The sequence below is a fragment of the Rutidosis leptorrhynchoides genome, chromosome 4 (genome assembly GCF_046630445.1).
Source record: "Rutidosis leptorrhynchoides isolate AG116_Rl617_1_P2 chromosome 4, CSIRO_AGI_Rlap_v1, whole genome shotgun sequence".
In the NCBI taxonomy this organism is placed as follows: domain Eukaryota; kingdom Viridiplantae; phylum Streptophyta; class Magnoliopsida; order Asterales; family Asteraceae; genus Rutidosis; species Rutidosis leptorrhynchoides.
Window position 1 is genome coordinate 210,889,618 of NC_092336.1, and position 72,089 is coordinate 210,961,706.

Sequence of the window (72,089 nt, forward strand, 5' to 3'; positions counted from 1 at the left end):
TATATGTGAACGTTGGAGTTAGCTATACAGGGTTGAGGTTGATTCCAAAATATATATAGTTTGAGTTGTGATCAATATTGAGATACGTATACACTGGGTCGTGGATTGATTCAAGATAATATTTATCGATTTATTTCTATACATCTAACTGTGGACAAGTAGTTGTAGGTTACTAACGAGGACAGCTGACTTAATAAACTTAAAACATCAAAATATATTAAAACTGTTGTAAATATATTTTGAACATACTTTGATATATATGTATATATTGTTATAGGTTCATGAATCAACCAGTGGCCAAGTCTTACTTCCCGACGAAGTAAAAATCTGTGAAAGTGAGTTATAGTCCCACTTTTAAAATCTAATATTTTTGGGATGAGAATACATGCAGGTTTTATAAATGATTTACAAAATAGACACAAGTACGTGAAACTACATTCTATGGTTGAATTATCAAAATCGAATATGCCCCTTTTTATTAAGTCTGGTAATCTAAGAATTAGGGAACAAACACCCTAATTGACGCGAATCCTAAAGATAGATCTATTGGGCCTAACAAACCCCATCCAAAGTACCGGATGCTTTAGTACTTCGAAATTTATATAATATCCGAAGGGTGTCCCGGAATGATGGGGATATTCTTATATATGCATCTTGTTAATGTCGATTACCAGGTGTTCACCAAATGAATGATTTTTATCTCTATGTATGGGATGTGTATTGAAATATGAAATCTTGTTTTCTATTATTATGATTTGATATATATAGGTTAAACCTATAACTCACCAACATTTTTGTTGACGTTTTAAGCATGTTTATTCTCAGGTGATTATTAAGAGCTTCCGCTATCGCATACTTAAATAAGGACGAGATTTGGAGTCCATGCTTGTATGATATTGTGTAAAAACTGCATTCAAGAAATTTATTTTGTTGTAACATATTTGTATTGTAAACCATTATGTAATGGTCGTGTGTAAACAGGATATTTTAGATTATCATTATTTGATCATCTAAGTAAAGCTTTTTAAACCTTTATTAATGAAATAAAGGTTATGGTTTGTTTTAAAATGAATGCAGTCTTTGAAAAACGTCTCATATAGAGGTCAAAACCTCGCAACGAAATCAATTAATATGGAACGTTTTTAATCAATAAGAACGGGACATTTCAGTTGGTATCCGAGCGTTGGTCTTAGAGAACCAGAATTTTGCATTAGTGTGTCTTATCGAGTTTGTTATGATGCATTAGTGAGTCTGGACTTCGACCGTGTTTACTTGAAAAATGATTGCTTAACAAATTTTGTTGGAAACTATATATTTTTAATATGTGAATATTATGTGATATATTAATCTCTTAACGCGTTTGATATTATGTGATAGATGTCTACCTCTAGAACAAGTTCCATTGACTCACCTAATAATAATGAAGAGTCAAATGTAAATTGGAATGATTCGTGGACTGATTCACAAGTTCCCGAAGAGGAACCGGAAGAAGAGTCGGAACCGGAAGAAGAATCGGAACCGGAAGAAGAATCGGAACCGGATGAAGAAATAGAACCGGTGGGGGAAATAATAAAACGGTTAAGTAAAAGAAAATCCTCAACCAACCGACCAAGGTTAATTATGGTCAATGGTGTTTTCGCCAAGGAAGCAAAATATTGGGAGGATTACCAATTCTCCGATGAATCGGATTCCGACGAGAATTCCGATGATGTTATAGAAATTACCCCAACTGAATTTAAAAAGGCAAAAGAAAATAATAAGGGAAAGGGCATAAAAATAGAGAAATCTAATTCCAACCCCGATGAACTTTATATGTATCGTCAACCCCCGAAGTCCTTAAGTTGCAACAATGACCTGAGAACCTCTAAACCACCAGGTTTTTCTAAACCAATGTGGAAAACGACGGCTCGTATTAGGGGAACATCATATATCCCTAGAAACTTGGCAAAACGAACCAAAACCGAAGAAGAAGAAACAAGCGAGTCGGAATAAGATAGTTGTATTCGTGTGGTGTAATATATGTAATATAGTGTGCTTATGCTTTATGATATATGTAAAAATTGCTTGTATTAATAAGTATTTTTTTTATGAATCTAACTCTTGTCTATTTTACAGTATAAAAACACAAAATGGATAGACAACCCAATATTTTAAGAGACCTACCCGGAGACATGATTGATGAAATCTTGTCTAGAGTCGGTCAGAATTCTTCGGCACAACTATTTAAGACGAGATCAGTTTGTAAGACATTCGAAGAACGTTCCAAGAATGCCTTGGTTTATAAAAGGCTTTCGTTCGAAAGATGGGGGATATCACATTGGGAAATCCATAAGTTACGATGTGTTTACTTTGACGCATATATTGCGGGGAACCCAAATGCTATTTTACGCAATGGGTTAAGAAATTATTTTGACTCAGTATATCCGAATATTGGACTTCGTGATTTAGAAAAAGCGGCTAACATGCAACATAAAGAAGCATGTTATGCTTACGGATTAGTAATGTTCGCTTCTCACCAAAGTGAGAACAAGAACATCGGGCTACAACTATTAAACAAAACGTTCCCACAAGTGACGGAGTCGGTAATTGGGGTAAGAAATGAGGTTTTTAGATTGTTACGGGACTGTTGGACATTACGTAACCCTCGTCCCTTTGACGACGTTCCAACACGCTGTCTTATCAACGGCCATAACGGTTATGTTCCACAAGACCAAGGATGGGAAGTAATCCTAGTAAAACCAGAATGCATGACTTGTTTCTGGACGTATGAATTACGTGTCTTTATTGCCTTTGCTGAACGACTTGTGTACTAGCTAGAATTATCTTCACAACCATCTTGTATCAAATTTATTGTGTGCTATATTTCATGCTATATGTAAAAATAAGCGGTATTGTAAGTTTGTAAAATATTGTGTAAAAGTTTGAACGCGAAATATTATTATAATCAGTTTTTCATATAGAATTGTAGTAGTTGAATTGTATATTAGCTACTAAGTATGAACTTAACGGGTAGGTACTACCCGAATTTAAACTTATAAAACGCTAATATGAAGAAAAAGCTTTTATAAATGAGTTCATATTATGCTACGAAATACTATTAACTACTCTTAATATTCTGTATGATTAACTTGTTCCATTTGACTATTTTGAAGGAAATGGCACCGACTACTCGACACACCGTGAATATGAATGAAGAGGAATTCCGTACTTTTCTAGCTTCAAACATAGCCGCAGTACAGGCTGCGCTACATACCAACAATAACCTTGGATCTAGTAGTACAGGAAATCGTGTAGGATGCACCTACAAAGAATTCACTGCCTGCAAACCTTTGGAATTTAATGGAACAGAAGGACCGATCGGATTAAAACGGTGGACCGAGAAGGTCGAATCGGTGTTTGCCATAAGTAAGTGTACTGAAGAGGACAAAGTGAAGTACGCTACGCATACCTTCACAGGTTCTGCGTTAACATGGTGGAATACCTATATAGAGCAAGTGGGACAAGACGATGCGTACGCACTACCATGGTCAGCATTCAAGCACTTGATGAACGAGAAGTACCGTCCCAGAACCGAGGTCAATAAGCTCAAGACAGAACTTAGAGGGTTATGAACCCAAGGATTTGATATTACCATGTACGAAAGACGATTCACAGAATTGTGCCTATTGTGTCCGGGAGCATTCAAAGATGAGGAAGAGAAGATCGACGCGTTTGTGAAAGGATTACCGGAAAGAATCCAAGAAGATATAAGTTCACACGAGCCCGCCTCCATACAACAGTCATGTAGAATGGCTCACAAACTAGTGAACCAGATTGAAGAAAGAATTAAAGAACAGACTGCTGAAGAGGCCAATGTGAAGCAAGTCAAAAGAAAGTGGGAGGAAAACGGTGATAAGAATCACCAATACAACAACAACAGCAATTACAACAATAATCGCAACAATTATCCCAACAATCGCAACATCAATCGCAACTACAACAAACGGCCCAACAACAACAACAACAACAACAACAACAACAACAACAACAACAACAGCAACTACAACAATCATCCCAACAACAATAATAACCGCAACAACAACAACAATCAGAAGCAGCTATGCCAAAGGTGTGAAAAGTATCACTCGGGGTTCTGCACCAAATTTTGCAACAAGTGTAAATAGAAATGGTCATAGCGCGGCGAAGTGTGAGGTCTACGGACCAGGGGTTAATAGAACGAAAGGAACAAAGGGTGTCGGAACGAGTAATGGCGGAGCAAGTAGTGTCAGAGCAAGTTATGCCAATGTAGTTTGTTATAAATGTGGAAAACCGGGCCACATTATTAGAAATTACCCGAACCAGGAGAACACGAATGGACAAGGCCGCGAAAGAGTTTTCAATATTAATGCGGCAGAGGCACAGGAAGACCCGGAGCTTGTTACGAGTACGTTTCTTATTGACAATAAATCTGCTTACGTTTTATTTGATTCGGGTGCGGATAGAAGCTATATGAGTAGAGATTTTTGTGCTAAATTAAGTTGTCCATTGACGCCTTTGGATAGTAAATTTTTACTCGAATTAGCAAATGGTAAATTAATTTCAGCAGATAATATATGTCGGATTCGAGAAATTAAACTGGTTAGCGAAACATTTAAGATTGATTTGATACCAGTAGAGTTAGGGAGTTTTGATGTGATAATCAGTATGGACTGGTTGAAAGAAGTGAAAGCAGAGATCGTTTGTTACAAAAATGTTCGCATTATACGAGAAAAAGGAAAACCCTTAATGGTGTACGGAGAAAAGGGCAACACAAAGCTACATCTTATTAGTAATTTGAAGGCACAAAAACTAATAAGAAAAGGTTGCTATGCTGTTCTAGCACACATCGAGAAAGTACAAACTGAAGAAAAAAGCATCAATGATGTTCCCATTGCAAAAGAATTTCCCGATGTATTTTCGAAAGAATTACCGGGATTACCCCCACATCGATCCGTTGAATTTCAAATAGATCTTGTACCAGGAGCTGCACCAATAGCTCGTGCTCCTTACAGACTCGTACCCAGCGAGATGAAAGAACTGCAAAGCCAATTACAAGAACTTTTAGAGCGTGGTTTCATTCGACCAAGCACATCACCGTGGGGAGCTCCTGTTTTGTTTGTCAAGAAGAAAGACGGTACATTCAGGTTGTGTATCGACTACCGAGAGTTGAACAAACTTACCATCAAGAACCGCTACCCACTACCGAGAATCGACGACTTATTTGATCAACTACAAGGCTCATCTGTTTATTCAAAGATTGACTTACGTTCCGGGTATCATCAAATGCGGGTGAAAGAAGATGATATTCCAAAGACTGCTTTCAGAACACGTTACGGTCATTACGAGTTTATGGTCATGCCGTTTGGTTTAACTAATGCCCCAGCTATGTTCATGGACCTTATGAACCGAGTGTGTGGACCATACCTTGACAAGTTTGTCATTGTTTTCATTGATGACATACTTATTTACTCAAAGAATGACCAAGAACACGGTGAACATTTAAGAAAGGTGTTAGATGTATTGAGGAAGGAAGAATTGTACGCTAAGTTTTCAAAGTGTGCATTTTGGTTGGAAGAAGTTCAATTCCTCGGTCACATAGTGAACAAAGAAGGTATTAAGGTGGATCCGGCAAAGATAGAAACTGTTGAAAAGTGGGAAACCTCGAAAACTCCGAAACACATACGCCAGTTTTTAGGACTAGGTGGTTACTACAGAAGATTCATCCAAGACTTTTCCAGAATAGCAAAACCCTTGACTGCATTAACGCATAAAGGGAAGAAATTTGAATGGAATGATGAACAAGAGAAAGCGTTTCAGTTATTGAAGAAAAAGCTACCTACGGCACCTATATTGTCATTGCCTGAAGGGAATGATGATTTTGTGATTTATTGGGACGCATCAAAGCAAGGTCTCGGTTGTTTATTAATGCAACGAACGAAGGTGATTGCTTATGCGTCTAGACAATTGAAGATTCACGAACAAAATTATACGACGCATGATTTGGAATTAGGCGCGGTTGTTTTTGCATTAAAGACTTGGAGGCACTACTTATATGGGGTCAAAAGTATTATATATACCGACCACAAAAGTCTTCAACACATATTTAATCAGAAACAACTGAATATGAGGCAGTGTAGGTGGATTGAATTATTGAATGATTACGACTTTGAGATTCGTTACCACCCGGGGAAGGCAAATGTGGTAGCCGATGCCTTGAGCAGGAAGGACAGAGAACCCATTCGAGTAAAATCTATGAATATAATGATTCATAATAACCTTACTACTCAAATAAAGGAGGCGCAACAAGGAGTTTTAAAAGAGGGAAATTTAAAGGATGAAATACCCAAAGGATCGGAGAAGCATCTTAATATTCGGGAAGACGGAAACCGGTATAGGGCTGAAAGGATTTGGGTACCAAAATTTGGAGATATGAGAGAAATGGTACTTAGAGAAGCTCATAAAACTAGATACTCAATACATCCTGGAACGGGGAAGATGTACAAGGATCTCAAGAAACATTTTTGGTGGCCGGGTATGAAAGCCGATGTTGCTAAATACGTAGGAGAATGTTTGACGTGTTCTAAGGTCAAAGCTGAGCATCAAAAACCATCAGGTCTACTTCAACAACCCGAAATCCCTTAATGGAAATGGGAAAACATTACCATGGATTTCATTACTAAATTGCCAAGGACTGCAAGTGGTTTTGATACTATTTGGGTAATAGTTGATCGTCTCACCAAATCAGCACACTTCCTGCCAATAAGAGAAGATGGCAAGATGGAGAAGTTAGCACGACTGTATTTGAAGGAAGTCGTCTCCAGACATGGAATACCAATCTCTATTATCTCTGATAGGAATGGCAGATTTATTTCAAGATTCTGGCAGATATTACAGCAAGCATTAGGAACTCGTCTAGACATGAGTACTGCCTATCATCCACAAACTGATGGGCAGAGCGAAAGGACGATACAAACGCTTGAAGATATGCTACGAGCATGTGTTATTGATTTCGGAAACAGTTGGGATCGACATCTACCGTTAGCAGAATTTTCCTACAACAACAGCTACCATTCAAGCATTGAGATGGCGCCGTTTGAAGCACTTTATGGTAGAAAGTGCAGGTCTCCGATTTGTTGGAGTGAAGTGGGGGATAGACAGATTACGGGTCCGAAGATTATACAAGAAACTACCAAGAAGATCATCCAAATTCAACAACGGTTGAAAACCGCCCAAAGTCGACAAAAGAGCTACGCTGACATTAAAAGAAAAGATATAGAATTTGAAATTGGAGAGATGGTCATGCTTAAAGTTGCACCTTGGAAAGGCGTTGTTCGATTTGGTAAACGAGGAAAATTAAATCCAAGGTATATTGGACCATTCAAGATTATTGATCGTGTCGGACCAGTAGCTTACCGACTTGAGTTACCTCAACAACTCGCGGCTGTACATAACACTTTCCACGTCTCGAATTTGAAGAAATGTTTTGCTAAAGAAGATCTCACTATTCCGTTAGATGAAATCCAAATCAACAAAAAACTTCAATTCATCGAAGAACCCATCGAAATAATGGATCGTGAGGTTAAAACACTTAAGCAAAACAAGATACCAATTGTTAAGGTTCGATGGAATGCTCGTAGAGGACCCGAGTTCACCTGGGAGCGTGAAGATCTGATGAAGAAGAAATACCCGCATCTATTTCCAGAAGATTCGTCAACACCTTCAACAGCTTAAAATTTCGGGACGAAATTTATTTAACGGGTAGGTACTGTAGTGACCCGAATTTTTCCATGTTTATATATATTAATTGATATTGATATGTACATGATTAAATGTTTCTAACATGTTAAGCAATCAAACTTGTTAGACTTGATTAATTGAAATATGTTTCATATAGACAATTGACCACCCAAGTTGACCGGTGATTCACGAACGTTAAAACTTGTAAAAACTATATGATGACATATATATGGATATATATATAGTTAACATGATACTATGATAAGTAAACATATCATTTAGTATATTAACAATGAACTACATATGTAAAAACAAGACTACTAACTTAATGATTTTTAAACGAGACATATATGTAACGATTATCGTTGTAAAGACATTTAATGTATATATATCATATTAAGAGATATTCATACATGATAATATCATGATAATATAATAATTTAAAATCTCATTTGATATTATAAACATTGGGTTAACAACATTTAACAAGATCGTTAACCTAAAGGTTTCAAAACAACACTTACATGTAACGACTAACGATGACTTAACGACTCAGTTAAAATGTATATACATGTAGTGTTTTAATATGTATTTATACACTTTTGAAAGACTTCAATACACTTATCAAAATACTTCTACTTAACAAAAATGCTTACAATTACATCCTCGTTCAGTTTCATCAACAATTCTACTCGTATGCACCCGTATTCGTACTCGTACAATACACAGCTTTTAGATGTATGTACTATTGGTATATACACTCCAATGATCAGCTCTTAGCAGCCCATGTGAGTCACCTAACACATGTGGGAACCATCATTTGGCAACTAGCATGAAATATCTCATAAAATTACAAAAATATGAGTAATCATTCATGACTTATTTACATGAAAACAAAATTACATATCCTTTATATCTAATCCATACACCAACGACCAAAAACACCTACAAACACTTTCATTCTTCAATTTTCTTCATCTAATTGATCTCTCTCAAGTTCTATCTTCAAGTTCTAAGTGTTCTTCATATATTCTACAAGTTCTAGTTACATAAAATCAAGAATACATTCAAGTTTGCTAGCTCACTTCCAATCTTGTAAGGTGATCATCCAACCTCAAGAAATCTTTGTTTATTATAGTAGGTTATCATTCTAATACAAGGTAATAATCATATTCAAACGTTGGTTCAATTTCTATAACTATAACAATCTTATTTCAAGTGATGATCTTACTTGAACTTGTTTTCGTGTCATGATTCTGCTTCAAGAACTTCGAGCCATCCAAGGATCCGTTGAAGCTAGATCCATTTTTCTATTTTCCAGTAGGTTTATCCAAGGAACTTAAGGTAGTAATGATGTTCATAACATCATTCGATTCATACATATAAAGCTATCTTATTCGAAGGTTTAAACTTGTAATTACTAGAACATAGTGTAGTTAATTCTAAACTTGTTCGCAAACAAAAGTTAATCCTTATAACTTGACTTTTAAAATCAACTAAACACATGTTATATATCTATATGATACGCTAACTTAATGATTTAAAACCTGGAAACACGAAAAACACCGTAAAACCGGATTTACGCCGTCGTAGTAACACCGCAGGCTGTTTTGGGTTAATTAATTAAAAACTATGATAAACTTTGATTTAAAAGTTGTTATTCTGAGAAAATGATTTTTATTATGAACATGAAACTATATCCAAAAATTATGGTTAAACTCAAAGTGGAAGTATGTTTTCTAAAATGGTTATCTAGACGTCGTTCTTTCGACTGAAATGACTACCTTTACAAAAATGACTTGTAACTTATTTTTCTGACAATAAACCTATACTTTTTCTGTTTATATTCATAAAATAGAGTTCAATATGAAACCATAGCAATTTGATTCACTCAAAACGGATTTAAAATGAAGAAGTTATGGGTAAAACAAGATTGGATAATTTTTCTCATTTTAGCTACGTGAAAATTGGTAACAAATCTATTCCAACCATAACTTAATCAACTTGTATTGTATATTATGTAATCTTGAGATACCATAGACACGTATACAATGTTTTGACCTATCATGTCGACACATCTATATATATTTCGGAACAACCATAGACACTCTATATGTGAATGTTGGAGTTAGCTATACAGGGTTGAGGTTGATTCCAAAATATATATAGTTTGAGTTGTGATCAATACTGAGATACGTATACACTGGGTCATGGATTGATTCAAGATAATATTTATCGATTTATTTTTGTACATCTAACTGTGGACAAGTAGTTGTAGGTTACTAACGAGGACAGCTGACTTAATAAACTTAAAACATCAAAATATATTAAAAGTGTTGTAAATATATTTTGAACATACTTTGACATATATGTATATATTGTTATAGGTTCGTGAATCAACCAGTGGCCAAGTCTTACTTCCCGACGAAGTAAAAATCTGTGAAAGTGAGTTATAGTCCCACTTTTAAAATCTAATATTTTTGGGATGAGAATACATGCAGGTTTTATAAATGATTTACAAAATAGACACAAGTATGTGAAACTACATTCTATGGTTGAATTATCGAAATCGAATATGCCCCTTTTTATTAAGTCTGGTAATCTAAGAATTAGGGAACAGAAACCCTAATTGACGCGAATCCTAAAGATAGATCTATTGGGCCTAACAAACCCCATCCAAAGTACCGGATGCTTTAGTACTTCAAAATTTATATCATATCCGAAGGGTGTCCCGGAATGATGGGGATATTCTTATATATGCATCTTGTTAATTTCGGTTACCAGGTGTTCACCAAATGAATGATTTTTATCTCTATGTATGGGATGTGTATTGAAATATGAAATCTTGTGGTCTATTATTATGATTTAATATATATAGGTTAAACCTATAACTCACCAACATTTTTGTTGACGTTTTAAGCATGTTTATTCTCAGGTGATTATTAAGAGCTTCCGCTGTCGCATACTTAAATAAGGACGAGATTTGGAGTCCATGCTTGTATGATATTTTGTAAAAACTGCATTCAAGAAACTTATTTTGTTGTAACATATTTGTATTGTAAACCATTATGTAATGGTCGTGTGTAAACAGGATATTTTAGATTATCATTATTTGATAATCTACGTAAAGCTTTTTAAACCTTTATTGATGAAATAAAGGTTATGGTTTGTTTTAAAATGAATGTAGTCTTTGAAAAACGTCTCATATAGAGGTCAAAACCTCGCAACGAAATCAATTAATATGGAACGTTTTTAATCAATAAGAACGGGAAATTTCACCTACCCGGAGACATGATTGATGAAATCTTGTCTAGAGTCGGTCAGAATTCCTCGGCACAACTATTTAAGGCGAGATCAGTTTGTAAGACATTCGAAGAACGTTCCAAGAATGCCTTGGTTTATAAAAGGCTTTCGTTCGAAAGATGGGGGATATCGCATTGGGAAATCCATAATTTACGATGTGTTTACTTTGATGCATATATTGCGGGGAACCCAAATGCTATTTTACGCAACGGGTTAAGAAATTATTTTGACTCAATATATCCGAATATAGGATTTCGTGATTTAGAAAAAGCGGCTAACATGCAACATAAAGAAGCATGTTATGCTTACGGGTTAGTAATGTTCGCTTCTCACCAAAGTGAGAACAAGAACATCGGGCTACAACTATTAAACAAAACGTTCCCACAAGTGACGGAGTCGGTAATTGGGGTAAGAAATGAGGTTTTTAGGTTATTACGAGACTGTTGGTCATTACGTAACCTTCATCCTTTTGACGACGTTACAACACATTGTCTTACTATCGGTCACAACGGTTATGTTCCATAAAACCAAGGATGGGAAGTGGTATTAGTAAAACCAGAATGCATGACTTGTTTCTGGACGTATGAATTACGTGTCTTTATTGCCTTTGCTGAATGCCTTATTTATTAACTAGAATTATCTTCGCAACTACTTTGTATCAAAGTTTTATGTGCTATATTTCATGCTATATGTAAAAAAAAAGCGGTATTGTAAGTTTGCAAGTTATTGTATAAAGGTTTGAATATGATAATTTTTTTTTTGTGATTAGTTTTTCATATAGAATTGTAGTAGTTGAAATGGTATGTTAGCTACTAAGTATGAACTTAATGGGTAGGTACTACCCGAATTAAAGAGTATAAAACGCTAATATGAAGAAAGAGCTTTTATAAATAAGTTCATATTACGCTAGGAAATACTATTGACTACTCTTGATATTCTATATGATTAACTCGTTTCATTTGACTATTTTGAAGGAAATGGCACCGACTACTTGACACACCTTGAATATGAGCGAAGAGGAATTTCGTGCCTTTCTTGCTTCAAACATAGCTGCAGTACAGGCTGCACTACATACCAACAACAACCTTGGATCTAGCAGTACAGGAAATCGTGTAGGATGCACCTACAAAGAATTCACTGCCTGCAAACCTTTGGAATTTGATGGAACCGAAGGACTGATCAGATTGAAACGGTGGATAGAGAAGGTCGAATCGGTGTTTGCCATAAGTAAGTGTACTGAAGAGGACAAAGTGAAGTACGCTACGCATACCTTCACAGGTTCTGCATTAACATGGTGGAATACCTATCTAGAGCAAGTGGGACAAGATGATGCTTACGCACTACCGTGGTCAGCATTCAAGCACTTGATGAACGAGAAGTACCGTCCCAGAACCGAGGTCAATAAGCTCAAGACAGAACTTAGAGGGTTACGAACCCAAGGATTTGATATTACCACGTACGAAAGACGATGCACAGAATTATGCCTATTATGTCCGAGAGCGTTCGAAGATGAGGAAGAGAAGATCGACGCGTTTGTGAAAGGATTACCGGAAAGAATCCAAGAAGATATAAGTTCACACGAGCCCACCTCCATACAACAGGCATGTAGAATGGCTCACAAACTAGTGAACCAGATTGAAGAAAGAATTAAAGAACAGACTGCTGAAGAGGCAAATGTGAAGCAAGTCAAAAGAAAGTGGGAGGAAAACGGTGATAAGAATCACCAATACAACAACAACAGCAATTATAACAATAATCGCAACAACTATCCCAACAATCGCAACATCAATCGCAACTACAACAAACGGCCCAACAACAACAACAACAATAACAAGAACAACAAGAACAACAACAACAACAACAACAACAACAACTACAACAATCATCCCAACAACAATAATAACCGCAACAACAACAACAATCAGAAGCAGCTATGCCAAAGGTGTGAAAAGTATCACTCGGGGTTCTGCACCCAATTTTGCAACAAGTGTAAAAGAAATGGTCATAGCACAGCAAAGTGTGAGGTCTACGGACCAGGGGTAAACAGAACGAAAGGAACAAATGGTGTCGGAACGAGTAATAGCGGAGCAAGTAGTGTCGGAACAAGTTATGCCAATGTAGTTTGTTATAAATGTGGAAAATCAGGCCACATTATTAGAAATTGCCCGAACCAGGAAAACACAAATGGACAAGGCCGCAGAAGAGTTTTCAATATTAATGCGGCAGAGGCACAGGAAGACTCGGAGCTTGTTACGGGTACGTTTCTTATTGACAATAAATCTGCTTACGTTTTATTTGATTCGGGTGCGGATAGAAGCTATATGAGTAGAGATTTTTGTGCTAAATTAAGTTGTCCATTGACGCCTTTAGATAATAAATTTTTACTCGAATTAGCAAATGGTAAATTAATTTCAGCAGATAATATATGTCGGAATCGAGAAATTAAACTGGTTAGCGAAACATTTAAGATTGACTTGATACCAGTAGAGTTAGGGAGTTTTGATGTGATAATCGGTATGGACTAGTTGAAAGAAGTGAAAGCAGACATCGTTTGTTACAAAAATGCAATTGGCATTATACGAGAAAAAGGAAAACCCTTAATGGTGTACGGAGAAAAGGGCAACACAAAGCTACATCTTATTAGTAATTTGAAAGCACAAAAACTAATAAGAAAAGGTTGCTATGCTGTTCTAGCACACGTCGAGAAAGTACAAACTGAAGAAAAAAGCATCAATGATGTTCCCGTCGCAAAAGAATTTCCCGATGTATTTCCGAAAGAATTACCGGGATTACCCCCACATCGATCCGTTGAATTTCAAATAGATCTTGTACCAGGAGCTGCACCAATAGCTCGTGCTCCTTACAGACTCGCACCCAGCGAGATGAAAGAACTGCAAAGCCAATTACAAGAACTTTTAGAGCGTGGTTTCATTCGACCAAGCACATCACCGTGGGGAGCTCCTGTTTTGTTTGTCAAGAAGAAAGATGGTACATTCAGGTTGTGTATCGAATACCGAGAGTTGAACAAACTTGCCATCAAGAACCGCTACCCACTACCGAGAATCGACGACTTATTTGATCAACTACAAGGCTCCTCTGTTTATTCAAAGATTGACTTACCTTCCGGGTATCATCAAATGCGGGTGAAAGAAGATGATATTCCAAAGACTGCTTTCAGAACACGTTACGGTCATTACGAGTTTATGGTCATGCCGTTTGGTTTAACTAATGCACCAGCTGTGTTCTTGGACCTTATGAACCGAGTGTGTGGACCATACCTTTACAAGTTTGTCATTGTTTTCATTGATGACATACTTATTTACTCAAAGAATGACCAAGAACACGGTGAACATTTGAGAAAGGTGTTAGAAGTATTGAGGAAGGAAGAATTGTACGCTAAATTTTTAAAGTGTGCATTTTGGTTGGAAGAAGTTCAATTCCTCGGTCACATAGTGAACAAAGAAGGTATTAAGGTGGATCCGGCAAAGATAGAAACTGTTGAAAAGTAGGAAACCCCGAAAACTCCGAAACACATACGCTAGTTTTTAGGACTAGCTGGTTACTACAGAAGATTCATCCAAGACTTTTCCAGAATAGCAAAACCCTTGACTGCATTAACGCATAAAGGGAAGAAATTTGAATGGAAGGATGAACAAGAGAAAGCGTTTCAGTTATTGAAGAAAAAGCTAACTACGACACCTATATTGTCATTTCCTGAAGGGAATGATGATTTTGTTATTTATTGTGACACATCAAAGCAAGGTCTCGGTTGTGTATTAATGCAACGAACGAAGGTGATTGCTTATGCGTCTAGACATATGAAGATTCACGAACAAAATTATACGACGCATGATTTGGAATTAGGCGCGGTTGTTTTTGCATTAAAGACTTGGAGGCACTACTTATATAGGGTCAAAAGTATTATATATACCGAAAACAAAAGTCTTCAACACATATTTAATCAGAAACAACTGAATATGAGGCAGCGTAGGTGGATTGAACTGTTGAATGATTATGACTTTGAGATTCGTTACCACCCGGGAAAGGCAAATGTGGTAGCCGACGCCTTGAGCAGGAAGGACAGAGAACCCATTCGAGTAAAATCTATGAATATAATGATTCACAATAGCCTTACTACTCAAATAAAGGAGGCGCAACAAGGAGTTTTAAAAGAGGGAAATTTAAAGGATGAAATACCCAAAGGATCGGAGAAGCATCTTAATATTCGGAAAGACGGGACCCGGTATAGGGCTGAAAGAATTTGGGTACCAAAATTTGGAGATATGAGAGAAATGGTACTTAGAGAAGCTCATAAAACCTGATACTCAATACATCCTGGAACGGGGAAGATGTACAAGGATCTTAAGAAACATTTTTGGTGGCCAGGTATGAAAGCCGATATTGCTAAATATGTAGGAGAATGTTTGACGTGTTCTAAGGTCAAAGCTGAACATCAGAAACCATCAGGTCTACTACAACAACCTGAAATTCGGGAATAGAAATGGGAAAACATTACCATGGATTTCATTACTAAATTTCCAAGGACTGCAAGTGGTTATGATACTATTTGGGTAATAGTTGATCGTCTCACCAAGTCAGCACACTTCCTGCCAATAAGAGAAGATGACAAGATGGAGAAGTTAGCAAGACTGTATTTGAAGGAAGTCGTCTCCAGACATGGAATACCAATCTCTATTATCTCTGATAGGGATGGCAGATTTATTTCAAGATTCTGGCAGACATTACAGCAAGCATTAGGAACTCGTCTAGACATGAGTACTGCCTATCATCCACAAACTGATGGGCAGAGTGAAAGGATGATACAAACTCTTGAAGACATGCTACGAGCATGTGTTATTGATTTCGGAAACAGTTGGGATCGACATCTACGGTTAGCAGAATTTTCCTACAACAACAGCTACCATTCAAGCATTGAGATGGCGCGGTTTGAAGCACTTTATGATAGAAAGTGCAGGACTCCGATTTGTTGGAGTAAAGTGGGGGATAGACAGATTACGGGCCCGGAGATAATACAAGAAACTACCGAGAAGATCATCCAAATTCAACAACGGTTGAAAACCGCCCAAAGTCAACAAAAGAGCTACGCTGACATTAAATGAAAAGATATAGAATTTGAAATTGGAGAAATGGTCATGCTTAAAGTTGCACCTTGGAAATGCGTTGTTCGATTTGGTAAACGAGGGAAATTAAATCCAAGGTATATCGGACCATTCAAGATTATTGATCGTGTCGGACCAGTAGCTTACCGACTTGAGTTACCTCAACAACTCGCGGCTGTACATAACACTTTCCACGACTCGAATTTAAAGAAATGTTTTGCTAAAGAAGATCTCACTATTCCGTTAGATGAAATCCAAATCAACGAAAAACTTTAATTCATTGAAGAACCCGTCGAAATAATGGATCGTGAGGTTAAAAGACTTAAGCAAAACAAGATACCAATTGTTAAGGTTCGATGGAATGCTCGTAGAGGACCCGAGTTCACCTAGGAATGAGAAGATCAGATGAATAAGAAATACCCGCATTTATTTCCAGAAGATACGTCAACACCTCCAACTGCTTAAAATTTCGGGACGAAATTTATTTAACTGGTAGGTACTCTAGTGACCCGAACTTTTCCATGTTTATATTTATATATATATTAAATGAAATTGTTATTTACATGATTAAGTGTTTCCAACATGTTAAGAAATCAAACTTGTTAAGACTTGATTAATTGAAATAGGTTTCATATAGACAATTGACCACCCAAGTTGACCGTTGATTCACGAACGTTAAAACTTGTAAAAACTATATGATGACATTTATATGGTTATATACATAGTTAAAATGATATTATGATAAGTAAACATATCATTAAGTATATTAATAATGAACTACATATGTAAAAACAAGACTAATAACTTAATGATTTTGAAACGAGACATATATGTAACGATTATCTTTGTAACGACATTTAATGTATATATATCATATTAAGATATATTCGTACATCATAATATCATGATAATATAATAATTTAAAATCTCATTTGATATTATAAACATTGGGTTAACAACATTTAACAAGATCGTTAACATAAAGGTTTCAAAACAACACTTACATGTAACGACTAACGATAACTTAACGACTCAGTTAAAATGTATATACATGTAGTGTTTTAATATGTATTCATACACTTTTGAAAGACTTCAATACACTTATCAAAATACTTCTACTTAACAAAAATGCTTACAATTACATCCTCGTTCAGTTTCATCAACAATTCTACTCGTATGCACCCGTATTCGTACTCGTACAATACATAGCTTTTAGATGTATGTACTATTGGTATATACACTCCAATGATCAGCTCTTAGCAGCCCATGTGAGTCACCTAACACATGTGGGAACCATCATTTGGCAACTAGCATAAATATCTCATAAAATTATAAAAATATGAGTAATCATTCATGACTTATTTACATGAAAACAAAATTACATATCCTTTATATCTAATCCATACACCAACAACCAAAAACACCTACAAACACCTTCATTCTTCAATTTTCTTCATCTAATTGATCTCTCTCAAGTTCTATCTTCAAGTTCTAAGTGTTCTTCATAAATTCTACAAGTTCTAGTTTCATAAAATCAAGAATACTTCCAAGTTTGCTAGCTTACTTCCAATCTTGTAGAGTGATCATCCAACCTCAAGAAATCTTTCTTATTTACAGTAATATATCTTTCTAATACAAGGTAATACTCATATTCAAACTTTGATTCAATTTCTATAACTATAACAATCTTATTTCGAGTGAAAATCTTACTTGAACTGTTTTCGCGTCATGATTCTGCTTCAAGAACTTTCAAGCCATCCAAGGATCCTTTGAAGCTAGATCCATTTTTCTCATTTACAGTAGCTTTATCCAAGAAACTTGAGGTAGTAATTATGTTCATAACATCATTCGATTCATACATATAAAGCTATCTTATTCAAAGGTTTAAACTTGTAATCACTAGAACATAGTTTAGTTAATTTTAAACTTGTTCGCAAAAAAAAGTTAATCCTTCTAACTTGACTTTTAAAATCAAATAAACATATGTTCTATATCTATATGATATGCTAACTTAATGATTTAAAACCTGGAAACACGAAAAACACCGTAAAACCGGATTTACGCCGTCGTAGTAACACCGCGGGCTGTTTTGGGTTAGTTAATTAAAAACTATGATAAACTTTGATTTAAAAGTTGTTCTTCTGGGAAAATTATTTTTCTTATGAACATGAAACTATATCCAAAAATCATGGTTAAACTCAAAGTAGAAGTATGTTTTCTAAAATGGTCATCTAGACGTCGTTCTTTCGACTGAAATGACTACATTTACAAAAACGACTTGTAACTTATATTTCCGACTATAAACCTATACTTTTTCTGTTTAGATTCATAAAATAGAGTTCAATATGAAACCATAGCAATTTGATTCACTCAAAACGGATTTAAAATGAAGAAGTTATGGGTAAAACAAGATTGGATAATTTTTCTTGTTGTAGCAACGTGAAAATTGGTAACAAATCTATATTAATCATATCCTAGCTAACTTATATTGTATTATACATGTATTCTAATATATTATGTAATCTTGGGATACCATAGACACGTATGCAAATGTTTTGACATATCATATCGACCCATGTGTATATATTATTTGGAACAACCATAGACACTCTATATGCAGTAATGTGGGAGTTAGCTATACAGGGTTGAGGTTGATTCCAAAAATATATATACTTTGAGTTGTGATCTAGCCTAAGACGTGTATACACTGGGTCGTGGATTGATTCAAGATAATATATATCAATTTTTTTTTGTACATCTAACGTTGGACAACTAGTTGTAGGTTACTAACGAGGACAGCTGACTTAATAAACTTAAAACATCAAAATGTATTAAAAGTGTTGTAAATATATTTTGAACATACTTTAATATATATGTACATATTTGTTATAGGTTCGTGAATCGACCAGTGGCCAAGTCTTACTTCCCGACGAAGTAAAAATCTGTGAAAGTGAGTTATAGTCCCACTTTTAAAATCTAATATTTTTGGGATGAGAATACATGCAGGTTTTATAAATGATTTTCAAAATAGACACACGTACGTGAAACTACATTCTATGGTTGAATTATCGAAATCGAATATGCCCCTTTTTATTAAGTCTGGTAATCTAAGAATTAGGGAACAGACACCCTAATTGATGCGAATCCTAAAGATAGATCTATTGGGCCTAACAAACCCCATCCAAAGTACCAGATGCTTTAGTACTTCGAAATTTATATCATATCCGAAGGGTGTCCCGGAATGATGGGGATATTCTTATATATGCATCTTGTTAATGTCGGTTACCAGGTGTTCACCATATGAATGATTTTTATCTCTATGTATGGGATGTATATTGAAATATGAAATCTTGTGGTCTATTGTTACGATTTGATATATATAGGTTATACCTATAACTCACCAACATTTTTTTGTTGACGTTTTAAGCATGTTTATTCTCAGGTGATTATTAAGAGCTTCCGCTGTCGCATACTTAAATAAGGACAAGATTTGGAGTCCATGCTTGTATGATATTGTGTAAAAACTGCATTCAAGAAACTTATTTCGTTGTAACATATTTGTATTGTAAACCATTATGTAATAGTCGTGTGTAAACAGGATATTTTAGATTATCATTATTTTATAATCTACGTAAAGCTTTTTAAACCTTTATTGATGAAATAAAGGTTATGGTTTGTTTTAAAATGAATGCAGTCTTTGAAAAAATGTCTCATATAGAGGTCAAAACCTCGCAATGAAATTAATTAACATGGAACGTTTTAAATCAATAAGAACGGGAAATTTCAGTTGGTATCAGAGCGTTGGTCTTAGAGAACCAGAAAATTTGCATTATTGTGTCTTATCGAGTTTGTTAGGATGCATTAGTGAGTCTGGACTTCGACCGTATTTTCTTTAAAAATGATTGCTTAACATTTTTGTTGGAAACTATATATTTTTAACATGTGAATATTATGTAATATATTAATCTCTTAACGTGTTTGATATTATGTGATAGATGTCTACCTCTAGAACAAGTCCCATTGACTCACCTAATAATAATGAAGAGTCAAATGTAAATTGGAATGATTCGTGGACTGATTCACAAGTTCCCGAAGAGGAACCGGAAGAAGAGTCGGAACCGGAAGAAAAATCGGAACCTGAAGAAGAATCGGAACCGGAAGAAGAAATAGAACCAGTGGGGGAAATAATAAAACGGTTAAGTAGAAGAAAATCCTCAACCAACTGACCAAAGTTAATTATGGTCAATGGTGTTTCCGCCAAGGAAGCAAAGTATTCGGAGGATTACCAATTCTTCGATGAATCAGATCCCGAAAAGGATTCCGATGATGTTATAGAAATTACCCCAACACAATTTATTAAGGCAAAAGAGAACAATAAGGGAAAGGGCATAAAAATAGAGAAATTTGATTCCAAACCCGATGAACTTTATATGTATCGTCAACACCCGTACTTCTTAAGTTGTGACAATAACCACGGGAACCTCTAAACCACTAGGTTTTTGTAAACCAATGTGGAAAACGACGGCTCGTATTAGGGGAACATCATATATCCCTAGAAACTTGGTAAAACGAACCAAAACCGAAGAAGAAGAAACGAGCGAGTCGGAATAAGATAGTTGTATTCGTGTGGTGTAATATATGTAATATAGTGTGCTTATGCTTTATGATATATGTAAAAAAAAATTGCTTGTATTAATAAATATTTTTTTATGAATCTAACTCTTGTCTATTTTACAGTATAAAAACACAAAATGGATAGACAACCCAATATTTTAAGAGACCTATCCGGAGACATGATTGATGAAATCTTGTCTAGAGTCGGTCAGAATTCCTCGGCACAACTATTTAAGGCGAGATTAGTTTGTAAGACATTCGAAGAACGTTCCAAGAATGCCTTGGTTTATAAAAGGCTTTCACTCGAAAGATGGGGGATATCACATTGGGAAATCCATAAGTTACGATGTGTTTACTTTGATGCATATATTGCGGGGAACCCAAATGCTATTTTACGCAACGGGTTAAGAAATTATTTTGACTCAATATATCTGAATATAGGACTTCGTGATTTAGAAAAAGCGGCTAACATGCAACATAAAGAAGCATGTTATGCTTACGGGTTAGTAATGTTCGCTTCTCACCAAAGTGAGAATAAGAACATCGGGCTACAACTATTAAACAAAAAGTTCCCACAAGTGACGAAGTTGGTAATTGGGGTAAGAAATTAGGTTTTTAGGTTATTACGAGACTGTTGGTCATTACGTAACCTTCATCCTTTTGACGATGTTACAACACATTGTCTTACTATCGGTCACAACGGTTATGTTCCATAAAACCAAGGATGGGAAGTGGTATTAGTAAAACCAGAATGCATGACTTGTTTCTGGACGTATGAATTACGTGTCTTTATTGCCTATGCTGAACGCCTTATTTATTAACTAGAATTATCTTCGCAACTACTTTGTATCAAAGTTTTATATGCTATATTTTATGCTATATGTAAAAAAAAAGCGGTATTGTAAGTTTGCAAGTTATTGTATAAAGGTTTGAATATGATATTTTTTTTTTGTGATTAGTTTTTCATATAGAATTGTAGTAGTTGAAATGGTATGTTAGCTGCTAAGTATGAACTTAACAGGTAGGTACTACCCGAATTAAAGAGTATAAAACGCTAATATGAAGAAAGAGCTTTTATAAATAAGTTCATATTACGCTACGAAATACTATTGACTACTCTTGATATTCTATATGATTAACTCATTTCATTTGACTATTTTGAAGGAAATGGCACCGACTACTCGACACACCTTGAATATGAGCGAAGAGGAATTTCGTGCCTTTCTTGCTTCAAACATAGCTGCAGTACAGGCTGCGCTACATATCAACAATAACCTTGAATCTAGCAGTACAGGAAATCGTGTAGGATGCACCAACAAAGAATTCACTGCCTGCAAACCTTTGGAATTTGATGGAACCGAAGGACCGATCGGATTGAAACGGTGGACCGAGAAGGTCGAATCGGTGTTTGCCATAAGTAAGTGTACCGAAGAGGACAAAGTGAAGTACGCTACGTATACCTTCACAAGTTCTGCGTTAACATGGTGGAATACCTATCTAGAGAAAGTGGGACAAGATGATGCTTACGCACTACCGTGGTCAGCATTCAAGCACTTGATGAACGAGAAGTACCATCCCAGAACTGAGGTCAATAAGCTCAAGACAGAACTTAGAGGGTTATGAACCCAAGGATTTGATATTACCACGTATGAAAGACGATTCACAGAATTATGCCTATTATGTCCGGGAGCGTTCGAAGATGAGGAAGAGAAGATCGACGCGTTTGTGAAAGGATTACCGGAAAGAATTCAAGAAGATATAAGTTCAAACGAGTCCACCTCCATACAACAAGCATGTAGAATGGCTCACAAACTAGTGAACCAGATTGAAGAAAGAATTAAAGAACAGACTGCTGAAGAGGCCAATGTAAAGCAAGTCAAAAGAAAGTGGGAGAAAAACAGTGATAAGAATCACCAATACAACAACAACAGCAATTACAACAATAATCGCAACAACTATCCCAACAATCGCAACATCAATCGCAACTACAACAAACGGCCCAACAACAACAACAACAACAACAACAAGAACAACAACAACAACAACAACAACAGCAACTACAACAATCATCCCAACAACAATAATAACCGCAACAACAACAATCAGAAGCCGCTATGCCAAAGGTGTGAAAAGTATCACTCGGGGTTCTGCACCAAATTTTGCAACAAGTGTAAAAGAAATGGTCATAGCGTGGCAAAGTGTGAGGTCTACGGACCAGGGGTTAACAGAACGAAAGGAACAAATGGTGTCAGAACGAGTAATGGCGGAGCAAGTAGTGTCGGAACAAGTTATGCCAATGTAGTTTGTTATAAATATGGAAAACCGGGCCACATTATTAGAAATTGCCCGAACCAAGAGAACACAAATGGACAAGGCCGCGGAAGAGTTTTCAGTATTAATGCGGCAGAGGCACAGGAAGACCCGGAGCTTGTTACGGGTACGTTTCTTATTGATAATAAATCTGCTTACGTTTTATTTGATTCGGGTGCGGATAGAAGCTATATGAGTAGAGATTTTTGTGCTAAATTAAGTTGTCCATTGACGCCTTTGGATAGTAAATTTTTACTCGAATTAGCAAATGGTAAATTAATTTCAGCAGATAATATATGTCGGAATCGAGAAATTAAACTGGTTAGCGAAACATTTAAGATTGACTTGATACCAGTAGAGTTAGGGAGTTTTGATGTGATAATCGGTATGGACTGGTTGAAAGAAGTGAAAGCAGAGATCATTTGTTACAAAAATGCAATTGGCATTATACGAGAAAAAGGAAAACCCTTAATGGTGTACGGAGAAAAGGGCAACACGAAGCTACATCTTATTAGTAATTTGAAGGCACAAAAACTAATAAGAAAAGGTTGCTATGCTGTTCTAGCACACGTCGAGAAAGTACAAACTGAAGAAAAGAGCATCAATGATGTTCCCGTCGTAAAAGAATTTCCTGATGTATTTTCGTAAGAATTACCGGGATTACCTCCACATCGATCCGTTGAATTTCAAATAGATCTTGTACCAGGAGCTGCACCAATAGCTCGTGCTCCTTAAGACTCGCACCCAGTGAGATGAAAGAACTGCAAAGCCAATTACAAGAACTTTTAGAGCGTGGTTTCATTCGACCAAGCACATCACCGTGGGGAGCTCCTGTTTTGTTTGTCAAGAAGAAAGATGGTACATTCAGGTTATGTATCGACTACCGAGAGTTGAACAAACTTACCATCTAGAACCGCTACCCACTACCGAGAATCGATGACTTATTTGATCAACTACAAGGCTCGTCTGTTTATTCAAAGATTGACTTACGTTCCGGGTATCATCAAATGCGGGTGAAAGAAGATGATATTCCAAAGACTACTTTCAAAACACGTTACAGTCATTACAAGTTTATGGTTATGCCGTTTGGTTTAACTAATGCACCAGCTGTGTTCATGGACCTTATGAACCGAGTGTGTGGACCATACCTTGACAAGTTTATCATTGTTTTCATTGATGACATACTTATTTACTCAAAGAATGACCAAGAACACGGTGAACATTTGAGAAAGGTGTTAGAAGTATTGAGGAAGGAAGAATTGTACGCTAAATTTTCAAAGTGTGCATTTTGGTTGGAAGAAGTTCAATTCCTCCGTCACATAGTGAACAAAGAAGGTATTAAGGTGGATCCGGCAAAGATAGAAACTGTTGAAAAGTGGGAAACCCCGAAAACTCCGAAATACATACACCCGTTTTTAGGACTAGCTGGTTACTACAGAAGATTCATCCAAGACTTTTCCAGAATAGCAAAACCCTTGACTGCATTAACGCATAAAGGGAAGAAATTTGAATGGAAGGATGAACAAGAGAAAGCGTTCCAGTTATTGAAGAAAAAGCTAACTACGGCACCTATATTGTCATTGCCTGAAGGGAATGATGATTTTGTTATTTATTGTGACGCATCAAAGCAAGGTCTCGGTTGTGTATTAATGCAACGAACGAAGGTGATTGCTTATGCGTCTAGACAATTGAAGATTCACGAACAAAAGTATACGACGCATGATTTGGAATTAGGCGCGGTTGTTTTTGCATTAAAGACTTGGAGGCACTACTTATATGGGGTCAAAAGTATTATATATACCGACCACAAAAGTCTTCAACACATATTTAATCAGAAACAACTGAAGATGAGACAGCGTAGGTGGATTGAACTGTTGAATGATTACGACTTTGAGATTCGTTACCACCCGGGAAAGGCAAATGTGGTAGCCGACGCCTTGAACAGGAAGGACAGAGAACCCATTCGAGTAAAATCTATGAATATAATGATTCACAATAACCTTACTACTCAAATAAAGGAGGCGCAACAAGGAGTTTTAAAAGAGGAAAATTTAAAGGATGAAATACCCAAAGGATCAGAGAAGCATCTTAATATTCGGGAAGATGGAACCCTGTATAGGGCTGAAAGAATTTAGGTACCAAAATTTGGAGATATGAGAGAAATGGTACTTAGAGAAGCTCATAAATCCAGATACTCAATACATCCTGGAACGGGAAAGATGTACAAGGATCTTAAGAAATATTTTTGGTGGCCAGGTATGAAAGCTGATATTACTAAATATGTAGGAGAATGTTTGACGTGTTCTAAGGTCAAAGCTGAACATCAGAAACCATCAGGTCTACTACAACAACCTGAAATCCCGGAATGGAAATGGGAAAACATTACCATGGATTTCATTACTAAATTGCCAAGGACTGCAAGTGGTTATGATACTATTTGGGTAATAGTTGATCGTCTCACCAAGTCAGCACACTTCCTGCCAATAAGAGAAGATGACAAGATGGAAAAGTTAGCACGACTGTATTTGAAGGAATTCGTCTCCAGACATGGAATACCAATCTCTATTATCTCTGATAGGGATGGCAGATTTATTTCAAGATTCTGGCAGACATTACAGCAAGCATTAGGAACTCGTCTAGATATGAGTACTGCCTATCATCCACAAACTGATGGGCAGAGCGAAAGGACGATACAAACTCTTGAAGACATGCTACGAGCATGTGTTATTGATTTCGAAAATAGTTGGGATCGACATCTACCGTTAGCAGAATTTTCCTACAACAACAGCTACCATTCAAGCATTGAGATGGCGTCGTTTGAAGCACTTTATGGTAGAAAGTGCAGGTCTCCGATTTGTTGGAGTGAAGTAGGGGATAGACAGATTACGAGTCCGGAGATAATACAAGAAACTACCGAGAAGATCATCCAAATTCAACAACAGTTGAAAACCGCCCAAAGTCAACAAAAGAGCTACGCTGACATTAAAAGAAAAAATATAGAATTTGAAATTGGAGAGATGGTCATGCTTAAAGTTGCACCTTGGAAAGGAGTTGTTTGATTTGGTAAACGAGGGAAATTAAATCCAAGGTATATCGGACCATTCAAGATTATTGATCGTGTCGGACCAGTAGCTTACCGACTTGAGTTACCTCAACAACTCGCGGCTGTACATAACACTTTTCACGTCTCGAATTTGAAGAAATATTTTGCTAAAGATGTAGGTATTTCATATGCCCGAGAGACATATTAAATTAATGTGGCCACTATGTTATGATCCAAGTCGGGTCATACCCAATAACAAGCTTACCAACATTTTATATGTATTTATTTTAACGATTGGATTGTTAAATAAATACGCGACACTTGATCTTTAGAAAATCGGTTTTCTAAAATATCATCACTTGAGATAAATTATTTGGATAATTTATATTTAATTATTTATAGGTTTAAATAATTATGTTGTGTTATATTTTATAAATTGGTTTATAAAATGTAAGTAACTTAACAAATGCATGTTTTATATAAAAGTTTTATATAGATTTACAAGTAATTTTATAACAAGTTTTATAAAATATAAATCTTGTTATAAAACAATATGGGGGGACGTTTTTTTTGTCTCCAAGGAGACACACATGCTTTGTTCTTGTTACTTTCAAGATTACACAAAGACTAATGAGCATGCTTGCCTCCTAACACTCTCTCCTTGACTAAGAATATTCACTAAGTTTCAAAATAACTCTCTTGGACTTGTGAGGTTGTTGCTGGCCGAAAGTTTGGGGAGAGGAGAGGAGTGTTTTGCTTGCTAATTAAATTCATCAAGTGTCCTAAAATCCTAACTAAATTATAGAAGGTGTTGGTGATTGAAAGCTTGTGGGTATTACACACTTGAGGCTTCAAGTTAGAGGTTATTTTTCATCATCTTCATCATCTTTTCTGCTGTCCAAAATTCAGCTCTTCACTCATCATTGAGGAGGTATAATTTTCTTCCTTTGTGTATATATATGTAAGCATTTATCCATGACTTGATATTAATATGGAATTTAACTTAATAGCTTAACATGTTAACATGAACTTTACATATTGCTTCCGCTCGTATTAACTATCTTAAAATTGGTTTTATGATTGTGTTAACTTCATGAACATGTTGTTTTGAAACTTGTTAAATTCCATCAATGGTATCTAGAGCCGAGGTCTATGGATTATGCTTCTTATATGATCTTTAAACCCATTAAATTTGCATTCTAAGTACATGCATGAAAATGGAATGCAAAAATTTTTGGGTTTGGGAGGGTTGCTATGGTTGGCCAATTTCTAAGGGGTTCCAAAAGGGTTTGGGACTTGCAAATTGGTCATATTTGGTTGTATGTTGTTGTTCACAATTTAGCCAAGACCTTGTGTTTGAATGGATATTTGTTTGGTTGATTTATTATTTTGATATGGTTGTAATATTCATTCAATTTGGTTTGTAAAATTAATTATTCATTTGGCATGTAATAATTCATTTGGTTATGTAATTTATTTTATATTTGGTATGTAAAGTAGATTAGGTTGTAATTTCAATTTTAGACAAAATGTATTAGGATATATTTTGTAAAATGATGAAGATGATGAAGACTTGAAGAACACATGTAGATGCATTTGGATGCAAGTTTAAGTGGGAGGTTAAAACCTCTTACTTTGTGTTTTAACCCTTAACCGGTGATATTTGTTTTCGGCTAAACAAATCTCCACCAAATTGGCTTGATTGTGAACACATTTGTTTTGCATGCGTGGTTGTTTTATTTCTTGTATGATTGTGGATTGTATGTTTGTATGCTACAAGTTAATCACACAAGTTAATAACAAACTAAAATGACAATTTAATTGGTTAAATTAACATTATTAACAACATGCATATCCACAATTTAAATGGTTAAATTAAAAGTAGCAAAAGGACATTAATAAACGGTTATTAAGAACATGAAAAGGATCGCATATATAAATTGGTTTATATCAAGTAATTGGCTTAATTACAAGACTTGAAAATGGATTTCAAATGAACCATACACTAAATGCATGTTGGTGTATGGCATAAATGTTTTCTTAAACTAGAATTAACGAAAACTTAAAATCCCTTAATCGACAAGGCAAACAAGTTAAACGCCATCCTTTTGTGTGACACTTGAAAATATTAGGGAACTCATAATGGGATAAAGGTCACCTAACTGTTGTGAGCAAACTAATATGATTGAGGTAAATTTCGCACACTTGTGGGATAAAGGTCACCTAACCCCTTGGATGTTAAATTTACACGTTTACGCAAGTAGGACAACTTGATTTGGGAATCATGAACTTAGGGTCACCGAAGCATGAGGAACAAATAGGCGTTGATGGTATGAATATGCCATGCAAAAGGATTGCATGATCCCATAATTTAGAAGTTGCAAAAGGATTGCAATTGTCATATAAATGACTACCTAGCTAAATCAAATAACGGGATAAAGGTCACCTAACCGAAATTTGATTTACCGTTGGATTCTAATATTTAATAAGTCAATTAATTATAAAAGGGTGTTGTTTATTAAATTTAAAATCGATACTTAAATGAACTTTGTTAATTTTGTAGATGGCCGCAAATAACAACAACATGCAAAATGCACCACTTAACCTAAACAACCTATCATTAAGGTCTCTCCTCGAGAAAGACAAACTCAACCATACGAACTTTATGGATTGGTTCCGTAATCTTAGGATTGTCCTCAAACTTGAGGATAAAGCGTATGTGTTGGAGGAGCCTATTCCCGACCAACCGGATGAGGAAGATCTAGAGGGCATGGATTATTATGACAAGTATTGCGCCGATTCGGTGCAAGTCGCTTGCCTAATGCTTGGGACTATGATACCCGAACTCCAAAAGGATTTCGAACATCATAGTACATATGACATGATTACGCAATTGAAGGAGATGTTCCTTCAACAAGCACGTGTCGAGCGCTTCGAAACGGTTCGAGCGCTACATGCATGTCGTATGGATGACACCCAATCCGTATCCTCTTATGTCCTCAAAATGAAAAGCCTTATTGATCGCGCAAACCGTCTTAATCTTAACATATCTAATGAGCTAGCCACCGATCTTATCCTAAACTCCTTGTCAAAGAGGTTTGACCAATTTGTAATTAATTACAATATGAATGGGATGGATAAGACCATTGGTGAACTTCATGGCATGTTAAGGACGACCGAAACTAGCATGGGTAAGAGGGCTTCACCCGTGCTAATGATCAATGATGGTGGGTCCAAAGGTAATAACACCTCTAAGCCAAAGGCGGCTAAGAGGAAAGGACCCGCCCATCAAGGCAAGGGAAAGGGGAGGATGGTTACCCCAACCAAAAACAAGAACAAGAAGCAAAAGGTTGCCGGACAAGCAAACCCCAAAGAAGACCCGTGCTTCGGTTGCGGTGAAGTGGGTCACTGGAAACGCAATTGCCCGGTCTACCTTAAGGAGTTGAAGGAAAAGAGGGATGCAGGGCAATCCTCAGGTAACATATATATGGTATATATAGAGCTTAGTATTACTTCTTCTAATACATGGGTATTAGACACTGGATGTGGAACTCACATTTGCAATTCTTTGCAGGGGTTCAAAAGAAGTAGCAAGCAAACGGGAACATCAAGTCTCTTTATGGGTAATGGAGCCAAAGTGCAAGTGAAGGCTCAAGGAGACTTTGTATTAAAGCTTCCAAGTGGTTTGGAACTTATTTTGAACAATGTTTTGTATGCACCGGATTTATGTCGAAACATTATTTCAGTTTCCCGTTTAAAACAATGTGGTTTTTATCTTAATTTTGTTAATAATGATATCCATGTTTATTTAGATAATGTATTCTATTTTAAGGCTTCGCCTTCAAATGGAATTTATGAATTGGTTCATGATGATACATCATCTAGTAGCTCAATATACCATACTAGCACCAAGAAACTCAAAAGGGATTTGAGTGATTCCTACTTATGGCATTGTCGCCTTGGTCACATAAACAAGAACCAAATGCATACACTTCAAAAGAATGGACTCTTGAAATCAAATGAGATGGACTCGTTTGATGTGTGTGAATCTTGTTTACAAGGCAAAATGACTAAAGCACCTTTCAAAGGGACCTATGAAAGGGCTAAAGACTTATTGGGATTAATACATTCGGATGTATGTGGACCCTTTAAGCCCATAGCTAGGAATGGTGAAAGATACTTCGTTACTTTCATTGATGACTTCAGTCGTTTTGGATATGTCTACTTGTTAAGACATAAGGACGAAACTTTTGAAGCATTCAAAGAATATCAAAGCGAAGTACAAAATCAACTCAATAAGACAATCAAGGTACTTCGTACCGATAGAGGAGGCAAATACCTAAGCGATGCTTTCCAAGATCATCTTAGGAGTTGTGGGATTATCTCACAACTTACTCCACCAGGAACACCCCAACTTAATGGAGTTTCCGAAAGGAGGAACCGAACCCTAATGGATATGGTTCGATCTATGATGGCAAGAAGCTCGTTACCTCTATCGTTTTGGGGTTATTGTCTATGCTCCACGGCTCGTATTTTAAATATGGCCCCAACCAAGAAAGTGGAACGAACTCCTCATGAGATGTGGTTTGGAAAACCTCCGTCTCTATCATACTTAAAGGTATGGGGATGTGAATCTTATCCTAAGCGTTACGTCCCTAATAAGTTGAATGCTCGATCCACGAAGTGTATCTTCATAGGATATCCCAAGGATGATATGGGATACTATTTCTATGATCAAACCGAGCAAAATGTATTTGTTGCTCGAAAGGCTGAATTCCTTGAAACTAAGTTCCTAATGGAAGGAAATAGTGAGAGGAAGATAGATCTTGAAGAGGTTCAAGATCAAGTAGATGATACACAATTGGCTGACACTAGCACTCAACATGAAAATGTTGAGAGTGATCAGATGGATGATCAAAATACACAAGACGTTCACAGATCTGGTAGGATTAGCAATCCTCCTGAGAGATATGGGTTTCTCATGGATGGTTGCTATGTGGTTGATTTGGATGAACCAATAAACTACCAAGATGCTTTATCAAGGATTGATAAAGATAGATGGCAAGAAGCCATGAACGCTGAGATGCAATCCATGTATGACAACCAAGTTTGGGAACTTGTTGCGCAACCTCCTGGCTCTAGGCTAGTTGATTGTAAATGGCTGTTCAAAATGAAAACCAACATACATGGAAACTTGGATACATATAAAGCTAGACTTGTAGCAAAAGGTTTCACTCAAACTCAAGGGGTTGACTATGATGAAACTTTTTCGCCTGTGGCGATGCTAAAGTCTATTAGGATATTACTTGCCATTGCTGCTCATTATGATTATGAAATATGGCAGATGGATGTCAAGACCGCCTTCCTAAACGGACATCTTGAGGAAGATGTCTATATGGTTCAGCCTGAGGGTTTTGTTGATCCAAAATATCCTAAAAAGGTATGCAAGTTAAAGAAGTCAATCTACGGACTGAAACAAGCATCTAGAATGTGGAATCATCGTTTTAATGAGGAGGCCAAGAAATTTGGCTTCATTAAAAATGGTGATGAAGCTTGTGTATACAAGAAAGCTAGTGGGAGCACTATCATGTTCCTTGTACTATATGTGGATGATATATTGTTATTTGGAAATGATATTCCGGCAATGCAAGGTGTTAAAACTTGGTTAAGCAAATGCTTCTCCATTAAGGATCTTGGAGAAGCACAATACGTCTTGGGGATTGGGATCTACAGGGATAGATCCAAGAAACTGATAGGTTTAAATCAAAGTGCATACATTGAAAAGATCTTGAAAAGGTTCAAGATGGAGAACTCTAAGAAAGGTTTGGTACCTATTCAAAAGGGAACACTTCTCAGTTCATCTCAGTGCCCCACCACGAAAGATAAACAGGAGAGAATGAAGAAAGTTCCATATGCTTCTGCCATTGGGTCAATCATGTATGCAATGATATGCACTAGACCGGATGTGTCATGCGCTCTTAGCCTGACAAGTAGATACCAGAATAACCCAGGAAACAGTCATTGGATTGCTGTTAAAAGTATATTGAAATACCTTAGGAGGACTAAGGATATGTTTCTGATATATGGGTCTGGTGAGGAGGAACTCGCTGTAAAAGGTTACGTGGACGCGAGTTTCCAAACTGATCGTGATGATTCTCGATCACAATCCGGTTATGTCTTCACATTAAATGGAGGTGCGGTCTCTTGGAAGAGTTCAAAACAGGATGTTGTTGCTCTATCCACTACAGAGTCGGAGTACATCGCCGCATCATTGGCAGCTCAGGAAGCTGCATGGATGAAGAAATTCATCGATGACTTAGGAGTAGTCCCTTCCATTCAGGACCCTCTTGAGATCTTTTGTGACAACGAGGGTGCGATTGCTCAAATCAAGGAACCTCGTGCTCATCAAAAGACCCGTCACATTGAGCGGAGATTCAACTACATAAGGGATGAAGTTGAAAAGGGAAAGATATGTATTCGCAAAGTTCACACAGATCTTAATATAGCGGATCCTCTCACGAAGCTCTTACATGGATCAAAACATGCAGGACATGTTTGTGCATTAGGGCTTCGATATTCTAGTGATTGGTCATGATCTGTTTTAAGTATTGTAACGGAACGAAATTGTTCAAACTCATTAATATAATTATGGTTTAATTTATTTTGAGTTAAGTTCCTATTTTGCATATTTTATCCATGAATAAGCAATTATTCTAAATTCCGTAGTCGATCACATTTGTGGGAGCAAGTGTGAGGTTTAGACTATTATGAACTTGGATTGGTAAACATTCACGGGATGAATGTGGGGCAAGGTTGCAACCAAGGTTCATAGATATTTGTAGTATACAAATATTGGAAGACCCGCCCTCAAGATTTACTAAATGGAGCCTTTGTGGTTGATCACATGTAATCTTGAGTAAAGGCGAATATCATTGTATCCTCTGACCTGAGATACGTATTGGATTCGGATATTTACCAGGTATTGTGCCTTGATTCTTTCCTTCGCTATTCTGAAATATGGTAGTTCACAAGGAAGAGCTCAGGCATAATGCAAGGTACATATTTAGGACGTATGTAGTCAAGATGGAATTTGTCCCTCTTATTCGTTGAGAGTTAGATGTCTAAGGCCTGATAAAGTTAGATCTAGAAGAGAGTGATCACTCTGTGTCTCTTGGATTTAACATGACATCTAGGACAAAAGGATGTGATGAAAGATTCACCTATTCATATTCGAGATGGGAACTCGAAAGGGATGATGTTATTGAATGGCACAAAGTCATAACATATTGGGGGTGACGGACGGTCGTTAGGTGGTATCCATCACTTGCATTAATTTCTTATGTTTCTCGTGCAAGTGGGAGATTGTAGGTATTTCATATGCCCGAGAGACATATTAAATTAACGTGGCCACTATGTTATGATCCAAGTCGGGTCATACCCAATAACAAGCTTACCAACACTTTATATGTATTTATTTTAACGATTGGATTGTTAAATAAATACGCGACACTTGATCTTTAAAAAATCGGTTTTCTAAAATATCATCACTTGAGATAAATTATTTGGATAATTTATATTTAATTATTTATAGGTTTAAATAATTATGTTGTGTTATATTTTATAAATTGGTTTATAAAATGTAAGTAACTTAACAAATGCATGTTTTATATAGATTTACAAGTAATTTTATAACAAGTTTTATAAAATATAAATCTTGTTATAAAACAATATGGGGGGACGTTTTTTTGGTCTCTAAGGAGACACACATGCTTTGTTCTTGTTACTTTCAAGATTACACAAAGACTAATGAGCATGCTTGCCTCCTAACACTCTCTCCTTGACTAAGAATATTCACTAAGTTTCAAAGTAACTCTCTTGGACTTGTGAGGTTGCTGCTGGCCGAAAGTTTGGGGAGAGGAGAGGAGTGTTTTGCTTGCTAATTAAATTCATCAAGTGTCCTAAAATCCTAACTAAATTATAGAAGGTGTTGGTGATTGAAAGCTTGAGGGTATTACACACTTGAGGCTTCAAGTTAGAGGTTGTTTTTCATCATCTTCATCATCTTTTCTGCTGTCCAAAATTCAGCTCTTCACTCATCATTGAGGAGGTATAATTTTCTTCCTTTGTGTATATATATGTAAGCATTTATCCATGACTTGATATTAATATGGAATTTAACTTAATAGCTTAACATGTTAACATGAACTTTACATATTGCTTCCGCTCGTATTAACTATCTTAAAATTGGTTTTATGATTGTGTTAACTTCATGAACATGTTGTTTTGAAACTTGTTAAATTCCATCAAAAGAAGATCTCACTATTCCATTAGATGAAATCCAAATCAACGAAAAACTTCAATTCATCGAAGATCCCGTCGAAATAATGGATCGTGAGGTTAAAAGACTTAAGCAAAACAAGATACCAATTGTTAAGGTTTGATGGAATGCTCGTAGAGGACCCGAGTTCACTTGGGAACAAGAAGATCAGATGAAGAAGAAATACCCGCATTTATTTCCAGAAGATACGTCAACACCTCCAACTGCTTAAAATTTCAGGACGAAATTTATTTAACTGGTAGGTACTGTAGTGACCCGAACTTTTCCATGTTTATATTTATATATATATTAAATGAAATTGTTATTTACATAATTAAGTGTTTCCAACATGTTAAGCAATCAAACTTGTTAAGACTTGATTAATTAAAATAGGTTTCATATAGACAATTGACCACCCAAGTTGACCGTTGATTCACGAACGTTAAAACTTGTAAAAAACTATATGATGACATTATATGGTTATATACATAGTTAACATGATATTATGATAAGTAAACATATCATTAAGTATATTAATAATGAACTACATATGTAAAAACAAGACTACTAACTTAATGATTTTGAAACGAGACATATATGTAACGATTATCGTTGTAACGATATTTAATGTATATATATTATATTAAGAGATATTCGTACATCATAATATCATGATAATATAATAATTTAAAATCTCATTTGATATTATAAACATTGGGTTAACAACATTTAACAAGATCGTTAACATAAAGGTTTCAAAACAACACTTACATGTAACGACTAACGATGACTTAACGACTCAGTTAAAATGTATATACATGTAGTATTTTAATATATATTCATACACTTTTGAAAGAATTCAAGACACTTACCAAAATACTTCTACTTAACAAAAATGCTTACAATTACATCCTCGTTCAGTTTCATCAACAATTCTACTCGTATGCACCCGTATTCGTACTCGTACAATACACAGCTTTTAGATGTATGTACTATTGGTATATACACTCCAATGATCAGCTCTTAGCAGCCCATGTGAGTTATTTAACACATGCAGGAACCATCATTTGGCAACTAGCATGAAATATCTCATAAAATTACAAAAATATGAGTAATCATTCATGACTTATTTACATGAAAACAAAATTACATATCCTTTATATCTAATCCATACACCAACGACCAAAAACACCTACAAACACTTTCATTCTTCAATTTTATTCATCTAATTGATCTCTCTCAAGTTCTATCTTCAAGTTCTAAGTGTTCTTCATAAATTCTACAAGTTCTAGTTTCATAAAATCAAGAATACTTCCAAGTTTGCTAGCTTACTTCCAATCTTGTAGAGTGATCATCCAACCTCAAGAAATCTTTATTATTTACAGTAAGATATATTTATAATACAAGGTAATACTCATATTCAAACTTTGATTCAATTTCTATAACTATAACAATCTTATTTCGAGTGAAAATCTTACTTGAACTGTTTTCGTGTCATGATTCTGCTTCAAGAACTTTCATGCCATCCAAGGATTCTTTGAAGCTAGATCCATTTTTCTCATTTTCAGTAGCTTTATCCAGAAAACTTGAGGTAGTAATGATGTTCATAACATCATTCGATTCATACATATAAAGCTATCTTATTCGAAGGTTTAAACTTGTAATCACTAGAACATAGTTTAGTTAATTCTAAACTTGTTCGCAAACAAAAGTTAATTCTAAACACATGTTCTATATCTATATGATATGCTAACTTAATGATTTAAAACCTGGAAACACGAAAAACACCGTAAAACCGGATTTACGCCGTCGTAGTAACACCGCGGGCTGTTTTGGGTTAGTTAATTAAAAACTATGATAAATTTTGATTTAAAAGTTGTTCTTCTGAGAAAATGATTTTTCTTATGAACATGAAACGATATCCAAAAATCATGGTTAAACTCAAAGTGGAAGTATGTTTTCTAAAATGGTCATCTAGACGTCGTTCTTTCGACTGAAATGACTACCTTTACAAAAACGACTTGTAACTTATATTTCCGACTATAAACCTATACTTTTTCTGATTAGAATCATAAAATAGAGTTCAATATGAAACCATAGCAATTTGATTCACTCAAAACGGATTTAAAATGAAGAAGTTATGGGTAAAACAAGATTGGATAATTTTTCTTGTTGTAGCAACGTGAAAATTGGTAACAAATCTATATTAATCATATCCTAGTTAACTTATATTGTATTATACATGTATTCTAATATATTATGTAATCTTGGGATACCATAGACACGTATGCAAATGTTTTGACATATCATATCGACCCATATGTATATATTATTTGGAACAACCATAGACACTCTATATGCAGTAATGTGGGAGTTAGCTATACAGGGTTGAGGTTGATTCCAAAAATATATATACTTTGAGTTGTGATCTAGTCTGAGACGTGTATACACTGGGTCGTGGATTGATTCAACATAATATATATCAATTTTTTTTCTGTACATCTAACGTTGGACAACTAGTTGTAGGTTACTAATGAGGACAGCTGACTTAATAAACTTAAAACATCAAAATGTATTAAAAGTGTTGTAAATATATTTTGAACATACTTTGATATATATGTACATATTTGTTATAGGTTCGTGAATCGACCAGTGGCCAAGTCTTACTTTCCGACGAAGTAAAAATCTGTGAAAGTGAGTTATAGTCCCACTTTTAAAATCTAATATTTTTGGGATGAGAATACATGCAGGTTTTATAAATGATTTACAAAATAGACACAAGTACGTGAAACTACATTCTATGGTTGAATTATCGAAATCGAATATGTCCCTTTTTATTAAGTCTGGTAATCTAAGAATTAGGGAACAGACACCCTAATTGACGCGAATTCTAAAGATAGATCTATTGGGCCTAACAAACCCCATCCAAAGTACCGGATGCTTTAGTACTTCAAAATTTATATCATATCCGAAGGGTGTCCCGGAATGATGGGGATATTCTTATATATGCATCTTGTTAATGTCGGTTACCAGGTGTTCACCATATGAATGATTTTTATCTCTATGTATGGGATGTATATTGAAATATGAAATCTTGTGGTCTATTGTTACGATTTGATATATATAGGTTAAACCTATAACTCACCAACATTTTTTTGTTGACGTTTTAAGCATGTTTATTCTCAGGTGATTATTAAGAGCTTCCGCTGTCGCATACTTAAATAAGGACAAGATTTGGAGTTCATGCTTGTATGATATTGTGTAAAAACTGCATTCAAGAAACTTATTTCGTTGTAACATATTTGTATTGTAAACCATTATGTAATAGTCGTGTGTAAACAGGATATTTTAGATTATCATTATTTGATAATCTACGTAAAGCTTTTTAATCCTTTATTGATGAAATAAAGGTTATGGTTTGTTTTAAAATGAATGCAGTCTTTGAAAAAACGTCTCATATAGAGGTCAAAACCTCGCAACGAAATCAATTAATATGGAACGTTTTTAATCAATAAGAACGGGACATTTCAGTTGGTATCATAGCGTTGGTCTTAGAGAACCAGAAAATTTGCATTAGTGTGTCTTATCGAGTTTGTTAGGATGCATTAGTGAGTCTGGACTTCGACCGTGTTTTCTTTAAAAATGATTGCTTAACATTTTTGTTGGAAACTATATATTTTTAACGTGTGAATATTATGTGATATATTAATCTCTTAACATGTTTGATATTATGTGATAGATGTCTACCTCTAGAACAAGTCCCATTAACTCACCTAATAATAATGAAGAGTCAAATGTAAATTGGAATGATTCGTGGACTGATTCACAAGTTCCCGAAGAGGAACCGGAAGAAGAGTCGGTAATGAATGATGAGTTATGGTCTTGTATTTAAAAGTGTGTGTTTTCACTACAACCATAAAAAAGTGAGTATTTTAGTTAAGCATACAAAATGACATAACACTATCAATTGACATGATCTAAATAAGGAGTTCAAAAATAGTCTACAACTTAAAAATTGTATATGTGAAAATAAAGAATTAGTTGATACAAAGTTGCAACACTTCTTTGAGCCCGTGCGTTGCACGACAACTCTATAAATTAGCATTCGAAATGTTAGTATTGATACTGATCAAACATACAATGCAATTAAATGGAAAAAAACATTTTATTATTTGTCACAAAAGCATTAGTATTGAAAACATTAGTATCGTAAACATAAGTATAATAGTAATTATGAAGCTGCTTTGAACTTGTAATGTTGGAGTGCGAAGTTCAAATTAAATAAGGTTTGCTAAATCTGTGAATTTGGTGACAGCGAGTTTAGAGTTATGGTCGCAAGAATCACATCTGTACTGAGAAAACAAAACTCACGACCACCAGGATTTGGTTGCGGTCGCGAAAATGGTGCTGACCGGAGAAAATTCTAGAAGTGGTTTTTCTTGCTCGTTAAGTAGTTTCCTTGTTTAGATTTGCCTATATAAACACCCTATGTAACCCATACAATTTGTGCACGACATTTATAGTGAAAAATCTTTGGTTTGCGCCCGTGGACTAAATCCTTCTCCGTGTTTGGAGTTGGGATATAACCACGTTAAATCCTTGTGTTGTTTTATGCTTTTATTTATCGTTCTTATGCTTTAATTATTCATTTATCATTCGTGGGTTTGGTGTTTGGTTTAAATCACCTGTCTTGTTGGGTCCTAAATCCTAACAAGTGATATCAAGAGCTTCAAGGTTACGAGTTCGGGCACGATGGCGAATTGAAAGCAAGTGTTTTCAATATGGTTGATGAATCGGTTCTTTCATCGGGATTATTAAAACGACGGGCTTAAGGATTTGTCTTGCAACATGTATCGAAACTAAATGACTCAGTTGGTCACGATGAACTCATGGATATGTCTATGTATCCAGGAGAGTTGATCACACAAGATTCGGGTATAGGTTCTTGGAAGTTATTTTGTAATCGGGACGCTGATTGCATCATGATGGTGATTTTTTCACGAAGGGTTACAGAGTCAGAGGTCGGTTCGATGGGTTCGTTGCGGAGAGACTTTTCGGGAGATCCGGGTGTCGGATCTGAGTTTTTCGTTCTTCGTTGATAAATCCTAAATTATACAGTTTTTTAATAACATTTTGAGGAGTTATCTTAGTATTTTAGAGTCATTTTAACCCCAAAACACGCTAAAATGGGTAAAAATGGGAAAAGGTATTTCTAATAACTTTATCAAAGTTATGCATCAAACAGGATAAAAAACACAGCAAATTGCAGAACGGCTACATGAAGCCGCCGGCATGGGTTCAAGGAAGCCGCCGGCTTTGGAGTCACATGTGCAGAATGTTCCAGAATCTTCATAAAATTGAAAGAACTTGTTGATCAAGAAAAAGGCAAAGGAAGACTCCGTCTTGGTACTGAAGCCGCCGTCCTAATTGACACGGTTTCTCAACTTGTTGATCAAGTTCAAGCAAAAATGAAAACAAAATCAAAAAGATTTGGCGAATCTACGAAGCCGCTGGGCTCTCCTGAAGCCGCCGGCTTAAGTATGACGGCAAAAAGGCTTTAGCTTGCGGATTAAGTTTAACTTGCAAAAGGAGTCACCGACTCAAGGCAAGCCGTCGGCTTCCCATTGAAGCCGCCGGCTTGGCTACCGAACTTAAACAGTATAAATAAAGGCCTCTGGTCTCAGTTTTCATATGTATTAGTTTTCAGAATTCAATAATTCTGGTTAGGTCGTTTTTTTTAGGGTTTTCTCTAAACTCTTAGGTTAGATTTAGTCATTGTAATCAAGATTCAAGTTTTGATTCAAGTTATTTTACATCTACCTTCTTTTTAAGGTATGATTCTATCCTTATGTTATTGTTCTACTTATTTTATTTACTGTATTTGTTTCTGTTCGTCTTCTGCTATGAACTAAACGTTCATAGTGGTTACTTGGGACGAAGATTGAACTTCATCTGAGAATCAAATGATGCCGCCGGCCTCACCCCCAAGCCGCCGGCTTGGTGGGAAGGAAGCCACCTGCTTCAGTGCTTCATCCGTACAGTTTCTGGTTCTTTTCTAGATCTGTGTGGTCGAGTTTTTGTGATAATATTTAAACTGTTTCGAATCTGTTATGTTTTAATATGCTTGTTTGTCATGCTTAATGATTAGATAACGTGATTTTAGGGTTGATTAGGACTTGATCCAATGATCTATTATTCGATTCATGCTCCTTGTTTAGATCTAGTCCATCAAACTTGGAAAATTGAATTGCATGCAACTAGGTTAAACAGCATAATAGTGATAAACTTGTTTAATTGGAATTACACTTATATAATAGAGTTTGATATTGTTAGGCTTAATCAAAGATCCTTTGTTTGGATGTGTTTAATTGATGATTACATGAGAACTTAGTAGTAATTGACTTTCAGCTTGTAACTTGAGTTGATCTGCTTGGTGTTTAATAGCTTATATAATTTGTCAGTCTATTTGCATGTTGATCCGCATCATAAGGTTGATATGTATCATGTAATTGAATTGAATGCTAAGAATTGAGATATTAGTCATGCACATCACATGTCTAGTATATGCTTTAAGTCCTGCTTATTAAATGATACGCAACACTTGTCTTAACCTGTTTAGGGATAATAATTGGTCTATGATTATTATCTTGATTTGTGTTAATATAAGTTATGAAACTTGCCTAATATGATTCTCGTATGAGTTATTCGTTCATGTAGCTGCTTTTATTTATAATTGTTTAATTTAAATCTTTATTTTCTTGCTTTATTTTGTTATTTTGTTTATCTTAAATCATCTCTTTCCTAAGAGATAAGAATCTATCCAATAAAAGACATAAAAATATATACTTAGTTCTATAATAAGAGCTAAGCTATAAACAACTTATAACGCATCTACGCTCTCTTGGGATGATAACCTAAAATACTACCTTTGATCGAGTTTTGTTGCTCGTTAGAGTGTTAAAAGTGTAATAATAAAGGTTATATAAATTTAAAAGTTTGAAAGGCAAATTACGCACTGCACACTTTTGCACATCATTCGCGATCCCGTGCAAAATAATGATTGAACTTTCAAATTCGGAGTTCCAGGAGCTGTTGTAGTAGAAAATTCGTAGCGGGTTTGGTAACCGTTGGATCGACTTAATTTTTTGTGTGTGGATAGTAGACTTACTGATATACACGTGGTAAAAATTTGAGGCTGATCTGACTGTTGGATCTTGAGATATGATTTTTCGAATCTGGGCATTTTTCGGGATGAAGTTTTTCGAGTTTGATGGCGTGAGGTTGTGATTGCGTTCTCACTGGAGCCTTGATGAAGAGTCTACGAGGGTGTCTGTTGGATTTTGTTGGTCCCTTGATAAACAACAGGAGTATTGTAGAGGAGGGGGGGTTGATGTGAACAGAGTAGTGTACGAAATAGTTATATTTTTATTACGAAATACTATTAAATACGATACAATTTTATACAAGTTATTTATTTATTTATAGAGTGGATATACCTAAACCTTGCTACAACACTTATAGGCAGTGTACCTAATCGTACAGTAGTGTAGTTTTTAGTAAGTCCGGTTCGTCCACAGGGAACTAGCCAACTTTAACGCTATAATTATTTTAACCTATAATTTTAAAAATATAAATATATTTATATATATAAGTAGTATTATTATTATTATAAAAGGGGTTTTTTACCGTTTAATGACCGGTGTGTCGATTTTATGTCTTAAGTCACAATTAAAACCTAATGTAAAATATTAAAAATAAATAAAACTTAATTTAAAGCCTAAAGTAAATGATGATAATAAAATTGCGATAAGTAAAGTGCGATAAATAAAATGACGATAAATAAAATTTCGAAAATTAAAAGTACGATAATTAAAAATGCGATAAGATGTAAAATAAAGAAATTATGATTATTTAAACTTCCGTAATCATGATGTTCGACGTGTTGATTTTAATTTATTACCATGGGTTAATTGTCCTTTGTCCTGGATTATTCAATATGTTCATCTGGTTTTTGTCGATAACAGTCCATCAGTCATAAATATAAAGTGCGAGTGTCCTCGTCAAATTATCCTTATACCCGAAGTCAAATATTCCAACTAATTGGGGACTTAAACTGTAACAAGGTCTTAATACTTTGTTTAATAATTACACCAGGATATCGACTGCATGTAACCCAAGGTTTCAATACTTTGTTAACAATTACGCCAAGTGTCCTTGTACATAATTTACCCCTGTTTTAATAAGTCCATTGACTATTAATCCATTCCCGTGTCCGGTCAAATGAACGATTATTAGTACTTATAAATATCCCGCCCATCGTGTCCGATCGAGTGTATATGGTTATTTATAGATACGTCAAATTGTAAATTTCTATATTAAATTAATGAACTATCATTCAGTTAAACAAATATAAAGTCCATTAATAGCCCATAGTCCAATTTCCACAAGTGTCGTTCTTTTGTCCAAACCCCAATTATGGTACAAAGCCCAATAACCCCGTCTTTAATATTTAGTCTAACATCACGATTACTTCGATTTAAATAAGCATAATAATAACTTAGCTATGAGACATTAATTTAAAAAGGTTGAACATAACTTACAATGATTAATAATAGCGTAGCGTTACACGGACAGAATTTCGACTTACACACTTACAACATTCGCTAACATAACCTTATTATTATTAATCTTAAATTAAAATTAAAATTATAAAATATATATATATATATATATATATATATATATATATATATATATATATATATATATATATATATATATCGTGAGAGATAGAGAGTGGATAGATAAAGGTTGGATAAAATTCGTCCGAAAACTTCGAAATTTATAGATGTGGCCAGAATTTTGGGGCCATGCGATCGCATGGGCTTCCCTTGCATTTGCCATGCGATCGCATGGAGTCTAGGGACAGCTCACATAACTTTGTTTTCTTGTTGCCGACAGTTTTATTAAATATATATAATATATAAATAATTTTAAGAATTATTTATATATTATATTATATTTATGTGCATAGTTGACTTGTAATTTTCGCTCCGTTGCGTCGCGCGTTGAAAGTTGGTTCATGTCCCAGTTCCAGATTTTCGAACGTCCTTGCGTACTATAATATCTTGTACTTTGCATTTCACGGCTCGTACTCTTGTAACTTTTAGATGTTTCTTATCAATAAATTGAACCATTTTGATTGTACTTTGTACTTTTTAGCGTTTTGGTCATTTGCGTCTTCAATTCGTCGAATCTGTCTTTTGTCTTCACCTTTTATTATTTAAACGAACATCAATTGTAAATAGAACAATTGCAACTAAAAGCTTGTATTTCTTGAGGGATAATGCTATGAAATATATGTTCAATTTTAGCATTATCAAATATTCCCACACTTGAGCGTTGCTTGTCCTCAAGCAATATAGTCTTGAAATAAAAATACAAGAATCACTTCTTATTCTTCACACTTTGTACATCAGTGATTTCGATTTGGCGGTATGAACAATGGTAGTAACATTGTGGTTTACAGTCCCACATGACTATGAAAATTTGGATCCTTTAAGGAAATTGGATCTTTATGAAAACATTTGATATTTTTGAAAATTCAATCTAGCTTTTACCCTAGATAAGTTTTCCGGAATAACCCTTCAACGGTGTTTGCGCAATGTTTTTGTGGGTTTTGTGTGTTTCAGATTTGAAAATTTTAGCTCAAAACTTATGGTTTTGTGTCACCCACTTGCTAACCTTGTATTGGGAAAGCAACACGTCCAGTATACTTGCTCCGTATATTACCTTTCGGTAAACTACCGTCCGGTTGTAAAGGAAAGCGTTGAACAAGCAACTGTTGAGGCAATGTCCCGTGACATGCTTTTGATTATGGTCTATATCGTGTCGGATGCAATTACTATCCTTTGTAGGAGCAATAGTAAAGATCACCCTATAATTTTTTTGGTCTGGCACATGGTCCTGTCTTTGACCATGCTATGCAACCACCGTTCTTACGGTTGACACCCGATTTGGTTCAGGTGACCTAATGAATTTCAGGTGAATTCCTAGGATTTTACGTTCAATGGTAATGAACGCATTGAAAATAGGGTTTTCAGAAAACAAATCGGTTTGTAATTTGATCAAAATTTTTTCTCGTTCAAGCTCGAGTTTAGATATCATCGAATTCCATGAGTTTGTAATTCTCAATCTTTAAAAGTCAATCTCAAGGATTGAGTAATATCAGTCTTAAAAGCTGATTTTTGATCTTTAAGGAGATTATCCTTTCTGGGGATCTGATTCATTAGTCTTATAAGCTAATTTGCATGGTGCCCCCCCATTGTACGAGACAGATCATCTCATGGTTATGATAAGTCTGACCACTTGGCAACCCTGTTTGATGCTGAGGTCCGTGGATTTCCAGCTGATTTTCGAGAAAACTTTTCAAGGTTTTTCGTAGACTCTACAACTGCTCTGGACGACAACTTCCTGACCTAAATCAAGAAGCGCGTGTCTTTTTCTCGGAAGACTTTACTTCCTTTTAAATTCCATTTATATTACAATAAACTGGGTAAAACTAATTAATATTGTCCAAAACAAAAGTATTTTCAATTATTTGTACAAAAATATGTGATATATGTTTTAAATAACTTGGTAAATTTTTCCCACACTTGGCTTTTATTTTCCTTTCTTTGCCTTTTTATTTTCCTCTATTCCATTTTAAATGAATTCTAACATTTTGGGTTGTTTCTCAATTTATGTTCTTTTCGAGGTAACAATAATTTCGGTGTTAACACCTAGTTTTATCGTTCATAAATATGTATAAACATGATTTTGAGTTCATTTAGTTAAAAATTTTGAAAAATTTTACTAGAATTGGGTAGTCAGTATATAAGACTAGGGCTGTTCTTTATTATCAGAGGGCACTAGATTCTAATGCAACTACTGCGTTACTAGTATTTTAAATGGTAACCAAGTGTTTAAATTTAAAATTTTAAAAATCCGAAAGAATTTAACCCCTTCCCACACTTAAGATCTTGTAATGCCCTCATTTGCAAGAAATCAGTAACAATTTAAATTGTTGAGGGTGATTAGCGTAGAAAAATGATTAAATTTTACCAAAGTTTCCAAACATATTGGCGTTTGTTTTAAAAGCAAAGATTTTTGGGTTTTTTTAATGTTTTTGGCATACTTTAGATCAATAAGATTAAAAATAATGATAACAAAATTTCTCGTCCCTCCCTTGGGTAAAGCAATTTCGGTTTAACGACCTAGTCTTCAACTTACGATGAATTTTAGATATCAAATTTTTAACTTAATGAAATAAAGTAAATTTTTTTGTTTTTAAATTCACACCAAACTTAAATTTAAAATGCATAAAATTAAAAATTCATATTAATATTATTAATATTTTTATACATTAATTTTACAAACTTATATTAAAAATATTAATTTTTAAAATATTTAAAAACTTAAATATATTGATTTTAAAAATTTTACATTATTAATTTAATTTTAATATTAATATAAAAACAAGGTAACAATTAAAATTAAAAATCTTTTTGGTCTTTTATCCCACTTTAATCAATCAAATATTATCAAAAATATACGCCCCTCTTTTGGGTAAAGTAATTTCGGCTATTTTACCTAGTTTTACTCCTGACGAATTTCTGAAATATTTTGGATTGATTGATTACAGATATTTATACCTTAAGAATAAACGGTAAATTTCGCAGTGATGCAATAAATTTTTGTATGATATCAATAATTTCAGTTTCGTATACCTAATTTTATTGAATATCAATTTAATACTTTATAGCGAACGATTTAGCGTTTATTATCAAAAGGTTAAAAGCAAATAAATAAAAATAAATAAAAACTGTACATACTTACCTGTGAGGTAGAATTCTCAGAGACCTGCTTTAGCCGACTCATAGGAGAGTCGTGTGATTTGGTTTTCCATAGCTACATAAGTGTAACCTCGATTCTTCAATAACTTTTATTCTAAACATATAAACGGTCCTTCTCTGCATAGAGTAACAAATTCGGTATTTGAATATGTTTGATTGTTCGAACATTTACCTTCGTGTGACCATTTTCAGCATTTATGACATCTTTCAAGGTGTCGTGCTCTTCTTTTTGTTGCTGATTTTGATTTTCCTTTACCAAAATGTATCTTATGATGATCTTTCCTGAGTTCTTTCCTCATTTCATCCATTTTGCCTCTTATGAATGATACCAGTTCACTCGACAAAGTGTTATTATTACGTTTAGTAATCATAGCCTGTAGTAGTAGACCATGGTTCAGATCAAAGGAATTCTTCATCTCGTAAAACCTAAAAGAAATAAAAATTCAGAATGGAGGGAGAAGACTAGTTCTTTAGGGTCTGCTAGGGAAAGACCATTCGGATTCCATTCCCGGAAACTACACGAGAACAGAATATCTAACTCTAATAGAAATACATATTACCCTTAAAAGATTCAAATCTCCCCACACTTAGTTAGCTGTGGTATCAAAATTGTGATTAACTTCATCTTCAACTTCCATTGGATTATCTATGTAATGTTTAACTCTGTGACCATTTTAAATTCAATCCCATTTGAATTTATTAACTCTATCGTTCCGTATGGGAAAACTCTTTTGACTATGAATGGTCCAGACCATCTTGATTTCAATTTTCTAGGAAATAGCTTGAATCGTAAATTTTAAAGAAGAACTCTGTCTCATTCTTTAAATTCTTTTGAACTTCTGATTCTTTTATCATGCAATTTCTTCGTTCTTTCCTTATAGATTAACGAATTTTCATATGCTTCATGTCTTATATAACGACCCAGATTTTTCTGATCATTTTATACTTATGAGATTAATATTTACATAAATTAAACCTTACCAACATGATAAGCAATCCAAATTGTTGAGACTTGTATTTTTGAAAAGAGTTTTACACAACGTTTGACCGTCCAATTTGACCGATGATATCACGAACTATATAACATATGATAATTATACATTTGTGTATATATATGTATTTATATATATTTAACATGATCTAAGGATGGTTTAACATCTCATTGTGTACTAATGACAATGAGTTATAAGTATATTTTGAAACTACTAACTTAAGTTTTCAAAATGATAACTATACGTAACATTCTTTGATATATATACTTATAACCTATAATGCTTATACATGTATCGTATATATAATGTATTTAATCACTTTTTAAGGACTTAAATACATAAAACAATATAAGTATATTCACAAAAGATAGCTATATTTGAATTCTCGTTCCGTTTCCTCAAGATTTCTACACGTATATCTAGGGTATATGCACCCGTATCATACCCAGATTCTATACGTATTTACTATTAGTATATACACATCGAATCAACATCCTAATCAACATTATTACTGCCCTAGATATGAGGTAACTAGGATTTGTCAATTAGCATGAATTATTAGTAAGAAAATAAAATTAGGAATCCTTTTCTTTCTTTATAAACTAAAAACGTTTTTATGAATGAACACCATTTCTTCACTCCATTTTCTCATAACTACACCCTCATTTCTCTCTCAAAATATACTCGATCATCTCCAAGCATTTTCCCCATCATTTAGCTTCAATTACAAGCCTTAAACACCATAAGAAAACTCTTTCAAGAACATATCAAAATAACCACCCATTTGAAGAAGTTTACTTCCAACCTTTTGATCTAACTCCACCACTCTTTGATTCCAAGATTATTTCTTATCTTTTGCAGTATATTTGTCCAAGTAACTTGAGGTAGTAACCTTGTTCATAATCTTATTCAATTCATATTCATATAGCTATCTTATTTTGTGGTATAAAATTTTAACAACAAGAGCATAGTTTGAATGATTTCAAACTTGTTCGCAAATTAAATAGATCCTTCTTACTTGAATTTTAAAACACTTCAAGACCTGTAATATATCTTTATGATATGCTAACTTAATAAGATATAACTTGGTTTTACAAAGAACATCATAAAAACTGAATCTACATCGTCAGAGTGCAACCGGGGGCTGTTTTGGGTTGGATAATTAAAAACCATCTTGAACTTTGAATTGGAAGTTCATGTTCTGAAAAAATGATATTTCTTATGAATATGTTAACACATAAAAATTTTATGGTTTAACTTAAAGTGTAAGTATTTTTAGAAAAATGATCATTAAATGTTGTTTTTATGATGGAAAATGATCACTTTCATAAGTTTCACCAAAGTTTGACCTATAACCTATGATTTCGAATACAAACTAAGGTATTTTCAGTTCATATTCTTAAAATTTGACTCGATCCAAGGAAGTGGCAAGTTGAACCAACAAAAACGGAGTTGTAATGAAGAAACTACGACTAAAACAAGATTGGGTACCCGAAGCTAGTTTAGCTACGAAAATATTTGGAGAAAAAGTAAATTAATCATATCTTTGCTAATTAATATGATATTTTATATATATATTTACTTATGATTTGATTTTATATATTTCAGGACCACCCGTAAACAACACGAGAAGATTAATCATAAGACCTCATGATTGTACGCAATACGTCATTTGACAACACGGTACTTTATGTACGCAACACGTCATTTGAAAACATGGTACCATGGGTTGAGATTAATTCTGATCAATACGAATATGATGGGGTCTTTATTTATTTTATTTAAGCAACTAATTGTGGACCACTAACATCGGACTGCGAACTACAGACTAAGAAAATATTAAAAGTATTAAAAGTATATATATATATGTAACGATTACTTAAAAAGAAAATATGTTGATATATTATATATATGGTTAGGTTCATGATATCTATCGGAGACCAAGTCGTGTTAAATACCTTCAAGGCAAAAGTGAGTATATAGTCCCACTTTTAAACTCTAAATATTTCGGGATGAGAATACATGCATTTTATGATTTACGTTATGGACACAAGTGATTAAAAATATATATTCTACATTGAGTTGTACCACTGGCATACTTCCCTGTAACTTGGTAACTACTATTTACATGAGGTATTGTAAAAGCGAATCCTGTTGATAGATCTATCGGGCCTGACAACCCCAACCGGACTGGACGACCAGTATTCAACGGTTGCACAGTACTTCGTTTCGGTGACTAAACTTGGTACGGTGTAGTAAGATTTCATAATAAAGGGAATATGCGACGATGATTAAATGTTAAGTATGGTTATCAAGTGCTCAACAACTTAGAATATTTTTATTAAAACGTTTATATATGAAATCTTGTGGTCTATATTTATAACGCCGCCGACATTAAACCTATATCTCACCAACTTTATGTTGACGTTTTAAGCATGTTTATTCTCAGGTGATAACTAAAAGCTTCCACTGCAGCATGTTGAATTTAAGCAAGATCTTGAGTATGCATATTTGTGTCAAAAATAAAACTGCATATCGGAGGATTTGTAATGTAAAATATGTTGGAAGTCGTATTGTTATTATCACATGTAAAGTTTGTAAGTCTAAGATTATCGCTAAACGATAATCATTATTAAGTTGTTTAAACCTTGTATTTGTAATAAAAGCTATGGTTTGTATTGTAAAAACGAATGCAATTTTTGAAAAATGTCGCATATAGAGGTCAATACCTCGCGATGAAATCATATGTTATTGTATTCATCCTTATGGTTAAGGTCGGGTTATGACATGTGGTATCAGAGCGTTGGTCTTAGAGAACCAGAAAATTTGCATTAGTGTATCTTATCGAGTTTGTTAGGATGCATTAGTGAGTCTGGACTTTGACCGTGTTTGATTTCAAAAACTATTGCTTATCCTTGTTAGTTAAAAATTAATATGTAAATATTATGTGGTACTAATTTGCTAGTTGTTATGTGATAGATGTCTGGTTTAGAACTTGTTATCACATTCAGCGACTCCGAACCAGAATCTTCAGATGGTGTTCCAGTCATTAACCTGTCCGATGATGAAAACGATACCTTTGAGGAAGACTCACAATTTTCGGATAAATCAATTGAAGAGGAACAGGAAAGTGATCCTGAGGAGGAAGAAATACAGGAAATCACGAAAGACAAATTCGAAAGAGGAAAGAAATGAAAGGCTACTGAATTGGAAAATCCAAATCCCAAGTTTAGTGAGGATGTTGTGGCACCAACTCCACTAGACACTTCCACCCCTATTCCTGCTATTCCTATTAGTTCTATCCCGGCATCCAGTTCTTCAGCCCCTCCGCCAAAACGCAGGGAGACAGTCAAGATAACCTTTAAGCGATTTCTTTGAACACAAAGGTTTTGGGTTAAATGATGCGCTGTTGTTTTAAACCATGGGATCATATAACGTTTTGTATAATATTACTAGTGTGGTTTGCTTAATGTTTGATGTAAGATAAGCATATGTAAAATAGTGAAGTGTGAAATGCAATAATTTTCCATGGTTGAGTATTATTTGGATGGTAGTAATTAATTTCTGTACTAAGCTATTAAGTATGAACTTTAACGGGTAGGTACTACCCTAGATATAATTATAAAATGCTAATAAGAAGAAAAGGCTTTTATAATAATAACTGGTTCATATTATTAATAAGCTACGATGTACTGTAAATACATACTACATCTAAAATATTCCATGTGAATAATTATTTTTCTCATTCTTATTGAAGATTATGGCGTGATTGAACCGAATGACGGAACAAGAAATCGAGGAACTCATCAATCAGCGAGTGGACGATAGAATGTTATGGGTCGAGGTTGCGAGAGGTGCTGCAGTTAACCCAAATCCTCGTGTGGGATGTACTTACAAAACTTTTCAAGGTTGCAAGCCCTCATCATTCAGTGGAACAGAAGGACCAGTCGGTTTAACCCGGTGGATCGAAAAGATTGAGTCTGTGTTTAAAATTAGTGGTTGTATTGAGAAGGACATGACCAAGTATGCATCGTGCACCTTACAAGATAGTGCACTCACGTGGTGGAAAAACTATGTGAAGGCCATAGGAGGAGATGTGGCTTATGATACTCCCTGGGAAGAATTCAAAACAATGCTAATCAACGAGTATTGTCCAAGGAACGAGGTTAGGAAGTTGGAAGCTGAATTACGAAGCCTGAAAGTTGTTGGTACTGAACTCATCAACTACAATCAGCGATTCATGGAATTAGCTTTGCTATGTCCTGAATTGGTACCAACCAAAGAACGGAAGATAGAACTGTACAAAGATGGTTTGCCTAAAAATGTCAAAGCAAATGTTACAGCATCGAAACCCAAGACTATTCACGAAGCCATCACCATGGCAAATGAGCTGATGGACCATATTATTCTGGATAAGAGCACCGATGTCAAGACATCAGAAAACAAAAGAAAATGGGAAGGTAATCAATAATCCAACAAGAAACAAGAAACCACGCAAGGTGCGGGTAGTGGTTCAAGCTCTGGTTACAAAGGACGAAATCCTTTATGTAACAGATGCCACAAACATCACTCTAGTTATTGTAATGTGGTGTGCGAAAATTGTAATCAAAGGGGTCATCTTGCTGAAGATTGTCGGATTCCTGTTACAAATACCAATGGCACCAAGACTCCTGCCACCAATGCAAATAGAACTGCCTTGGCCACTGTTACCTATTATGGGTGTGGGAAACAGGGTCATTATAAGAGCCAGTTCCCGAATCCAGAGAAGAATAATGGATCTGCACGTGGAAGAGCATTTATTATTAATGCTAGAGAGGCGTGTGAAGACTCGGAGCTTGTTACGGGTACGTTTATCATTAATAACTTATCAGCATCTATTATATTTGATACTGGTGCCGATAGAAGTTACGTGTGTAGAGACTTTTATGCTAAATTGAATTGTTCATCATTACCTCTAGATGCTAAGTAAATGATTGAGTTAGCTAATGGTAAACTAATCAAAGCCGATAAAATTTGCCGTGATTGTAAAATAAATTTAGCCGGAGAAACATTCAAAATTGATTTGATACCCAAAAAATTAGGAAGTTTTGACGTAGTTATCGGCATGGACTGGATGTCCAAAGTAGGAGTCGAAGTGGTGTGTGCTGAAAAGGCAATTCGTATTCCTCGAACGGATAAATCAATGATAATGATTTACGGAGATAAAGGTAACCCAAACCTAAATCTCATTAGCTGTTTGAAAGCTCGAAAGTGCTTAGAAAAGGGATGTTATTCCATCCTAGCACATATAAAGAAAGTTGAAGAAAAGGAGAAGAATATTAACGATGTAAATGTAGTAAGAGACTTTCCCGATGTATTTCTGGAAGAATTACCGGGACTACCTCCTTTCAGGTCTGTAGAATTTAAAATAGATCTTGTACCAGGTGCTGCACCGGTTGCCCGTGCTCCATATAGACTTGCACCATCCGAGTTAAAAGAACTTCAGAGTCAGTTAAAAGAATTACTGGACCGTGGATTCATACGACCAAGTACTTCACCGTGGGGAGCTCCAATTTTATTTGTTAAAAAGAAAGATGGATGTTTTAGGATGTGTATAGATTATCGTGAATTAAATAAGTTAACTATAAAGAATTGGTATCCACTACCGAGAATTGACGACTTATTTGATCAACTGCAAGGATCATGTGTGTACTCAAAAATCGACTTAAGATCGGGCTATCATCAATTACGTGTCAAAGAAGAAGATATTCTGAAAACTGCTTTTCGGACACGCTACGGTCATTACGAATTTTTGGTCATGCCGTTTGGATTAACGAATGCACCAGCTGTATTCATGGACCTTATGAATCGAGTTTGTAGTCCGTATTTAGATAATTTTGTTATCGTTTTCATTGATGATATTCTTATCTATTCCAAGAGTGAGCAAGAGCATGAGCAGCATTTAAGGTTGGTATTAGAATTGTTAAGAAAAGAACAGTTATACGCCAAATTTTCTAGTGTGCGTTTTGGTTGAAAGAAGTGCAATTGCTTGGCCATGTTGTTAGTAGCAAAGGAATTCAGGTTGACCCAGCTAAAATTGAGGCCATTGAAAAATGGGAGACTCCTAAGACACCAACGCAGATACGTCAATTTTTGGGTTTAGCCGGTTATTATAGAAGGTTTATTCAAGATTTTTCCCGAATAGCTAAACCATTAACAGCGTTAACGCAAAAAGGGAAGAAGTACGAATGGACTTCTGAGCAGGAGAGTGCATTTCAATTACTGAAGAAGAAGTTGACTACAGTGCCTATTTTATCGTTACCTGAAGGAAACGATGATTTTGAGATATATTGTGACGCTTCGCGACAAGGTTTTGGTTGCGTCCTTATGCAACGAAAGAAAGTTATTGCGTACGCATACCGACAATTGAAGATTCACGAGCGGAATTATATGACGCATGATTTAGAATTGGGAGCAGTAGTGTTTGCATTGAAGATATGGAGACACTATTTATATGGGGTTAAATGCACTGTGTTTACCGATCATAAAAGCCTTCAACATATCTTCGATCAGAAACAGCTGAACATGAGGCAACGTAGGTGGGTCAAGCTGATAAACGACTATGATTGTGAGATTCACTATCATCCCGGGAAAGCGAATGTAGTGTCCGACGCTCTAAGCAGAAAGGAACGGGAACCAATTCAAGTACGAGCAATGAACATAAAAATTCACATGAATCTCAACTCACAAATCAAAGAGGCTCAACGAGAAGCTCTTACTAAAGAAAACATAGGAAATGAAATAATAAAGAAGTATGAGAAGCAACTCGTTATACGGGAAGACGGAATTCGATATTTCGCAAACCGTATTTGGGTACCAAAGTTGGGTGGATTAAGGAAGTTGATATTGAACGAGGTACATAAGATAAGATACTCGATACATCCTGGAGTTGGAAAGATGTATCAAGATTTTAAGACGCATTATTGGTGGCCTAATTTAAAGACAGATGTTGCAACATATGTTGGGGAATGTTTAACTTGTTCCAAAGTCAAAGCAGAACACCAGAAGCCGTCAGGGTTACTTCAACAACCAGAAATCCCAGAATGGAAATGGGATGGTATTACCATGGATTTCATCACAAAGTTACCCAAGACTGCCTGGGGTTATGACACCATTTGGGTAATAGTTAATCGTCTCACCAAATCTGCACATTTCTTCCCTATAAAGGAAATGGATAGAATGGAGAAACTATTACGATTATACATAAAGGAAATTGTTTCAAGGCATGGAATACATATTTCCATTATATCCGATCGTGATAGTAGATTTACATCAAAGTTCTGGCAATCACTACAGGAGGCTCTAGGAACTCGTTTGGATATGAGTACCGCGTATCATCCGCAAACTGACGGGTAGAGTGAAAGAACAATTCAGACTCTTGAAGACATGCTCAGGGCATGTGTGATCGATTTTGGAAACGGATGGGATAAATATCTACCATTAGCAGGATTCTCGTATAATAATAGTTATCATGTGAGCATTAAAGCTATACCATTCGAAGCATTATATGGAAGGAAGTGTAGATCCCCTATCTGTTGGAATGAAGTAGGAGATCAACAATTAACTGGTCCCGAGATCATACACGAAACGACTGTGAAGATAGTAAAAATCAAGGAGAGATTGAGGACGGCCTGTAGTCGCCAAAAGAGCTATGCCGATGTCCGAAGGAAACCATTAGAGTTTCAGATCAGTGACATGGTTATGTTAAAGGTGTCACCTTGGAAAGGTGTAATACGTTTTGGAAAAAGGGGTAAACTGAACCCAAGGTATGTAGGCCCATTCAAGATCATCGAACGTAGACCGGTAGCTTATCGACTCGAGTTACCACAACAACTCGCCGGAGTACATAATTCATTTCACATCTCAAACCTCAAGAAATGTCGTGCAAAGGAAGATCTCACCATTCTTCTTGAAGAAATCCAAGTCGACGAGAAACTACAATTCATAGAAGAACCAGTCGAAATCATGGACCGTGAAGTTAAACGGCTCAAGCAGAGCAACATACCAATCGTTAAGGTTCGTTGGAATGCTTGAAGAGGTCCCGAGTTTACTTGGGAACGAGAGGATTAGATGAAACAAAAGTACCCACATTTGTTTCCCGAGAACGCAAAATAGGTACAACTTTAAAATTTCGGGACGAAATTTATTTAACGGGTAGGTACTGTAACGACCCGGATTTTTCCGATCATTTTATACTTATGAGATTAATATTTACATAAATTAAACCTTACCAACATGATAAGCAATCCAAATTGTTGAGACTTGTGTTTTTGAAAAGAGTTTTACACAATGTTTGACCGTCCAATTTGACCGATGATATCACGAACTATATAACATACGATAATTATACGTTTGTGTATATATATGTATTTATATATATTTAACATGATCTAAGGATGGTTTAACATCTCATTGTGTACTAATGACAATGAGTTATAAGTATATTTTGAAACCACTAACTTAAGTTTTCAAAACGATAACTATACGTAACATTCTTTGATATATATACTTATAACCTATAATGCTTATACATGTATCGTATATATAATGTATTTAATCACTTTTTAAGGACTTAAATACATAAAATAATATAAGTATATTCACAAAAGATAGCTATATTTGAATTCTCGTTCCGTTTCCTCAAGATTTCTATACGTATATCTAGGGTATATGCACCCGTATCATACCCAGCTTCTATACGTATTTACTATTGGTATATACACATCAAATCAACATCCTAATCAATATTATTACTGCCCTAGATATGAGGTAACTAGGATTTGTCAAGTAGCATGAATTATTAGTAAGAAAACAAAATTAGGAATCCTTTTCTTTCTTTATAAACTAAAAACGTTTTTATGAATGAACACCATTTCTTCACTCCATTTTCTCATCACTACACCCTCATTTCTCTCTCAAAATACTCCTAACTTCATACTTGATCATCTCCAAGCATTTTCTCCATCATTTAGCTTCAATTACAAGCCTTAAACACCATAAGAAAACTCTTTCAAGAACATATCAAAATAACCACCCATTTGAAGAAGTTTACTTCCAACCTTTTGATCTAACTCCACCACTCTTTGATTCCAAGATTATTTCTTATCTTTTGCAGTAACTTTATCCAAGTAACTTGAGGTAGTAACCTTGTTCATAATCTTATTCAATTCATATTCATATAGCTATCTTATTTTGTGGTATAAAATTTTAACAACAAGAGCATAGTTTGAATGATTTCAAACTTGTTCGCAAACTAAATAGATCCTTCTAACTTGACTTTTAAAACACTTCAAGACCTGTAATATATCATAATGATATGCTAACTTAACAAGATATAACTTGGTTTTACAAAAAAACATCTTAAAAACTGAATCTACGTCGTCGGAGTGCAACCAGGGGCTGTTTTGGGTTGGATAATTAAAAACCATCTTGAACTTTGAATTGGAAGTTCATGTTCTAGAAAAATGAGATTTCTTATGAATATGTTAACACATAAAAATTTTATGGTTTAACTCAAAGTGTAAGTATTTTTAGAAAAATGATCATTAAATGTTGTTTTTATGATGGAAAATGATCACTTTCATAAGTTTCACCAAATTTTGACCTATAACCTATGATTTCGAATACAAACTAAGGTATTTTCAGTTCATATTCTTAAAATTTGACTCGATCCAAGGAAGTGGCAAGTTGAACCAACAAAAACGGAGTTGTAATGAAGAAACTACGACTAAAACAAGATTGGGTATCCGAAGCTAGTTCAGCTACGAAAATATTTGGAGAAAAAGTAAATTAATCATATCTTTGCTAATTAATATGATATTTTATATATATTTACTTATGATTTGATTTTATATATTTCAGGACCACCCGTAAACAACACGAGAAGATTAATCATAAGACCTCATGATTGTACGCAACACGTCATTTGACAACACGGTATTTTATGTACGCAACACGTCATTTGACAACATGGTACCATGGGTCGAGATTAATTCTGATCAATACGAATACGATGGGGTCTTTATTTATTTTATTTAAGCAACTAATTGTGGACCACTAACATCGGACTGCTAACTACGGACTAAGAAAATATTAAAAGTATATATATATATGTAACGATTACTTAAAAAGAAAATATGTTGACATATTATATATATGGTTAGGTTCGTGATATCTATCGGAGACCAAGTCGTGTTAAATACCTTCAAGGCAAAAGTGAGTATATAGTCCCACTTTTAAACTCTAAATATTTCGGGATGAGAATACATGCATTTTATGATTTACGTTATGGACACAAGTGATTAAAAATATATATTCTACGTTGAGTTGTACCACTGGCATACTTCCCTGTAACTTGGTAACTACTATTTACAGGAGGTATTGTAAACGCGAATCCTGTTGATAGATCTATCGGGCCTGACAACCCCAACCGGACTGGACGACCAGTATTCAACGGTTGCACAGTACTTCGTTTCGGTGACTACACTTGGTACGGTGTAGTAAGATTTCATAATAAAGGGAATATGCGACGTTGATTAAATGTTAAGTATGGTTATCAAGTGCTCAACAACTTAGAATATTTTTATTAAAACGTTTATATATGAAATCTTGTGGTCTATATTTATAACGCCGCCGACATTAAACCTATATCTCACCAACTTTATGTTGACGTTTTAAGCATGTTTATTCTCAGGTGATAACTAAAAGCTTCCGCTGCAGCATGTTGAATTTAAGAAAGATCTTGAGTATGCATATTTGTGTCAAAAATAAAACTGCATATCGGAGGATTTGTAATGTAAAATATGTTGGAAGTCGTATTGTTATTATCACATATAAAGTTTGTAAGTCTAAGATTATCGCTAAACGATAATCATTATTAAGTTGTTTAAACCTTGTATTTGTAATAAAAGCTATGGTTTGTATTGTAAAAACGAATGCAGTTTTTGAAAAATGTCGCATATAAAGGTCAATACCTCGCGATGAAATCATATGTTATTGTATTCGTCCTTATGGTTAAGGTCGGGTTATGACATCTTAATTCTTCTAATTCGTTTAGTTGGCTTAACCGTAGACGTCCGGCTTCATGTAAATCAAGATTACATGTCTTCAAAGCCCAAAATGCTTTGTGCTCAATTTCTACTGGAAGGTGACATGCTTTTCCATAAACGAGTTTAAAATGTGTGGTTCCAATTGGAGTTTTGTAGGCTGTTCTAAAATCCCAGAGTGCATCCTCCAATTTCAGGGACCATTCCTTTGGATTTGATCCTACGGTTTTCTCTAGAATACGTTTTAATTCTCGGTTGGTATTTTCAACTTGTCCACTTGTTTGTGGATGATAAGCAGTAGAGATTTTATGAGTTACTCCATATCTTTTAAGAACTTTCTCAAGTTGATTATTACAAAAATGAGTACCCCGACCACTTATTAAAGCTTTCGGTGTTCCGAACCTTGCAAAAAGACGTTTTAAAAAAATTGACTACAACTCGTGCATCGTTACTTGGGAGAGCTTGTGCTTCCGTCCATTTAAATATATAATCAATGGCAACGAGAATGTAGAGATTATTATGAGATTATGGAAATGGACCCATAAAGTCAATACCCCAAACGTCAAATACTTCACATACTTGAATGACATTTTGTGGCATTTCATCACGTTGACTTATTTTTCCGGCCCTTTGACAAGCATCGCAGGATTTACAAAGAAGATGTGCGTCTTTGAAAATTGTAGGCCAATAGAGTCCAGCGTCATAAACTTTTCTTGCTGTGAGTTGAGGCCCATAATGCCCTCCTGTTGGTCATGTGTGACAATGGTTTAAGATTTGACAGGCTTCATCCCCGAATACACATCAGTGTGTTATTCCATGGGACAACTTTTAAACAAATGTGGATCTTCCCAAAAATAGTGTTTTATATCTGATATCGGGCAAAAAGTCACGTTTTTACCCCCTAAATTAGGCCCTAAAACAATAAAGTTTAAAATTTTGTCGGAAAAATTATCGCTTTTTCGGTTGATTTTGTAGATTAAGTAATTACAAAGGTGATGCAAAAAGAATCAAGTAAAACGGAGCTAAAACAAAGATTCTAGAGCGAAAACGGTGAAAGACAAGAAATCAAGTTACTATCCAGTGAATCAGGCCCTGATCAGCAAGCAATACGGCCTGCCATATGGCCTGCCACTATGGAAACGGCCTGCCAGATACGTGCCACCACACGAGCCACCAAACGGCTTGCCAAGAATACGACCTGCCAAATACGGCCTGCCGTACGGCCTGTCAGGCGTATTTGGCTGAATTTCAAGTCTATTTAAAGGGGCTTTCTCCATTCATTCCAAGACACACTCAACTTGCAATACAATTTATATTTTCAATATTTTAGGTAGTTTCTAGTAGTAGTTAGCTTAGCTTTTATTTTTCAGAGGATATCCCGGCGAGTCCCTGCGATCCCGGGCAGATTAGTTCAGCTTTTTCAGGTCCTTATCCGAAATGCTTGTCTTTTGTATTAAACATGTATTCTTATCTTTTATGTTTAATAATGCATTCCGATATTGCCATGATAGCTTAATTTATCTGTATGTTGCCATGATAGAAGTTTGGGTTAGCGTAATTATGTTAATATAGTACGATTACTGTTATAATACTGAATTAGGAAGTCTGATAGATTTGTATGATAGCATCTTAAGGATTGACCAACTTAGGTTGTGATCAGGACTTGTCCACCTATATGAAATTAGCTACTTCATAGGATTAAGACCCCTGGTTATACTGTATCTGAAGATTCTATGAACTCGGTATGGTCGAAGTTCCCGAGAGGCATCTAATGCACTTTTAGGACACCAAACCTAGGAATTGAGACATGAATGACCTAGTATGCCTATTGACTGTTCTGAAGAGACCTCTTAGGAGCTGTTAAGATCTAGTCAGTGCCTCTACTGTATGATCCAAGCCTATTGCATGTTCTTGTCTGATTATTGCCCTAGGTCTTAGTCATATCAACTCTTTAGGTACTTATTAGGATTCTATCTGCTTTACTATCAGTATATTAACTATAATGCTGTATAATGTTTGATTTGTTGTGATCTCATTAGTATGATGTAATGGTTGTTAGTTTTCATTTAAGGTTTTGCCAACTTAAACTGACGGACTCCTTCCGTTTTTGATCAGTGTTCAATCAACACGGCACGTTGTTATTCAGTTATCTAAATTGATAACGAGGGTTAGGATTAGAGCTTAACTCATAATAAACCTAGTACTCTACCGAGGATAACCTCTGAGGTATTGTTACACTTCAGTTATCCGACCAAGTGACATACTTCTCACTAGTAGGTCTGTGTAATTGGCTCATCCAAACAGATCAACATCAATCCAAGCATAGTCTTAACATAAGCATAATTACCTTTCCCTAACCCAATACTGATATCTTGGTCAACATTTTCTTGATCTGCATACTCCGGATATCCTCCCACTTTATTTACTTTTTCTGCATTTAGGACCTTTAGCTAAAATCAACTACTATCTTTTATCCAGGTAATTTAACTAAAAGACAATTATCCACTTGATCTTCAATTCGTTAATCAGCATAAAATTCGACACTAGGTTAACTTACACCTTCTACACCTTAGAAAGTAAAGTAAATTTAGGCCCCGCAAAATATAAATAAACGAAGACGCTGTGTGCTACCGAATCAGACACCGTGCGACCTAACGACACCGCACACAATAAAAACCGTCCGTTAGTGGCATATCAGTAGTAACACTTATTCTTTTGGCGCCGCTGCCGGGGATCGAATATTTTGATCGAGAAAGATTTTTAAACAGACAAAGTATTGTTTGGTGGTGTCTAAGAAAGAAAATTATACACGGACTTGGTTATTGGATTTTCCGAACAGTCTCCAATTATATTGGAACCAAAAGGATCCTGCCACTCCGTAGTCGGCCTGGCCACCTCGATACAAGTAATCTGTGAGAAGTCCTATCAGTTAAGATATCCGATCTGGTTAGCGACCGAATTTCAAGAATAATTGTTTTTATTAAATTATCGATCCTTTTAGTGAATTAATATTTTCTAAAAGTTACTTTTAAGTCTTTTTATTAAAAAAAAATGGAACAACAAGACACCCTTGCTTCTATGCATAAGTCATGCTTAGAGGAAAGTGGAGGACCAATCACCTTAGGAACCGAAGGAATTCCTGAAATCTGTTCACACATGATTAAACTAGTCAGTATGATCTGTAAATTTCAAGGATTACCGACTGACGATCCTAATTTTCATATAAACAAATTTATCAGTCTGGTTGACTCTTTTAAGAAGGAATCAAACGAGAAAAACATTTTAAAACTTCATCTTTTTCAATATTCACTTTCTAAACACGCTTCAGCATGGTTTGATGCGCTTAATCTGAATTCAATCCTATCGTGGGAGGAATTGGCCACTAAATTTCTAAACAAATATTATCCACCCTCCCTGCAAACCTGTTTAAGAATTGACATCACCAACTTTTCCCAAAAAGAAAATGAGTCATTGTGTCTAGCATGGAATATAGTAAAGATGATGCTTAAAAGATGTCCGAATCATTCGTTAAGTCAGGCAGACATAGTCTGTACGCTTTACAATGGTTTGACCAAGGATGATAATTCTCTCCTAGACATGGCCTCGCAAGGCAATTTCATGTCTCGAACAGCAAATGATGTAGTGACCCGAACTTTTCCATGTTTATATATATATATATTAAATAAAATTGGTATTTACATGATTAATTGTTTCCAACATGTTAAGCAATTAAACTTGTTAAGACTTGATTAATTGAAATAGGTTTCATATAGACATTTGACCACCCAAGTTGACCGGTGATTCACGAACGTTAAAACTTGTAAAAACTATATGATGACATATATATGATTATATATATAGTTAACATGATATTATGATAAGTAAGTATCTCATTAGATATTTTAACAATGAGTTATATACATAAAATTGAGTTTATTGAATTAAGAAACTCGAAACGATATATATAACGATTATCGTTATAATAACTTCTTACTAAATACATATGAATCATATTAAGATATTGATACACTATGTTTAATCATGATAAATGATAAGTAAACATGTCATTAAGTGTATTAACAATGAACTACATATGTAAAAACAAGACTACTAACTTAATGATTTCGAAACGAGACATATATGTAACGATTATCGTTGTATCGACATTTAAATGTATATATATCATATTAAGATATATTAACATATCATAATATCATGATAATATAATAATTTAACATCTCATTAGATATAATAAACATTGGGTTAACAACATTTAACAAGATCGTTAACTTAAAGGTTTCAAATCAACATTTACATGTAACGACTAACGATGACTTAACGACTCAGTTAAAAGGTATATACATGTAGTGTTTTAATATGTATTCATACACTTTTGAAAGACTTCAAGACATTTATCAAAATACTTCTACTTAACAAAAATTCTTACAATTACATCCTCGTTCAGTTTCATCAACAATTCTACTCGTATGCACCCGTATTTGTACTCGTACAATACACAACTTTTAGATGTATGTACTATTGGTATATACACTCCAATGATCAGCTCTTAGCAGCCCATGTGAGTTACCTAACACATGTGGGAACCATCATTTGGCAACTAGCATGAAATATCTCATAAAATTACAAAAATATGAGTAATCATTCATGACTTATTTACATGTAAACAAAATTACACATCCTTTATATCTAATCCATATACCAACGACCAAAAACACCTAAAAACACTTTCATTCTTCAATTTTCTTCATCTAATTGATCTCTCTCAAGTTCTATCTTCAAGTTTTAAGTGTTCTTCATAAATTCTACAAGTTCTAGTTTCATAAAATCAAGAATACTTCCAAGTTTGCTAGCTTACTTCCAATCTTGTAGAGTGATCATCCAACCTCAAGAAATCTTTCTTATTTACAGTAAGATATCATTCTAATACAAGGTAATACTCATATTCAAACTTTGATTTAATTTCTATAACTATAACAATCTTATTTCGAGTGACAATCTTACTTGAACTTGTTTTCGTGTCATGATTCTACTTCAAGAACTTTCAATCCATCCAAGATCCTTTGAAGCTAGATCCATTTGTCTCTTTTCTAGTAGGTTTATCCACAAAACTTGAGGTAGTAATGATGTTCATAACATCATTCGATTCATACATATAAAGCTATCTTATTCGAAGGTTTAAACTTGAAATCACTAGAACATAGTTTAGTTAATTCTAAACTTGTTCGCAAACAAAAGTTAATCCTTCTAACTTGACTTTAAAAATCAACTAAACACATGTTCTATATCTATATGATATGATAACTTAATGATTTAAAACTTGGAAACACAAAAAACACCGTAAAACCAGACATACGCCGTCGTAGTAACACCGCGGGCTGTTTTGGGTTTGATAATTAAAACTATGATAAACTTTGATTTAAAAGTTGTTCTTATGGGAAAATGATTTTACTTATGAACATGAAACTATATACAAAAATCATGGTTAAACTCAAAGTGGAAGTATGTTTTTCAAAATGATCATTAAGACGTCGTTCTTTCGACTGAAATGACTACCTCTTACAAAAATGACTTGTAACTTATATTTACAACTATAAACCTATACTTTTTATGTTTAGATTCATAAAATAGAGTTCAATATGAAACCATAACAATTTGATTCACTCAAAACGGATTTAAAATGAAGAAGTTATGGGTAAAACAAGATTGGATATTTTTTAATTTTTGTAGCTACGGGAAATATTAACAATTCTATACAAATCATATCCTAGCTAACTTATATTGTATTATACATGTATTCTAATATATTATGTAATCTTGGGATACCATAGACACGTATGCAAATGTTTTGACATATCAATATCGACCCATGTATATATATTATTTGGAACAACCATAGACACTCTATATGCAGTAATGTTGGAGTTAGCTATACAGGGTTGAGGTTGATTCCAAAAATATATATACTTTGAGTTGTGATCTAGCCTGAGACATGTATACACTGGGTCGTGGATTGATTCAAGATAATATATATCGATTTATTTCTGTACATCTAACTGTGGATAACTAGTTGTAGGTTACTAACGAGGACAGCTGACATAATAAACTTAAAACATCAAAATGTATTAAAAGTGTTGTAAATATATTTTGAACATACTTTGATATATATGTACATATTTGTTATAGGTTCGTGAATCGACCAGTGGCCAAGTCTTACTTCCCGACGAAGTAAAAATCTGTGAAAGTGAGTTATAGTCCCACTTTTAAAATCTAATATTTTGGGATGAGAATACATGAAGTTTTATAAATGTTTTACAAAATAGACACAAGTAATTGAAACTACATTATATGGGTGAATGATCGAAGCCGAATATGCCCCTTTTGCTTGGTAACCTAAGAATTAGTAAACCGATCTACTAATTGACGCGAATCCTAAAGATAGATCTATTGGGCCTAACGAACCCCATCCAAAGTAGCGGATGCTTTAGTACTTCGAATTCGTTTTTATCATGTCCGAAGGATTTCCCGGAATGATAGGGGATATTCTTATATGCATCTTGTTAATGTCGGTTACCAGGTGTTCACCATATGAATGAATTTTATCTCTATGTATGGGATGTATATTGAAATATGAAATCTTGTGGTCTATTATTATGATTTGATATTATATAGGATAAACCTATAACTCACCAAAATTTTTGTTGACGTTTTAAGCATGTTTATTCTTAGGTGATTATTAAGAGCTTCCGCTGTTGCATACTAAAATAAGGACAAGATTTAGAGTCCATGCTTATATGATATTATGTAAAAACTGCATTCAAGAAACTTATTTTTGATGTAATATGTTCTTATTGTAAACCATTATGTAATGGTCGTCTGTAAACGGTATATTTTAGATTATCATTATTTGATAATCTACGTAATGCTTTTTAAACCTTTATCGATAAAATAAAGGTTATGGTTGTTTTAAAAATGAATGCAGTTTTTGAAAAACGTCTCATATAGAGGTCAAAACCTCGCGACGAAATCAATTAATATGGAACATTTATAATCAATATGAACGGGACATTTCAGTTGGTATCCGAGCGTTGGACTTAGAGAACCAGAAAATTGCATTAGTGTGTCTTACCGAGTTTGTTAGGATGCATTAGTGAGTCTGGACTTTGACCGTGTTTTTCTTAAAAAAAAAAAAAAACGATTGCTTAACATTTTTTTGTTGGAAACTATATATTATTAACATGTAAATATTATGTGGTATATTAATCTCTTAACGTGTTTGATATTGTGTGATAGATGTCTATCTCTAGTACAAATCCCATTGATTCACCTAATAATAATGAAGATTCGAATATATTTTGGGAAGATTCACAAATTCCCGAAGAGGAACCGGAAGAAGAGGAACCGGAAGAGGAGGAACCGGAAGAAGAGGAACCAGAAGAGGAGGAATCGGAAGAGGAGGAACCAGAAGAAGAAGAGGTTCCGGAGGAAGAAATATTGATACCTATAGTAAATCGATTAAATAAAAGAAAATCCTCAACCAACGGAACAAAGTTAATAATGGTCATTGGTGTTTCCGCCGAGGAAGCAAAATATTGGGAGGATTACCAATTTTCCGATGAATCGGATCCCGATGAGGATTCCGATGATGTAATAGAAATTATCTCGACCCAATTTAATAAAGCGAAAGAAAATAGTATGGGAAAAGGTATAAAAATAGATAAACCCGATTCCAACCCCGATGAACTTTATATGTATCGACAACATCCGTATTTCCTAAAATGTAACAATGACCCGGGAACCTCTAAACCACCAGGTTTTTCTAAACCATTATATAAAACGACGGTTCGTATTAGAGGAACACCATATATTGATAGAAAATTAGGAAAACGAACCAAGTCCGAAGAAAAAGAAACCAGTTATTCAGATTAGAGGGTTGTAATCATGTTGTGTATTATATGTATTGTAGTGTGCTTGTATTTTTTTTGTTCTATGTAAAAATTGCTTGTATTGTTTGTTAATTATCTTTTACGAATCTAATTCTTGTCTATTTTACAGTATAAAAACAAAATGGACGTTAAGGGTAGACAACCGAATATTTTTGAAGACCTACCAGAGGATATGATTGAGGAAATCTTTTCTAGAGTCGGTCAGAATTCATCAGCACATTTAGTTAAGGCGAAATTAACTTGTCAAACATTTGAAACACTTTCCAGAAATGCCTTAGTTTATAAAAGGCTTTCCTTTGATAGGTGGGGTATATCACATTGGGGAGACCGTAAGTTACGCCGTGTTTTCTTTAAAGCGTTAAATGCGGGGAACCCAAATGCAATTTTACGCTACGAGTTAAGAACCTATTTTGAGTCAACATATCCCGACATAGGATTTCGTGAATTAGAAAGAGCTTCTAACATGCAACATAAAGAAGCATGTTATGCTTACGGGTTAGTGATGTTCGCTTATTACCAAAGTGAGAAAAAGAATATCGGATTGCAACTTTTAAATAAAACCTTCCCACAAGTGACGGATTCAGTAGTTGGGGTGAGAAACAAGGTTTTTAGATTATTACGGGGCTGTTGGATGTGATGACCCGGGAATTTCTGACCAAATTTAAACTTTAATCTTAATGTTATCTCGACATGATAAGCAAAGTCTGTAAAGTTGAGTCTCAAAAATGTTGAAACTATATTCATGTAGTTAATTACCCTTCAACCATCTCCGACGATTCACGAACCATTGTTGCAAATATATATATATATATATATATATATATATATATATATATATATATATATATATATATATATATATATATATATATATAAGATATAATATAATATAAATAAATAAATATATACACAATAATTTGAAATGATAAAATACAAATTAATGGGTTGAATTAGAGATGTAAAATAGTATATAAGATAATGATGTTGTTATATATATATATATATATATATATATATCTATATATATGATTTATATACAAAATCATTATTATATGTATATTGTAATAAATATTAAAATATTCAATATATATAGATAGCTATCAAATATTACATAATTATTAATGTGTGATATTAATATATTAAATTTGATTACAAGTTACAATATAATTGTCATGTTATTATTACATCAATTAATATTATTATTAGTATTAATTATTAGTAATTATTATACGAACTAAAAATCAAAATATTCGTACTATCCAAATATCCATCAATCTGTTACGTTTTGTTTCTATCCCAATCTGTTACATGTCATTTTCCATAGTACCAATCAGATAACCAAATGAATCGATTTTATTTATTTTTATTTAACTTTTCTGTTCTCTTTTGTTTGATTGAGAAATTGAGAACCACAATATCTATACACTTGACCAATTCCAACGTAGAGAAGTTATTCGAATCCCTCCATCATCACTAATACCCCACCTATATCACCTTCAACCTTTCACTTCATCATTTACCTCGTTCTCTCTCTATTTTGTAATCATGATTCTCCTTACAATTTCCTGTTTCAACTTCAAATGTTTTCCGTTTATGATCAAGCTCGATCCAACACCATATATCATTCCAACCACCACGACACCATAACAATCAAACGTTTATATATATATATTTTTACGTGTGTCTTCGTTTGAACCACACAACAATCTCCATCACCATTATGAAACCCACTTCAATCCACCATTTTTTTTTATTTATTGTTTGAACCACATCCCAACCCGCTACCTTACTATTGCCGTATTATTTCTCTTTTCTGTTTGATCAGCCGAAACAACCCACCACAACCACCAAAATGAAACCACGAAACCACGCCATCACCAATGAATTTTACTACTGCTAGACTGCAACCATCTTGTATCTGCAGTAGCTTTTGTTGACGCATCTTCTGCTACCTTTTTGTATTACAGACGAAAAATAAAAAAAAATAGGGAAGGCGATGAAATGAGTAATATATGTACTCGGGTTAGTGTTTGTCAACATGGGGATATAAGAATAAAATATACTAACCCATTATAAAAGGTATGGCAAGTGGGAAATGATGGAACATTATGGTCGACATAATCATAAAAAAAAAAGTAAAGATGCAGACCTTAATGGGTTACTAAAGGCTGTTTTGGTTATTTTATGAGTAATTATGTTAAAAGTTCGATTGAGAAAGGAAGGTATTACCACGGGTTGGATATACAAGTGGCGGTACAAACTCATAAGTTTTCACGAAAGGTGTGACTTTGGGAACGGGTTTGTAATACTTAAGTGTGAGGAGTTTTTGAGTCGGGTTCTTGGGGGAAGATAGGCGAATTCCGTTAAGCATTAATAACGAAAAATGATGATAATAATAAGGATGAACGAGATGACAAGATGTTAAGATGAATACGTGATCTTAAGTTTCATAGTGGTACAATTTATGATGTTAAATGTTATGACAGCAATGATAATAATAAATGATAAAGATGATGATTTAAAAATGATAATGAAATAGAGAAGAAGAAAAGGGAAACGGTAAAGATGGTTTAATATATTTAGAATGCAGTTTAAATCTAAAAACAATAGGCAGCACAATGGTTGGGGATGTTTATGTTTAGCGGGAGGTCGCGAGTTCGAGCCCGGTTCAAGGTGTTTATTTTTAGGACAAGCTCATAAGGTAGTTCCCAATTATTATTATTATTATTATTATTATTATTATTATTATTATTGTTATTTGTTATTTTTATTATAACTATTGTTATTGTTATTATTATTATTACTAATACATGCACAAAGTATCATTTATTATTATTATTATGATTATGGTTATAATTATGATTATTATTAGCCCTAATATTAAGTATCCAGTATTATTATCTTTATTATCATTATTATTATTAAGTATCATTATTGTTAGTATTAAAATTAACACTTGACATTAAATATTAGTATTAGTATCATTATATAAATATAAGAATTATTATTATTATTATTATTATTAACAAAGGTATAATTATAAATACTATCAATATTGTTAATATGATCCCAATTATTAGTATTGTTATTATTAAAATTACTGCTATCATTACTAACATTTTTGCAAAAATTATTATTTAGATATCACTAAAACTATTATTTTAATTGTTATCAATATTATTAGGTAGTTACTAAAATCATTATCATAACTATCATTTACAGTAAAATTAATTTTTACAAGTATTATTATTAATATCATGGTTATTACCAAAAATTGGAATTTTTATTAACATAAGTGTATCATTAATGTTATTATCATTATTTTTACTAATATTAAATTAGTGTAATTAGAACTACTGTTTCGATAAACAAATGATGTATATACATAAACATATATATATTTTACACACATAACATAACAAAATTAATACTATATATACGAAATGAACATATAAAACGTATATATATTATTAACCTAAAAATGATATAACTAATACATTTATATATATATATGTGATCAATTACAACTATGAATATTAATAAATATACAAATGATATAGGTTCGTGAATCCGAGGTCAACTCTATACTTGTTCAATGTCGTTCTATGTATTTTTACTACAAAATACATTTGGTGAGTTTCATTTGATTCCCTTTTACTCTTTACATTTTTAGGCTGAGAATACATGCACAACTTTTATAACTGTTTTACGAAATAGACACAAGTACCTTAACTGCATTCTATGATAGAATTATCTGGGATTGAGGTTGATTATTATGACACGCATTAGCCCCCGGTTTCTGTTAGAGCGTATGAGCTCCCGAGCCAGGTGGATGGTTTATTATTTATGACATTTTGGCACCGGTTGTCCTATATTTTATAAACATGTGTTCAGCCATGGGGTGTAAAGACCAGCACAGAGGTTCTATATTTTGAAGGCACATGTATTCAGCCGTGGGGTGAAAGACCGGCACAGATGGTTACTATTATATTTTGAATCCTCACCAGGTGTTCTTCATATGAAAGATATTTTTTTGTGCAGTTGAAATGGAACTTCTGCACGTTTTATAATATTTAAAATCTTGTGGTCTATTAAAATGATGAAAATGAAATGATTACTATAAACCAACGAACTCACCAACCTTTTGGTTGACACTTGAAAGCAGTTTATTCTCAGGTTTGAAAGAAATCTTCCGCTGTGCATTAGCTCATTTTAAGGATATTACTTGAAGTCATACATGACATATTTCAAAAGACGTTGCATTCGAGTCGTTGAAGTTCATTAGAGATGATTATTAAGTAAATGACGGATTAGGTCATTTATAGTGGATATTATGAAATGGTATGCATACCTGTCAACTTTCGATGAAATGAAAGTTGTCTTTTAAAAACGAATGAAATGTTTGTAAAATGTATCATTTAGAGGTCAAGTACCTCGCGATGTAATCAATTATTATGAATCGTTTATAATCGATATGGATTTCGTCCAGATGGATTAGGACGGGGCATTTCATTGGACATTACGAAACCCTCGTCCTTTTGACGACGTTACAACATGCTACCTAGCCAATGGTCATAACGGTTATTTTCCACAAGACCAAGGATGGGAAGTCGTCTTAGTAAAACCAGAATGCATGACTTGTTTCTGGACTTATGAATTACGTGTCTTTATTTCCTTTGCTGAACAACTTGCGTATTAACTAGATTTATCTTCAAAACTGTCCTGTATCATAGTGTACTATATTTAATATTATATGTAATATACCGAAGTTGTAAGTTTGAAGAATATTTGTATGTGATATATTATTATAATCAGTTTTTCATATGGAATTGTAGTAGTTGAATTGTATATTAGCTAATAAGTATGAACTTAACGGGTAGGTAGTACCCGAATTTAAACTTATAGAACGCTAATATGAAGAAAAAGCTTTTATAAATGAGTTCATATTATGCTACGAAATACTATTGACAACTCTTAATATTCTGTATGATTAACTCGATTTAGTTGTCTATTTTGAAGGAAATGGCACCGACTACTCGACACACCATGAATATGAACGAAGAGGAATTTCGTACCTTTCTTGCTTCAAACATAGCCGCAGTACAGGCTGCGCTACATACCAACAATAACGCTGATTCTAGCAATGCAGCTAACTGCGCAAGAAATCGTGTAGGATGCACCTACAAAGAATTCACTGCCTGCAAACCTTTGGAATTTGATGGAACCGAAGGACCAATTGGATTGAAACGGTGGACCGAGAAAGTCGAATCGGTGTTTGCCATAAGTAAGTGTACTGAAGAGGATAAAGTTAAGTACGCTACGCATACCTTCACAGGTACTGCGTTAACGTGGTGGAACACCTATCTTGAACAGGTAAGACAAAATGCTGCTTACGCACTTTCGTGGTCGGCATTCAAGAAATTGATGACGATTCACAGAGTTGTGCCTATTGTGTCCGGGAGCATTCGAAGATGAAGAAGAGAAGATCAACGCATTTGTAAAAGGGTTACCAATAAGGATTCAAGAAGATGTAAGTTCACACGAGCTCGCTTCTAAACAGAAGGCACGTCGAATGGCTCATAAACTCATAAATCAGATTGAGGGAAGAATTAAAGAGCAGGCGGCCGAAGAAGCCAACACGAAACAACTCAAGAGGAAGTGGAAGGAAAACGGTGACAAGAGTCACCAGTACA